The following is a 72,089-nucleotide window of genomic DNA, read 5'->3' on the forward strand; positions in this document are numbered from 1 at the left end:
CAATTCTGAAAGTATCAAATTGTGATTTACAGTATAAAATTGCAGTATTAAATCGATACCTAATTCCCTTTGCATTGATTTATGTACAATAAGTACTTTTTCTTTATGAACCTGCTCAATTATTTCATCAAGCTTCCAAATTACGCAACGTTTTGAAAGGAAGTGACTGTGGAAGTGTGAGTCTCCACCACGTTTTCTACTGATTTGCTGTTCTTCCAAAAATATCCACAATAACAAACGCTGGCAACACACTGCAAATGAGTGGCAGGTGAAAGTAGAAACACCAGGATCAAAAATATCTCAGGCAGAGACCCACCATAACCCTGCCGGAGATATTTGGAGAAAAGCTTCCATTCTATTAACACATGGCTTAAGAGAGTTTATATTTTCACCAGCCAAAGAAAACAAATGAAAGAGAATATATGAACACAGGGCTCGAAGCTTTTATCCAAGCGGCGTGGACTGGAGGAAGTAGAGAACTGTGGAGCGACAATGGAACAGACCACAATTCCCTCAACACCAAACCATCATCTGTGCGAGAGACAATCTAGTTCCAAGTTCATTAGCAAACAATGCAAAACAGGAAGTGTTGATAAATGCAAAACACTGTTTTTTTTTCCTCCCTCAAAAATATCACTGCTTTTGCATGACTTAAATCTGTAGTCTGATATTTACTTTTAAGTCTTTGTTTATTTATTTTATTGACTCTGTTGTTCAAAATGAGATTCTGATGCATCTCGAGTCAAAACTGTCTGCTGAACTCAGCTGAACCAGGACAGTTCACAGACTGATCACATTAGATTCACTGGGAGGATTCCGGTCAGACTTACTCAATGCTTGTGAAAATGTTTTAATGGACAAAATCTGTATCTCTGTTTTGCTTGGGTGAAATGCTTTTTCAGAAAAAATGAAAGAGGGTTTAGTATCAGCTATGAAGGACTTCAAAGGAGTGACGTCCCCAAGAGACTAAAACCAGATTTCTATCACTAGCAGGTCCAATGCGTCATCGACCATGCATTTGTTCTGGTTAAAAATATGAGGAAAAGCAGCACCAGCCAAACAGGAGGCATTGGACGCCTTCACACACAAGGAATTCTGGTCTGCAAGTCACCCGGATAATGGTGCGTAACCTGTCCGTACAGCGCGAGGTGAGATCCGAGTTGCTCGCCCGGCCGACGGTGGTTCCACCATCAGTCTCGGCGGGGGTCAGGCCCACACACAGCTTTAGCCCAGTCTGAGCAGAGAGAAGGTAAACACAGCCTCCCCCACAGCAGCGGGTCGTCTCTGTACGGACAGAAAGAAAAACAACGGGAACCAAGTGATGAACCGTGAGATGGTTTGGAACGGGCAGAAGGTCGTGACAGGTAGCCAATAAAGCACTGCGCAAGTTCCCAAGAATATTATATTTTGTCTGATGTGATCGCTTTGTAAGTAGTTCAACAGTGAGCGGACTGCGGATGCCATACAAAGACGTCTACAAGAAGGATTTGATAGTGATTCCTACAACCGATTTTTGTCCCCAAAGAACAGAGATGCACTAAATAATCAGGTAATGACTTCAGTTTGATTGGCCTTGAACATGTACATTATTATTGTAGCTCACACAGAAACTTAAGTCAACATTTTACAGTTCCTCAAAGACATGCTAATTGCTGATAGACAATTTCAATTGTCAACTGGAAATCCTTTGGACTTTTAAATGACTACACAAGAAAATATACATTTATTTAATCACTCAGTCAGTTCTTCTAATGATCTGCTCCTGATTCCATAAAAAACAGAAAAGAGGTAAACTTTCTCAATCCAAAAGGCATATAAGGTCCCTCTGGTATTCCCTGGAGTCTCATCACAATGATGCATTGCCAAAAACCCACCAAAGAAGACTTTGAGCTACCCCAGGAAACAGTCCAATTTTTTTATACAGTGCTCATTTCAGCTGTTTGAATCTGGGTTCCTGTCCTTCCTGCTATGATCCATAGATAGACTTATAGATCAAGAATTTTCTAGACCATGAAAGACCAGAGCAGCACCGTCATTACAGCAGACGATGCTAAAATCTGTCCATCTATCTTCTGCACTGTCATCCTAAAAAAAAAAAAAAACTGATCCAGTGAATGCTGGAGGCCATGGTCAGACGAGGCCAACAGAATCATATCATCTGCAAAAAAAGCAAAGATGAGAGCTTGAGGTTTGCAAAGATCCTGTTCATGAATGCCACAAAGGTGAAACAGGTTACCAGTGGGCAAACCTGGGAGAGTCCAACCCACTCTGGGATCATACTTGACTTTGTGACCAGGTCTTGCTCTAGCTGTACAAAGACCAGCAAGCACCTTGTAAAGTGGACTGATGTAGCTTTCTGTTGATATGTGGCACTACTTACTGACACACCTTAGTTTCCCCAAGACACAAGTCAAGCAACAGTAGCAACTGAAACCCAGGAAGTTACCTCATCTAGGCAGCAGGAATGGTTCTGCTCCTTTAACGCCTCCATAATTTTGCCTCATAAATTAGACTGTTCCTGACAGACAAGAGTTAATTTAGAGTTTAGGGTGTTTGGATATATGAACTGTGGAAGACAACACAAGATGAATGGAAGATTGGGGAGGGGGGGCACATGGGGGTTTGTTTGCCTGTCTATGTCAGGACTAAAGGGGACCAAGGATGAGCCTTAGTGGTCTTATCTGACTTGTCAAATAGCAGGGAAGGTCAAAGGTGAAATGTGGCTGGTTGACTGAATGCTAAAGTTTCTCCGTTTTGTTTGAGTTGTCCTTTGAAAACAACCTGCCAAAAAACGACCTGTGTTCTTTGCAAAGCGTTTTAATACAGTATCTTATAAAATTAGCCCTTAAAACTTGTCACATTTTGTTTTGTTTCAAAAACAAATTTCAGCGTTTTAGATTTTGTGACACAGATTAAGTGCTACATAAATGTGGAGTAGAAGGAAAATGATACGCGATACATATTTTAAATAGCATCTCTCCATTTGTAATGAGGGAGTGGAACAGAAATACACCGTCTGAATTCCAAAAATATCTTCTATTACCAACCACCTACTGGTACGTCGGCCCCAACTCCAAACTATCGTCTTCGCAAGACTTTCCACAAGAACTTGACGTGATCAGCTGACCTTAGTTGGTCTGTTAAATTCTGTAGTGAAATGAGCAATGCAACGCTTTAGGTCAACATACGTTGATGTATTAGAACGGCTTAGTCAAAGTGCTGACATAAATCCAACTAAGAATTTGTGTTAAGGATTAAAATTGACTGAGACTGAATTACTTTGCAAAGAAAATTTGGCAAAAATATCAATAAAAAAGGTTTTGGAGACAAATGCCAAAGACTTCCAGCTGTAATTGCAGGTTGTTCAACAGAGTTAGAAGTGCCAGGTGAGGCTGGTGCAAGGAAGTTAGAAGCGATAACATAAGAACATGTCAGACTTTTGGGATCTATATTTGCAAAAGAAAAACAAAATATAGATCGATTGGCTAACTCCCACTTGATAATTATATCCTGGTTTGTGTTGGTCCATCACGTAAAATCTCGAAACACTAAAATCTTGTGATAGAAATGTGAAGATTTTATTGCTGAGAATTTCAGTGTGTAGGAGCTCCACAGCTTTTAAAGCTGTGTGACTGTTAAATGACCTCATATGTCTGCGTGTGTGTGCATGTGTGTGTATCAGAGGTCTCGGTTCAAATGAGAGTCAATCAAGCAAAGTTTGTGTGTTTAGGCAAAGCATGAAAAATCCAAGCAGACGCGCCTCTGCTTCCCACCGTACTTCCATATCTGTTTTTCTGTCTTTCGCGTATGGACACGGACCGACAGTTTGTTTCTGTGATCTATGTTCAAGGACAGACCCCTAAGTCTTAGCTTTGACCCCCAGAGTTCACACTTATCCATTTAATCCTCTCCCAGCCGACCAACAATCCTGTTTCCTCCCTCCGCGCAGTCCCGGCATTGATCCAAGGCTCAGACAAAAAAACATTTGAGTGTAATCTTCACACACGCCCACACACCGTTTTCGTTCTCATTCCACACACCGCTTTTCTTCAACCACCTCCACTCTTTTTCACCCTCCCTATGTTGACCTTCTTCCCGACCTGAGCTACACATTTCACCTCCTACTGGAGGATCAATCAATATATCAATCCTACAAGTAGTGTTGACATGCAGACGATCAGTAAAGCCAATTTCAGAACATTTGAAATAACCAAACATCCAAAATGGGTAGAGTTCTTATTTTTGGCAACAAACACTGGTGGTTCTTGAATGAATGCTACTTTGGAGCCCCCTGATTCATGAAATGAAACTGGAAGTTGTGATACATTTCTGGAGAAATCTAAAAGTCAGTGGGAGGTAATTCCACTATATTCATCTGTAAAAGTGTTGGATGAAGGATGTAGTATTGACCCTTTGCACGTGACGGGATGCTCTTCAGAGAGTGGCGCACTCCATGAGGGACGTCCAAACAACAAACAAAGCTTGTCAAAAAACAAGCTTTACAGATACTTCTATTTAGCTGATTTCGCTTTAAAAATAGTCATAGGGTGCTGCATAATGAACTGCACTTCATTTTAACGTAATCATTTTGATGAGGAAAGTTGGCGGCAAAGGGAAGTAGTCATCAACCATAAGGACTGGCAGCCAGTACAGTAAATTCGTAGATTTGTAGTTGATTTTTACAACATAAGAAAAATCATGATCATATACTTAATATGAGGAGATTAATAAGGTGCAGAAATATATTGCATTTCGGAGATGGTACACGGCTAATCATTAATTACCATGGAGTAAACGCCACACCGTCATGTAGCCTAGCATGTACAAAAAGAACTGGTAAGCTACTAAACTTTTATATGCTTTTAAGTCTTTAAAAATGATGTGTCGCAACTTACAGATGTCACATAAACCACAAGTTGAAGTCACCTGATGATACCATTACTTAATCTCATGCTATGCTGATTAAGATTTGCTCAGTTTGGTATGCCAAATATTTGGAATGGTTTTGTTAGACAACAGCTCAACCTAATTTCTGAGTAATTTACCTATTTATTATTTTAACACTCATCAATTTGCATAGTGTTCAACTTTTGTTTATAGATGGTCAGATTGTTCACTATGAAAATATATGAGTATAAAAAGCAATAATGACATTACAGCCACGTTAAGCAGTAAAACGCTGTAGATCCTCAATCAAAAGCAACACAAAAATGCTACACGTCTGGTACAAGATATTCTATAAGACAATTCTAAAGATATTCTTTACATTTCAGCCTTCGTACAATGTGGTTTGTTAAGCACTCCAACATTACGCGGGACAGGAAACAGTGGCAGTATAATCTGCCTTTCACTTTCCTTCTCAGCAATGCACAACAAACACCAGAGCCTCAAAATGACCGTTTGGTTTTCACTGATGTTTTCCTTTTTGTGATTAGCAGAACATTTGGAGAGCTCGCCAGAAACTAAAAATACAGCCACACTATAAAAAACATACACCCACAGTGTGACTGAATAAGGGCAAACATGCAACTGAATTCCTCCTGTTAGATTCTTGGATGCCTTAATTGATTATACAAGTAAGAAACTGAGGGGAATGCCCTACTCTTTACAAGCCCAGTGCTCCTTTTAGCAGCAGGTAGCTTTCCATCCTCGTCCATCGTCAGCTCCGTCTCCCAAAGCTAATGTTAAAGCTATGCGTATAAAAGTTTTGGTTTGGAGCGCCCTGCCAGAGTAAACTGGGTGGTATACGGTTTAGAGACATTTCCGTCTTCGAGAGTTAGGGTCCCAGCTCCTTGCTTATGATGGAACGGGCTGCTGTTTGCCAAGTGCCGGCCATTTCTTAGGCCTCATTGTGGCTCAGAGGAACACTTCAAAAACCACAAGTTATCATTGGAGCTGCAGACGCCCGCAGTAAGCAGGACGACCATCGCCGTCAACCTACACCCCATTATACTCTCCTCTACTGACCCTGCACACCTTGCACCAGCCTTACCTGGCACTCTCCATCAGTCAATCTGCCGCCAGCTCGCACACCTTTCTTCCTCCACCCGTCTGCCGGTGCCAAGCCCTGCACCGTCCATCTTTCTTTCCTTCCTTTCCACCTACCCACCCCGCACACACACACACACACCCATCCATCCATCCATCCATCCACGCCGTCAGCACTCCATCATTCTTGTCCGGCACGGGGTTTTGAAGGATGAATGGCAGCGCACAGCGCCAGGTTTGTGCCGCTTTCTAAACACGGCCGATGGGCTCTGGCCCCGCTGTGTGGCCTCTGCAATGGTTAGATGCACAAGGAGAAAGCGGTTCTAATGAGTTGCGGCAGAAAATGTAAAGCACCCGCAGGGAACCCAGACCTCTGACTAAGAGATCAGGTGTTGGGATTTGTTCGTCTGAGACGGGAGTCAGATTAATCGCCCTGAGAAGTTAAATATTGTAGCTATAATGTGCATTTATTCAATATCTTTCCAGGCACAAGAAGTATATTTTTTGCCTGGATTGTTAATCCTCTGGTGAAGCTGTTGCTTATGGAGCTAGTAAATGACATATAAACAATATTTCTGTTCATAAGATCTCATGACTTGTGGCTCCAACAATATTTCTGAAAACATGACCCATTTGTTCAAAGCTCCGTTTTTCATCTTGTTTTCAATTGTAGCTGAAGGTCTTGAACAACAAATAATTTGATTAGATGTAAAGTAGAATATACTCTTTTTTAATATAGGTATTGCCATATAAAGTTGAATATTTTACATGCATTGAATCAGACTTTAATCAGAACCATGATGCCGAGTATGATCACCTAAAATAAAGCCAAAAGTTTACATATATTTCTTTAGTTTTTGGTCAAATCAACTTGTAGTTGCCTTTCAAAAATTTTGAGTATCCTTCTGCAAGCATATCTAAATTGTTTTCTAGAGTTTTGGTCCATTCCTTCTAAAAGAACTGGTGGAACCGAGTCAGGTTTGATTGCAAATTTGCACATCTTAGTCAGACAATGTTCTGTCTGATTAAGATGACGGCCAGTCCAGAGCATTGTCTTTGTTGTCCCCAAGACATTTTATTCCTATAAATGTTTAGGGTAATTATTCATTTGGAAGACCCATTTGTGTCCAAGCTTCAAACTTTCTGGATAATATGTTCAGGTGTGGTTTCAGTAGACCTGGATAACGGCCATTTCTTCATGGTCGTGTCTTTTTGATGTACTTAAAAATCAAAATAGATCAAAGTAAAACAGTTAATTCATATTCTTTTAATGCTATAAAATTTTAACTTCTTCTGTACTTTTTGGACCTGCACTGAAATTTGAACATAATCTCATTCGTTGTTTCAGCTGTTTTTCTATGGAACTAATCTCCAATTTCTAAAAAAAAAAAAACAAAGAAAAGTGATTTACGTGGGCGTCGCATGTCGCCGTGGTTACAGCGGACGCCATACATACAGAGGCTACAGACCTCAGAGCAGCCGTCCTGATTTCGACTCCCGTTCCCGGTTCCTTGTTCTTCCCCCTTTCTCTCTGCACTCTTCCTGTCAGACTACTTTCAAATAAAAGCCACTGGTGCTGAAGAAAACATGAGAAATGATACCATGCTTTGTCTGTTGCATCCTATTTTAATCCATAGACTGTCCTAATATACATTTACAACTCATTTATTAACATTAATATTTTTTAACAGTTAATCTGATTATTCACATTGATGCTGTGAATTAATTACAATTAACATTTTTAATAGTCAGACTAATAATAACAAAGTCTATATATTAATTCATGCTCAGCATGATACATTTCCACCATGATGGAAATACATCATGATGGTGGACGACTCTTTAGTTTTCAGTGAGGATAAAGACGTTTTCCATCCCACGTTTTTGCAGTGCTAGTTAATACATGGATGTAAGGAAAATACAAAAATATTGGCATTTATAGTTTGTGGCTGTAACGCAATACAACAGATGCGATATAACTGTTGGGCAGTAAGCTGTAAGCACGGCAGCTGATGCTGTGAAATTTCAGCAGCGCTGGAATACATTTACACCCATGACTCGCGTAATCTGAGTCGGCCGTGTGTGCGATGGCAATCGGAATTCATGCTAATATAAAATATCATGGGGAAATATGGGAGGTGAAAGTGTTATGTCTAACTGAGCTGTGTCTCTTACTGTAATATTCCTTCCAGATAACATCTGTGTCTGCCGTCTACAACGGCGCTCTCTGTTCCCCGCGTAGACGTCCAGAGTCTGGCCTCAGCTTCCCCTTCTCCTCTCCTCCGTTTTCTCCACGCAACGTTTTCACTGGAAATGGCGTGACTTATTCTTTAAAAAAACAAAACAAAAAAAAAACCTTTTAAAATTCTTTTTTGTCCGTTTTTCCTATGTCAACCAGTCACACGTACATGCAAATACCCTCAGAAAATATTATGATTTGGTTTTGCAGATATTTTTAGTTTCCCTCTCCTGGGCTGCGTTTTTAAACATGTATGGTTCACCTTGTTGAGCTGAGTAAGTTTAGATTTTTTTTCTTTATTTTTTTTCTGTCAATAATAAAATCAGACTTGAATTATATGTTTTTCTGTTTATTGCAGCCATCTTTTTTTATGTTTTATTGCAACATTATTTAGTGAGGCATATATGAGCTGGACAGGAGAGCCGTCCAAAAATACTAACGTGCGTTGAACATTGTGTCACAATTAATTACAGCCACAAACTTAAATAAAACTTTATTGGGATTTGGTGTCATAGCTCAACAGAAACTAGTTCATAACTGGGATTTGGAAACATTCTTTAATTATTTTATTTCCTGCAACTGCGGCAGTTACCCCCACCATTTGAGAGGACACTCCAAATGACATTTAAATTAGCAAAAGGGAAATGAAATGTTTCTGTGACCCATCTTCAAAGACTCATTGTGGATGGTGCAGTGAGAATGAAACTTCTCCAGTAGCAGTCAATAAATCTGAAAGAGGCCTCTGACTGAAGACTGTTTTAATGTCACAACATGCAAACGATTCAATATCTGGACAGCAGATGATATCCCACCGTAGCTGCAACCTGTATGATATCACTTATTGGCAAGCTCTGCTAATCCACCTCATTTGCTTTTGCTGCGCCTTTTTAAATCTCATAGGGCCGGAGGAACGAAGCGCTGGCAAAGGCCTATTGTATTTGCAAGATTTCTTGGTAATTTTTAATATATACAAGAATTTTTTTTAGATAAATAAAAAGATAGATAAATATAAAAAAGCATGTGCTCTGGATGTGTGAAGCTGATAATGTTAGGATCTTTAGGAGTTTGGTCTGTATTTTTGATTAATTTTGTCACTTTTGATATTCCGTACTTGTTTGGGATTTCAAGTTCTTGTTTTGCTTATTAGATTCTGAACTGTGTTGTAGTTGTTCAGGTTGGACTGAGTAGATCCTTCTGTGTCCTGTTAGGTTTGAATTCTGTGTTCTCCCACTGTCACTCAGCTCTTCTATCCTGTTCATTTAGTCGCCTGTTTGACGATCCAGAAGCTTCTACCTGCTGTTGAGCACCTGCTTTTTATACTCCACCCTCCTTGCTGGATTCTTTTCTTCCATGTATTCCCAGGTCTTCTGATTTCTTCCTTCCGTGTTTCAGGTTTTCTGGTTTCTGTAGGTTCTGGACCTTCGCAGTTAAAATACTCAAACTGAAGCGAAAAGGTGATGTCATCCTCCAAAAGTCATGACGTCATAATGGGGGTCTAAATTTTACCAACTGTGGGTGACTAAATATAAATGGATACCAAACTAAAGTAGATACTTACTAATTAAAAATACTAAATGATACTCTTCTCTGTTACTTTTATGCATTACTGTGTTCTAGTCGATGAAAGAAAATATATCAAATTTTGTTGCTGAAACGCAAAACATGAAAAAGTTCAGATCACAAAAATACTTTCTCAGACCACGTACAGACAATAATTTAAAACTCTATGGTGTCACTAAAATAATCAACACACCTAATGCTGATTAAACCAATAAAACAGGTGGATGTGATACGAGTTTCAAGATTTTATTTACAGACCTAATAATGAGTTTGAAAGAACGTTTACACGACTCCAAAGATGAATTTTGGCATCCTTTAAAACAAATGGCTGCAATTATAGAAATTCAGATTTTCCTCATTAGGGACGGTGGAAGAAGAAGCACCATGAGTCATGAAGGGATTCCTCAGATTAAACCTACCGTTTCCTGGACCGCTGACAGATGAAATATTAAAGTTAAGTGATCCAGAATATTCTCTCCTGATTAGACAGAGGTTGCTTTCACAGCAGATCCCTCAATGCTACTGCGAATAACGTAAACAGAACGGAGATCCGCCAAGGTTCACAGATTTTTATTGACAACTTTGTTCCGCTGGCAAGAGGAACTTGCAATTAATATTGCCGCTACGCCCAGTAGCTAATTCAGGAACACATAAACATGCCGAACCCGACCCAGAGTAAATATGGCGTGTTGACCTAATTAAAATGATTTGTAGTTTATACTGGGTTTTAGATAGATGGTACAGGGTTTTATTTGGTTGTTGAGGTGTTGCGTAGAGATCAGGGTTGGTTGTATCCTAAAACAGTGCTGAGATTCATGAGAGCTTATCACTCTCATGAGTGATCAGACAGATTTTTGCCTAAAACAAAATGTTCATCTTCCTTTATACCTAAGGGTTGTAGGAACATTAGGTCAAACTTGGGACTTTTTGTTTTGCCACAAAAAAAAAAAAGAAGTGATAAAGGTTCTTGGGAATTTCTGAGGTTTTCCATTTACTTAGAGTCCTTCAGTAGAAATTCAACCTGCCCAACGTGAACAGAAGACGTGAACAATGACTTCAACTTTCTGTATTGTTTTAGAATTGAAGTCTGCCTGTAGTTTTAGCAACAACAGTGGAGGAAGTGAACAAGGCCATGCAGGTCGTGTTGGCCACGCCTGTAAACAATTAATTAACATTAACAGCCGCCTCGTTTAGCTCGGCACTTGTCCTTTTTGCTTTTAATGCAGACAATTTCCGGTAAGCTTCATAGCGCCAAACTGGTGCAGTACATACGTCACCAACAAACATTAGCAATAGGGTAACATAGTCCACGCCTTGGGCGTGCTGTGGTGGCCTGGGGGATTTGTAGGCCTTGAGTCCTCAAAGCGGACGTCACGCGTTCGATTCCCGGACCCGATAGACATTTGCCGCATGTCTTCCCCCCTCTCCTTCCTCCCTTTCCTGTCAGCCTACTGTCATATAAGGGACACTAGAGCCCACAAAAAGACCCCTTGGAGGGATAAAAACAAAAACAAAAAAAACATAGTCCACGCCTAGAGCAAGCAATCATTCCTCAATAGCCAAGACCCTAGACCCTCTGTACAAAGCAAACAGTGTAATGAAATTCAACTGGAGCAATCGAACTCAATGGGACAAATCTCAAACAGAGCCCTGAAGAGATATGAGAATCAAGCTGAATTGGCCAGGCTACTTCCGATTACTTGAACTCGTCTGGTTCTCTTTTGAACTGGCCTCTGATTGGTCACCACAGCCATATTAAGTCCCTCAACCATTTCCTGTGATTTGTGTGACCTCGCAAAGAATGCCTTTTCACTGATACCATCACTGCTACTCATTTTACAAACCTGCGGGGCCTCACGGCAGTTCCACTTCATCACCCTCTCTGAGCTCTTCTCTAAACCACCAGGATTGCAGCAGTCATGCAGGGAGATTCCTGAACTTGTTAAAGAGAGTAGCCGGGACCACTGTGGACGCCCCCCCTCACCCCCACAGTCACATTTGAAACTAGAGGTATGCTGTGAATTATGGGCAGAGCGTGACTGCTCTGCCAAATGAAAATGTAGGTTTTGGCCCGTGATTTCCAGTGATTTTATTATTAGGATTTTTTTTTTTAATCCCCTTTGCTTCCCTCCTCCATCTAGGTCCCCAAGGGGGATGGTGTTCGGATGCTATAAAAAGGCTTTGTGTGTTCAGTAATTGCTTAATAGTTATATAAAATGTCATTAACTGCTCTCACTGGTTAGGTTACATCCACTGGCTACCGGAGGGACCAAAAGCCTCTCACCCTATATGCCGTTCTTCTCTATCCTCATGCCTCATTTTTTTGTGAAGTTTCCTTGTCTCCTTGTATTGTTACTTTCATGTTCATTTTCACCAACTTTTGTCTTTCTCTCATCCATCCCACATTTTGACAGTTACGTTAACAATATGCCTTTTGTTAGGATTAGTGTTGGGGCTTACAGGTATGTAAGTTAGAATTAAGGGTGATGTTAGGAGTAGGTTTAGCGCTCAAGGTTGGCATTAAAATAGTGTTTAGAGGTAAGGTTAGGGTTTAGGTGCTACAGTTAGATTAGGGTAGTGTTTAGGGGGAGTGGTGGGGCTTTTAGGGGTAGGTTTAGGGGTAAGTATAAGAGGATTTAGGGTTACAGTCCCCTTGCTTTCTAATCTTCAGCAAATCAGTACAACTGATCACAAAGTTGTAGCAGGTCCAGAGCGCCTCACATACCAACGCCCGTCACTCTTGAGAAAAAAAACAAAAAAAGAAGTCCACAGCCTCTTGGATGAGGTCATTGTGCTGTTTCTTTCCCCACCCGCAGGGAAATTTCTGCCTTCCGCTTACCCACCGGCCCCATGCGCCATTCTTTATTTCAGCTCCATTAAAAATAATTGGCAGATCGCTCCAGAATAAATGTTGAGGAGGAAACCGCGTCTGGTCATTCACGCTTAGTTCAACATATAAAGAGGATGGAGAGTATCGTCATATGGCGGCGGAGTTCACAATGTATTTATTCTCCCCCCGCCTCTGCTCCCATCCTATCACTTACCCAAATTGCCAGTCAATATTTGCTCTGGTGATGAGTGCTTCCAGTGGCTAATTTTTGTGGAAAAAAGGGATTGTTTTACCTCGGTGTCCAAAGCTGCCGGCTCGCGCTGAAATAATCGCTCTCACCGCAGCACAGCTTCCCATCTTAATCCACCTCACTAATGGCATTAATGAAAAATAATTCTAATCTAATTAGCTCTCTTCTCCAATCAGTCTCACTTCCCTTCTGGGTTTGAATAATCTGGAGAGCTGGCAACGGGTGACGGGATCCTCTCCAGCACTGGAGTGGACTGACTCAGTGAGAACATTGTCAGGGGAAGAACGCGAGTCTGGAAACAGGCAGAAGGATTTGCCCAATGTGGACGATTCTGTGGCGAGCCTCTGTTTTCTAGTGCTTGTCATTCAATTTTAAACTAAATCTAATGAATGGTGGTTTATGTTTGTCTCATAGGTTTTATAGGTTAGTCCACTTTGGAAAACCACACAGCTTTAGGATGAGTATTTCTTAAATCTATAACACTTTTCTGATGATACCAGCATGAATGTATGCTAAACTGTTGATGTTCTGCTAAAGGGTTGGGCAATATGGAGTTTAACTTTTATGACACTATTTTGTGGTACTACTGTGATGACGACAAAAGCTATAATGAGGACTCTTAACTTTATGGATGTGACTGCATGACAAACAATGCTAACATTCATATTTTTACTTTACTTTAGGACTCCAGTCACATAAAAAGTATGACTTCCATCACTAAACTGGAGAAAGCTGCATTTAATCATATTTTCAAATTTATTGAAACTCACAGGCACATTGAACAAAGTGGAAGAAATTAGTAATACTAACAATGCTGACAGTTGTATGCATTTTAAAAACATTATTTGGTATTTAGTGTAATAAATCAAAATTTATATGATAAAAAATATATATCATGATAAATGATATATATTCAGTAAACACCTATACAGTGTTTACTGATGAGGTAACGTTACAATCTTTCTCTCTTTTAAGCCGAATTTGCATAATTAGACATAATTTTTTTCCGCAACATGAAGCAATTCCATATTTTGTCCTTGATTAGAGATTTTTTTCAGCAGTTACAACAATGTAATTCAAGTTTTGAGGCATATTTTACAAAGAAAATATTCAATGAAGTAATTTTCATGTGGGTTATTTATCTTTATGGATGAATTTCTCTACAGTGTTTCGTTTTTGCTGGAAGGTAACAGATCCTGCGGTAGGAATGAGACGATCCAGTGGAAATAGCACTTTTCCACTAAGCAAATGTATTTTGTAATGTCAAATTGCACATCTATATTGTCAATGGAAACATATCTACAGAAGTATTGAGTAATACCTATTGGAAGTCTGATAAAGTTTCATGGAAAGATGTTACAAGTTCAGCACAGAATTTGACTCTTGTGCGTGTGTGTGTGTGAGAGAGAGAAGGGGAGAGGAGAAGATGTGTGTGTGTGTGTGACACAAGCTGTTCTGGACTGCCTACACTCGCTGTCCCACCTTCGCAGCAGGATGAGCTGCTGGCTCCGAGTTCCTTCCATTAATCACTGCTCTAATTTGTTTGCTCAGCACGGTGCTGACGGCCAGAGGTTCTTTATTGCGGCACAACGGCTCAGGGACGCCGAGTGTGTATCCATACGCGTGGGACAGAGGGAAAAGATGAACCGGTCTCGCAGTCTGCAAATTTAGACCGCCACAAATATCAGGTCCTCTGAGCATCGACAAATGTAGCATATTCTTGACTCTTACGGACCTGACTGGACGGCTTTAGTTTGAAGAATCAGAGTTGGGTTTCCATGGGGAAGAGAAGCTAACAACCAGTTAGACCTAAAGCTTTCTGGTAGTGGAGTTCTGCTGTCTAGACTTCACAAACTCAAACCTTTTTGTAGCTTAAGATCGCTTCCTCATTATTTGGCGCACAAATATGACCATCTATCTCCTTCTGTGACTCACTTTACGTTGGAGTTTTTGCTTAGGATTATTTCAAAGTGAGAGAAGATGTTAGATGATCTAAAACGATTGTGAGTTTTATATCATGCTAGATAAAGAAATCTTTGCTGCTTTCTGACGGCCTGTGGAAGTTAAAAACTCAGACCATCACAGGATCCAACACAGTTAGGATTGGATTTTCTTCCATGTATCTTTATTTTTATGTCAGAGTTTCAGGTTCCGTTTTATCCTGTCATCTGTTTTTTGTTGTGCATCGTGCTCAATTTACTTCATTTTTCCAAGTTGCCAGTCTTTCCTTTATCCCAGTGTTTATAGTGTTTATTTGTGCTTTGCCGTAACACTTAGCTGTTGTTTCTGAGTGTTTCCTAAATTTATTTTCCTCTTCAGCTTTTCAGCATCAGTCGATTGACTCCTCTGTCTCTCACCGTCTTCGTTGGACCCGGTGTTTGGCCTGTCACAATAACACATTTTTCTGGACGATAAACTGCCCCAGTGACTATTGCACTAAAAGATAATATGGATGCATTGAGACCATTTTCAACTGAAATCATGGTCTTGGCAGAATAATGCAAGTTCACCCTCTCAAAGACGAATCAATTTGATTTTTGTAAAGTAGGGGTGCACCAATTTATCGGCCTGCTGATTTATCTTCGTCAATTTCCTTAATTTTGGGAGATTGGTGATCGATTGAAACTTATGCGTGAAGCCGATTTTATCTACCGATCTTATCTACCTCGGGAAACGACTAAAAATCAACCACAGTCCTCTCCTGCTCTCCCGTGAGAGAGCTTTGACTGACAGACCGCCTATATTTAGCAATATTTCAGACATAAAAAATTGGTGTCAGCCAAAATTGGAATTGGGAGGTCAGGCCTTTTAAAGATCGGATATTGGCTAGAAAACTGGAATCTGTGCATCTCAGTTGTAAAACAACTCTTTACACTGGAACTGGAAGACGTCTTAATTATCCAAAATGAAACAACAACCAAAAACAAATCAAACGGAAATAAAAACCTCAAACAACTGAAACCATCAATGAAATGGATTATAAAATTGCCCTTCAAAAAGTATTAATCATCAGAATAGAAATTATGGAGCTCATTTTAATTCACAATGTGATTTTTTGATCATTATTTTTTCTGCAAGGCTTATCTGGTGTCATTCTATTATTATAATCTTGCCTCTCTGCTGTGTTTGGGTTCTTAACAAGACAGTAAAAAGTGGTGAGCTGTGATTTTGCCAGTTTTGCCTTCATTGAACGACATGTTCTCATGCATTTCCAATAATAGAGAGAGAGAGAGAGAGAGAGAGAGAGAGAGAGGCTGGGACATGCTAGCATGATTTTGTGTCAAACGTGTTACAAATGCTTTACATATAAAACATGAAACATAATCTATCATGAGCCCGTGAGCCGCTGAATGACTCTCCCTTCCTAAAGAGCAGCACTTTACGTTCCAAAAGGTCCTAACTGTTCTTTCGATTTCCTGCAGGTACAGAAACCCTGAACCAAACGGCTGCAGCCATCTTTATAAGCAACAGCAGAGACAATACGTTTTTCCAGGAAAGCCGCAAGCCAGACCACCCAGGCAGGCCTGGCTCTTGGAAACCAGCATCACCAATTCGCTTGAGGAGCTGCAAACCACTAGGCCAACACATTAAGCATCCGGGCTAAAAATACAAAAACGACAACAAAAAAACAAAACAAAAACAAAGTAATTTTTGTTGCAGACTATAAAAGTGGGACAAAGGGAATAGATGAGGGTATAATTTCACAGGACACTGAAGTTGTACTGTGGTGGTTTATGTACAGCAGGAAGGTTTGGCCTCTGTCACTTCTACTCCACCGCAGTCTGAGCTCAGCAAGCTTCTGGGACATTTTTACACTGCAAAAACAAAACCACTGGTATATTTTCAGTGCACTCTTCACCACTTCTCCCTTTTATGATAGGAATAATATTCACATGGCAGTTAAACAAACAGCACACTTTACGTGATACCAGGCCTATCTGCTGGATAGCAAAAGTACTCATGTCTCTAACTTTTAGGCATTTTGTCACATTGAAACCACACTAGTGTTGTTTTGAGCTTTTAAGATTTCTGATCCTAACCCAAGGAAAGAAACATCAATGTGTTTAATTGAGTTTTTATGTGAAAGAACAATAAAAATCATGCATGATTCAATTCAAATCAAATTCAAAAACACTTGTTTCCGATGTTTCCCGAAGGTAAAATTAAAAGTCGTAACTCATATCACCAAGTATATTCAAAAGGTTGTGGTGGACGTTGTGGAAAAGAAGGATCTCTGGTGGCAGCAAATCTACAAGCAGAGTTTTTGCAGATCTCACTAATTAAAATTTAAGGCTTTTTAAAAACATTGAGAATAACGTTTAAGACCTGCATCACGACAGAAAGGTACAAAACAAAAGTACAATTTAATTTTATTTTTTTACATGGCAGAGGGTCCTCGCTTTATATTAGCAGCTAGTTAGCGGTAGCCTCAACGGCTTCAAGTCACAGAACAGACTGAAGATAAATGTGTGTGACTCAAACATTTGCCATAGAAGTCTCATGAGAAAAACAAACTACATAGACTGTGAGATATTAAAATAGTTCTCCAGCTACAAAATTTAAGACCAGTGACTAATGTATTTAAGGCCAACTTACATTTTCTAAATGTATTTAAGACAGTTTAAGGCTTACATTTTAGACACATTGAGGATGTGCAGTCACCCTGAAAGAGGATCTGGACTGTAGAATATTACTGTCATGACACTGTGACAGCAAAATGTCCAGACATGATAGCAACAAGTCCTGGATGACATCATCAGTCGTTGGCTATTACTGCTAATCCACCTCATTTGCTTTTGCTGCTTTTGTTCTGTGATGAGAACATTAGTTCTAAGAGCTGATTGAAGGGGATCCGAGTAAGAATGCACACCAAACTATACAGGTGTTTATTTAAAACAGAAAAGCTGTGTTGCTCTATTAAAGACATTTGATAAATCATTTAATCTCCCGTGGCAACCATTCAGATGAGCAAAACGCCGAGGCGGCTCCAGCTCCTCTCAGAGCTGCAGTTTTGATAATAATACCAATATTTTTGGCAGCTCGGCTCTGTATGTGAACTACATTAACACTCCACGTTTTCCTGGTCTGGTTTGAGAATTGTTTTTGAAAATGATATGTTGCAGTGAACATGCACAGAAGGACGCAGAAATCACATGAAAACACCCAAATTATTTCATCCCACTTGATAACTGTTTTTAAGCAGTTCTTTCAAAGTCGTGGAGTTATTGGAGCTGGGTCCAAAAGGTTGTTTTCCGAGAAGTTTCCCTCCACTTCCACTTGGGGCTGCCAGAGTGCAGAACTGCTCTCTGCTTCAATCTCTCGGCTTCAGCAGCCTTTTAAACAAGGTGTTCGGTTCGCACAGTGCTGATGTACAGACAGAGCGAGGAACCTCAGGCGTCCTTTCCTCCCGGTCCGTTTGATTATGTCTTTGTCCGTCATCAGGGGGCTTTTAAGTGCAAAAGCAGAACCCCCCGCACCCCGCAGATCCCATGGTGACATAATGTTAGGAGCCAAACTCCACAGGTAATGTATGAGGCTGTGAAGCTTTTAAATAAGCAAGACTTAGATGGGAACGGAACCAAAGAAAACATCGTATTTCTGTGAGCCAGAGCAATAAATTTGTTAATGCAGTGGTGGAGAAAGAGAGAATGGGACTGGCTTAATTTGTGTATCGCTGAAGAGAAAAGCCGGTCAGAGCAAGTTTTTCTTTTTTTGTGTTCATAAATAATCAGCAGGAATAAAGCCAGTTTATTCACATAACGACATGTTTGAAAAGTCTTTTATTCCCCTAAGACACGATTACCGATTAATTCCAATCAACAGGAACTCCACGGCTTTCGTTCATTTGTTTTACTGATTTCAGTCTGTCTGAGGGAGAGCAGGGTTTATCCAAAGTATACAAATTGGCTTCAGGACATGAACCTGCGCCCGACTTGAGATTTTATTAACCTGGGCTAAGTCAGAAGTGAGGTACAAATTAATTTAATTTCATTTAACTGAGAAAGTGATTGAGAAACTTCAGCAGAAAAAGCTTAGCTGATAAAGCTGAAATAAAGCACAGATAAAAACAGATTTTTTTTTTTTGACTAACTGCCTTCAGACAAGTATTCAAGTTCAGAGAGGATTCAGATGAAAGTAACATCTGCAGACAATTCGCAAATTTATATGTCAGACAAACTTAACCCAAGTGAATTCAAAGGACCCTTTTCAAATGCCGATTGTCATTTATTAACTCCAAAAAGCCAACCTAACAAAACCATGCCTCAGCCTACACCTAGTAGGGTTTACTTTGAGAGCAGCAACTGCCCTCCAAAGTTTTGATAACTATTTTCCACCATTTCGACTCACTTTTCATTCCAGGATTTCCCAGAATGGCTTGTTTCCATATGTGGCCTGAAGAGGGGCTTTACTGGGGTTTCCCACCCCCACTTCACCAATTTCTTAAAGTTCAAACATCTAATCACAACAACAAAGGTACGCATTATACCTTTTAGGAAAAGTGGTTTTTGGCAAAGTGGCTTTTCTGTTCGAGCAGCAAATGAATGGAATCTCACTCCAAAGGTCATCAGAAATTTGAGGAAATGCAACGCATTGAAGGTAGTTGGTGCATGTGTTTCTTATGTGAATTTTAAAATCGTAGTATTTTTCATTAAGTGCATCATAATGGTTTATTTGTTCATGTTTGACTCTTATTCCTTTAAAGTGACTTTTACTATCTGTCTGTGGACAGCGGATGAAAAATGGCTTTTTGGATAACTTTAGCATATTTACAGAAATGTTCATATGCACTGTCCCTGTAATAAATGCATAAGTTCTATTTTGAAGAATAAATTCTAAAAAGAGTACTGTGTACAACTATTGTCAAGTCAAGGTGTGAGATGGTGACAGACTCCTTAAAGAAAAAAATAAGTTTGTTTTTGAATAAAAAGCAAGTTGTGCGACCAAGTTACTTAACTGTTTTGTATTTGAATTTTGTAGGCAGAAAATGTGGACAATATAGTTTCTCAGATTTTTTTCAGTCACAATACCTGGGCATCGGAGTTTAAGAACAGCAGTCGTACCTGATGATAATAGAATTTGTTACTCTTATAACAAGAATCTATATTTTAGATTAAAAACTCGGACTTGTGTGATATAAATTCATACACGACGCCATTTCATTGTGTGCAACTTAAACCAGTTTACCTCTGTTTTTGACTATCGAATGTTTACGTTCAAAATCTGGGTTCACTTTTCCTGTAGCTAAAAATATGAATAAAGTATGTTTCACCCTCCATTACCTCCCTGACTTCAATGTTTCCACCTCTATGCTCCAATCTATTTGACATGTTTAGCACACCTAAAAGTCACATGACAAGAACCACACAGGAAAGCAGAACGTCCAGATAAACAACAGGAACATGTGCGTACGCAGCGCTGCGCTTACTGTTGCTGCTTGTATTTTCTTTATTCCAAACTTACACGTTTTATACGGGGCGCCGCGTAATTATTGCTCCGGCTTGGGGAGCACGGGGCGGATGGAAAGCTAAACAGAGGCGTTTACGTTCCTGTTGGAGTTTGAGGGGCAGATAAGAGAGGCAAGAAGCAGGAGGCCATTTCATATGAAACAGGACAAATTACAAAAAGAGAAAACTCCTTTTCTCATGGAATATCACTTTATTTAGATTCGTTTTACATAAATTAAAAATGCGTGCTTTATTTTTATAAAATGATCTCAGTGGAAAATGTTTGTCAGCAATTCTGCACGAAATCCACAGAAAAATCCACAGAAAAGCCGCACCAGGCTATAAACCGCTTGGTTCAAAACGTGGGAAAAAAGTAGCGACTTATAATCTGAAAAATACGGTTAATAAAAACTTGGAGTTTATTTTACAAAACTAAACATTTTAAAGTTATATTGAACCCTTGAGGCACTTTTACATTGACTATACTTTTTTTTTTCATTTTCCAATGGTCCAGCTTAGAAAAATGTAATAACTCAATATTCTTTTATCTTTTCACCATCCATGGGTCGATCCTATGACATAAATAGTCTATTTTTGATTATTTTTCTTTTTCTACATAAAAAAAATGCCTCAAAACCACTTTATAGAGGAGCATTTGAGTAAATCCACATTTTGGGTTCTTTGGGGGTCCGTGTTGATTTGGCTCTTTCATGTTGCTCCTTTCCTCTTACACAGTAAAAACTGAGATAGATTCTAAAACCCACCAAGACCCGAATCAAGATGAAAAGTGATATTTAAGAGAAATTATAAAACGTTTTTTTTTTTTTTTATTATTTTATAAGTTATCTGATGTTAGAGTCTTTTAAAGTGGAAGTATATTAAAGGCAAACCCTTCTCCGCCCGCCCCAAAAAAAAAAAAAAAAAAAAACGCCTTTAGGAAAATATTTTCACAAGAAAAGCAAGAGAAAAAAGTGCTGTTGGGACCAGAGAGACCTGGAGATAGAGGAAAAATGTCCATGAAAGGGTCTTAATCCTATATTGGCTATAGCAATCACCTCCATAAAAACAGAGGGTGAGCTGGGGAGAACACTCTTGGCTGTTAGATTTATAGACAGAAACAGGCACTGTATAACAAGAACATGTAGCTAGTGCAAGCAAATTCACAATCCTTAATCACCAAATTGGGACTTATAAATTTGCTCAATTTTTAATAGGCTGTCAGCACAGCAGAGCTCACCAGAGCAAGACATGCATATAATACCATCCCTGGAGCTCGTATTGTGTATGTGAGTGCATGTCCATGCATGTACGCTGTGTCACTTTGCTTTATCCCTACATCTGCAACTTCATACGCCTTTGTGTGTGTTTGCGTGTGCGTGTGAGCAGGAGCCTTCGTTCATCTGTGTGTGGCCCCAGAGTCAACAGTCCGACGCAAGTTCCCTCGATGGCCGTGAACGGAGCGGTATGACCTTTTAGCATGCCCAACTTTCTCCCTCAGTCCGTATTAATGTTAATCTATCAGACATTGAGTCTCCCTCGCCATACAGTGCTGGCAATGTTCCCAGCTCCTTGGAGCGCAATCAGCGGTGTTGAAACAAACCACGCTTAATGTGACGTTGGTATAAAAAATAAAAATAGACGGGTCCAGTAGAATGTCCTACTGATTTCTTCAAAACGCTGCACCAAAGGTTTATATCAACAATAATAATGGGTTCTGCTGTTTGCAGCAGAGGAAGTAGAGCAGAAAATATGGAAATTAGAGGTGTGTTTAAGACTAAACTTGATTTACAAGATGAGGTGGGCATTTATTGTATCGCTTATTTATCATGATAAATTTGATTCATCGTTGTCACAAAATTCCAATGACTGATGCTTAAAATCCCCCCAACCTGTCCGTAATGTTGGGCTTGTTAATTTTACTATCTACAGTATTTATCCATTGTTTAGTTTTTTTTAATTGAAATAATCAATAAATACTAATAAAGTTGGAAATATGATTAAATGCAGTTCCTGTGTGCAGGTTAGTAATACAGATCAGACTTTTTCATGTGTCTGTTGTCCTAAAATAAAGTGCATTACAAGTTGTTGTTTTTTCAAGAGCGCTGTTTGTGTTTGTGGATCTATGAGAAACTAATAAATCCTGCCGTCACTTTTACTGCCATCGCAAGAAGCACCAAAAAATATTGTACTAAAACTTGAAGTCCATATTGCCCACTCCTATTTACTAGCAAAGACAGTTTTACTACATTAGATCAGTCTGAATTACAAAAATGATTTCTATATTCTACGAAGCACAATAATGAGAGAAATAATATGCAGAGATTTAGTTCTGTCTTTAAAAACATCAAAATTCATCTAGCAATATCATCGGACGTTTATATCATAATGCTGGAGCAAAATTTCCATAAAAACTGAATAACAGTTTCATTGTCGCTAGATTTGTGGGGTGTTTTGCGGCACTATGGTCCTAATGTCCAACTCAAACGCAGAACTAGGCTGGCAGTGGGTGAAGAGCGAGTCTGATTTAACTTATTGGCTCAGGTTACGTACACAAGGTTCTGTTGGAGTTAGTAAAACAAATCAACCCATGAATGACAGAAATCCATAAGGCAGGGTGGAACCAGGACCACAAACTTAGGCAGGTAGTGACAAAAATTTGGCAGGGTAAGGAAACAAGTAAAGCATAAACAGAGAATAAAAAGGCAAAACGAACTGACGAATGGAAACCGTTGTTTTGGGGTGCTGCTGTTCAAACAGCAGTGTTGTAGTCAAGACCACCTAACCCGAAAACCAAGACTAGACCAAGACCAGAGTGAATCGAGACCGAGTCAAGACCAAGACCAGCGCCCCATCCTACATGACACAATAAAATGTGAAATATGATCAAAATTACTAATCAAATTGATCTGAAAGATTCGCATTCCCTAAAACACACCAAGATATTAAATACTTCGAACTGAAATACATTTAACCAAAATTACAAGCAGAACAAACTCTTGGTTCTGCTTAACTTAAAAGATAATGCCCTGGGCATTTGCCCATATCATTCATGTCTTGCACCATTAATCATAGCAGTTGAGGCAACGCTCAACTATGAACACTGACCAAAGAGAAACAAGCAAAAAGTAACCAAGCACAAGACGCTCACCATCACTGTTGTCACCCTCTCTCCACTGCATCTCTACTTCAACACACCTGAGTCAAATAATCAGGTCATTAGCAGAACACTGGAGAACCTGACTGCAGTTAGGAGGTGATTAAGCTGTTGGATTCAGGTGTGTTGGACCAGAGAGACATCTAAGAGTTGCAGGACACCGGCCCTCAAGGACCAGGATTGCCCACCCTGATCTGGACCCTCGGTTAGTGAGAAACGACTGCTTGCTGGAAGCGTTGACCCTACTGAACAAATGTTACATAATTGCTAGTGTTTGGTTGTGACGTATATAATGCACCAGTTCCATGCTATGAAGCTTACCTGAAATTGCCTAAACAACCATCCTCCACTGAGAAGAGAGAAGGTTCTTAACGTAAATATTAATATGCCGAGGTGTGGCCAACTTGGATTGAAGGACTTCGTTCACTTCCTCTGATGCTGTTGCAGGCAGACTACAATCCTAAAAAAGCGTCTTTCTATTAAAATAGACATGAATTGTTTCCATGTCTCTCAAATTATAAACCGACTTTTTGGTTTTTTAATAAACAGATGCCAATGTTTATTGGTATAGCCACTAATAATATGTGATTTAGACAAGTCACCGGTCATTGAAAAGTATCTGTGAGAAAGTAATAGTTTCACAGCAACTGCTCAGCTGTTAGACACCTGAACAGTTCTTCAGGTTGGTGCCTGACTTTCTGCTGTGTTTTCAAAAACTCAATTTCGTAGCATGTAAATATAAAAAGCTTAACTCAACTTAATTTTTGACTAGTTTTAGCCTTGACACGTCCTGACTCATACCTTACCACATGTGCCTCCTATTGCAGCCAAACAGCACTATTGCTTCACCTTTTGTTTCATAGTTTCGACGCGCAGCATCCAATATCAGCCTTGCCTGTTGTTTTTCAAAACCGAAGTAGACATCCGACCTCAAGTTTTTACTGCTCGCTTCCACGCCGAGCCGCGCAGCCAGGTGGTTTGAGTACTTCAGCTTCCATCCGCTGTCACTCGGCACCTCATGACGGCTGTTGTTGACGCTCGGTTGCCTGGGAAACGGTGGAACGACAGGTCCTGCTCGGTCGCTGTAGAAGGGACAGCGTGCCTGCATGCGACAGCCAGGAGCCGGTGGTTTGTTATGGCGTGTCGCCACCTTTGGCGAAGCACACGGCCTCTTGTTTGTTTGAACAGTCCCACTAACCCCCCCAACTCCCCAACCCCCACTGATTCACGCTCTATTGGGAAGCAAAAAGCTATCGGAGTTCAGCTAATGCTCAAAGAAAATCTAACAGAGGGAAGAAGGAGCAAAAATTTCAGCCAAGACACAGAAATGACAAGCGAAGAGAAACATAGAAAGACATCTAAATAATGACTTATAAAGACATGAACAAACTGATAGCACTTCAGGTCTGAATTAGATAGGGGAAGTGGCCTGTATAGTTTAAAATATGAGGATTTAGAATAAGAATGCATGTCAGGAGGATGCGTTATGCAGCAAGATGGGGCCTGTTTTCATGACTAATTAAAATTTTCCACTGGAGTGTTGAGGACAGAGCGCTTTGCAAAAGTATTCATAGCATTAAAATTATTTGCAGATTTTGAAACCCGGCAGATGATCACTTACAGTGTCAGGGTTGGCTAGAGAAATTAATGAAAAATGAATGGAAGTCAATGCATCCATGGACTTCCATGTGTACTGTGTGCACTGAATGTTTGGTCCTGTCAGTATGAGGACCAAACAGCAGGTCCCCATCAGCAAAATGTCATTTTAAATGACTTTACAAGTCATTTTAAAAGTCCTGGTGAAGTTTTAATCACTGGCTCATATCACATGCTTTTCTGACTTACACCACAAATGTCACTGCATTTTATTAAGGTATTATGTGATACAATAGCACCAAGTGGTGCATAACTGTGGAGTGGAAGGAATTAAACATGGTTTTCAACAATTGTTATACTAAATGGGTGCAACCAACTGTTTAGACATTACCTAACTAGTAAATAGAGTTCACTATTGTGTAGATGGAAACCTTGAACATCTTTATACTTAATTGCTTAAGTATATACGCCTACGTCACAAACAATGGGTAGATTTTGCAACAGTTACCGTCTCGTCCACTGAAATGTATTTATAAACCAAAGCATATTTCCTAAAATGTCTAAGCCTATCTTCAGGATGAATGATGGTGTGTTTCCACAGCATCCACACCATTGGAGGATACTTTACATGCAGGTCTGGGCTGTGGTGCAGGGCTCCCAATCAACAGCAGACCAAATAAAATCCACGCTAATATCATTTTACACCTAAAACTGACCATAAACTTTAACAAGATGTCGCGTCTGAGCGAGGGGGCCACACATATACACACGTCAGTGAGTTGAGCGTTTCGTCAACTCTGGAGCACCACGTTGCTACGCGCCGGCAGGCCGGCAACGGGTCAGCAGCCGATGCAGACACCCAGGGGTCTATGTAACAGACACCCTGTGGAGCACGGCTCTGCCGGGGCCGGCTTGATCCTCAGACTGCCTGCTTGAGCGGAGCCGTATATTTATCACTTAACTCTGCGTGACCGTGGCAGTTGCACCAAACATGCCAACCAAGAGTGATTCATATTAGATGTATAGACTTTGTGCAAATCAGTGATTAATAACTTTTAATGAAAGCCATGAGAGGAATCCTGCTTACTGAGTTTATATATGCTTTAGAGCCAAAGAGCGAACCAGCTTTTGTTTCTCCAGCTAAAAAAAAAAAAGAAATCTGCTCCTATTTCTTTTTTTTTCTTATTGAGTTCAGTGGAGTACGCCGAGGTTCAAACCGAAACATGCATGATCTGAGAAAAGGTACATGAGCATAAAATATAATTAGAATTCAATATCCTGCAAGTAAACCGCCTTGTCATACTGCCTGATCAAATTCACAAATGAAATTAGTTTCAGCTAATTTAGGCAGCTGAAAGCAGCAACTTGGGTCAGTAGTGTGGAAAGAGAGGAAGGCAAAAACAACTGAGAGAAACTGTGGATAAAAATAAATAAAAGGGTTAGTTCAGATTATTTGGAAGTGAGATAATATTTTCCTAATCTGTAGTTAATCTCAATGAGTTTAGTAGGATACAGTGAAGCAAAAAGTGGGTATACACTGTATGCAACGCATAGGGGCGCTGCACTAGAGGGGGCGCAAAAACGATGTGGGGAATTGTTTTTTTAGTCAGCATGTTATGTACTAAACATGAAATGTTTGAAAGGATCAAAAACAGAGGAACAGCACTGATTAGGCGCCCCTCCCCTCCTACCAGCCGCTCTCCCCTCCCATACTGGTAGCCTGAGCAGCTACCTGTATGGGAGGTAGCTGCTCAGGCTTTTTTAATTTTTATTTTTTAAAATTTGAATTGTAGCAATGCACTCGACAATAAGGAGCTAAAGATGGGGCGGCAGAAAAAAACTCCGGGGCACAAAATAGAAAACGGAAGAGGGACGAAGAAAAGCTTTTCAAAGTGGTTGAAAGACAGAAGGTAAGTAATGTCAGTGTATCAACAAGAGAGTTGTAAATAATCAGGTTAGCTTAAGCTAGCTTAAAATGACTGGTGGTTGTTGTTGTCTGCAATTTATTCCATATTGCTATAAATGTCTGACAGACACACAATAAGTGTAATAATAATGACCAACACAAAACACTGGAAGTATTAAGGTCAGCTAAATTGTCATTGCGGGACCTAAATAGGACCCTTCCAACCCCCATGAACTGACCCTGTTGTCATGGTTACCTAGAGACAAACACTACGCAGCCGCAGTGAGCTGCTATCAACCCGCGTCTTTTTAAAATGTCCACCCGACACTACACCGTCCTTAAAGTAAAACCTCTGGCAAAAATACAAACGGTAGTGGGAAGACACAGACTAAACAATCACAGTGAAGTTTAATAGGAGCATTAAAATAAACGTGTCGGCGACATTCAGTGGGTTGTTCGATATCAGACAGAATGGATCAGCAGAGGAACTGCTGACCCGTCCGAACCTAAAGAACCAGACATCAGTCACTTCATCCCTCAGTCATTTCCTGAGACCAAAAAATAACATAGATGGCAATTTAAAAGAACAAATCATACAAATAGATTAATAGTAAATAAATAAATAAATATTGTAAGGAGAAACCGTTTATTTTTTCAACATTAAAAACGTTTGTTAGGATTGTGTAAAAAAAAAAAGATGCGCCCCTGGTAGTTTACCACCTCAAACAATTCAAGTTACCACACTTGTGTAATGTCAGTTTAGGCAGCTGACTTTATCAACATGCTGTATCTCGTCGGTCTGCCATAAGTTGGCAAAACTGAATTTTGTGTCAGGCTGTTAGTTGGTCTATGACATCAAAGATGTTCCTCTTCGTAGTTGTTTGGAAATTATCATCCATCCATTCATCAATCCATCCATCCGTCCATCCGTCCATCATTGCGCGAGAGGCGGGGTACACCCTGGACAGGTCGTCAGTCCATCACAGTGCAACAGAGACAGACAAACAGACAACTCTGCTACACTCACACCTCAGCTCGACTTAGAGAGACTAATAAACCTGACAGTCTTGTTTTGGACTCCAGAAGGAATCTGGACTAGTCAGAAGGAAATCATGCATCTCAATGCAGGAAGACCCAAGGCCAGGATTAAAACCCAGCACCCTGTTGCTGGAAGACAATGATGTTACCAACTACACCCCCATGCAGCCCTGTTTGGATAATATCCTGTCTATACAAGCTCATGTCTGTCGTACAATAATGAACCGTTTCACTTTGAGTGTTGCTAAATTCAGCCAAAATGAGAAGTCCGTCTGAGTAGCTATGAGCCTTTCCATCACTCTGATGATTTCTTTTCCTTCTTTGCAAACTTAATGCATTTTGACTTTTTTCTGCAACAGAGAAGTTAACTGTGACAGATACTAAAGTCACAGAATCTCACTAAGGATGCATTCACACCAGCAATGTTTAATTTATTTCAGTCGAACTTCAGTTTCTTTGCGTAGAAGATCCGGTTTGTTTTGGGGAGGTGTTAATACACGATAGAACCCTTTTCTAAAGACCTCATAAAAACCACGAAGTGGGCTAAAGCACAAGGCATTCTGGGTTAGTCCAACCAAAACAAATGCGTAAATCTAGAGCTGGCAAGAGAAATGACAAGTGGTCTTTCTGCCAAAGACAGAAGAGAAAACATTTAATGGCTAAAATCTGGTATCACTCCATATTTGTTTACATTTGGTGAAGAGGTTTTTTTCTTCCTCAGAGGTTTTTGTGTCATTTCCTTCTGTGGTTCTTGGTGCAGCGGCACCACAGGTAAGAATGTAAACCGGTTTTGCAAAGATTTGGGTTTGAAGGTGTGAAAACTGTCTAAAAAGTCAGATTTAATTAACTGACACTTGTTTAACTTCTAGTCTCAGCCAGTGTGCTGCAGCATGTCTTCCCTCTTTGCTCCCTTTCCTATTAAGCCACCGTCTGGTTGAGGCCCCAAGATCTTCAAAATCATGCAAAAAAACAAAAACAAACCCATATACAGCAAATACAATTTTTACCATCACTGAACAGCTGGAAAAAGGCAAACACTTGGTTCCTTTGGCAAAAACAAAACAACAACAACAGAGAAAACAATCTGTTTACAAGCTGTGTGGAGAGGATACAGATGTGCAGATGCAGGAGGGTATGCTCTGAAGCACACATGGTGAGCACAATTCACAAAATACAAACCCACACCCAGAAATGTGCACATTTCACCCCCTTTCCAGTCCTTTGAGGGACCTCGCTGGCCTTTCTGAACTCTCATTGGTCAGCCACACCAGGGCTCTAGCATGTAGACATACGCGAGTTGTCATGACGTGGTTTGCAGAGCTCACTGCACACGTACTAAACTGTACTAGGCACGTTATAAATCTTCAGAGAGAAGGCCAGAAAATGTAAACACAAAGGTGAAATATGGCGGACCTGACGTGGACTGAGGGCATGCGAGCGTTATTACGGGCGGCATCGGTTTTGTCCCGAGGTGTATCATATCGTTGAATTATCTCACAGCACACAGGTGGAAGCTGGTCGAGGTAGAGAGGGTTTTTTTTTTTTTTTTTTTTTTTGCGGAGACTGTCGAAGTGAGACAGACTGTCACACATTGTTGTTTCTGTGTGTTTAATTTTCCTGCTACTCGCTGGAAAGAACTCCTGCATGTACCTGCCTCGCCTGCGGTGCAGCGAGGTCAAATTATTCTGCGACCTGACTCTCTTTAGCCAGTCAGTCGGCGTTGGGCATCTGGCACCGTGCCTGCGAGACGCACAACCTCCGACGGCCTAACGACTCAGTCTGTGTTTTCACTCAAAATATAAAATAAGGAAGAAAAAAAAAAAAAAACAGAACGGGCCTCTCCAGTTAATTACCATTTCCATATTCCTGGCCTCAACTTTTCAGAGGAGTTGAGTTAGGGCGGGTGCTCTGGCGAGGAAATGAGACGCCATCCCAGTTGCTGAATTAATTGTTTGCTTAGGTTATTAATAATTCCCATAGGTAGTGCGATTAATAAAGAAAAAATGAGGCGAGTGAGAGGAACCAGAAGGGAATTGGAAAGACCATGAGCCTCACACAGACACGTCTATTTCTGCTGTGAAGGCCAGCTATGGGTAAACACTCCCAGGTTCGATGCCTTCTGTTTTTAGGTGAATACTGGCACAACGTGACCACGACTTCCTGGATGTCTGATGTTACCTGTTGTGAGGCAACTTGGAAAAGATGGGAAACAGTGGAAGGTAAAAGTAGAGACAAAAAGTAGAGAGACTATTCGATCTTGGTGTCTTCACTTAGTATGAATTCAAAATTATTTGGTTGTGAATTCTGAAAGTTCAAGAGGGACAAAAGCCAAAGTTGATAATACAATCTTCAAAAAGTCAGTTTTTCTAAACTTTAGCATCTATCCATTTATTGACTTTTGCTTTTCTCAAATAACCAGGAGAGCAACATGTCCAGGAGCAAACTCCAATTTCAAGCTCACTTTTGTAACCGGGATCTTAAACTCTTGGTCAGCCACAAAGATTCTGACCACCATGCGCAGCATCGCCGCACGACCATCGGTCAAAATTAGAATCGATCCAATTTTTGACGCACGCCAGAGCAAATGCGGAGTCAATCCCGAAAGGGAAATGCACTGCATGAGAGCAGTGATGGACTCAGAGCTGAACATTCAAAGACACTTAAGGGCATCTACAAAGTCAGTCTTCTATCACTCATAACATTTCCAAGTCTGGAAAAACTCATCTATGTGTTTATCTTTAGGGATGGTTCTTCAAGCTCTCCACATCAGAAAACTGATTTTCTTTTTTTTTTTTGCAGAATGTGATTCTCAGATTTGGATGTGTACTTTGACTAGGCCTCTCCAACACATGAACATGCTATAACCTCATAGTGGCTCTGACTATGTGTTTAGGGTCACTGACCCCCAACCTTAAGGTATTTGCAGTTTCAAGTTTTCTTCTCTGATCAGCTTTCCTGTCCCTGCTGAAGGAAAGCCTTCATGTCAGCACCATGTTTTAGTGTGGGGATGATGTTTTCAAGGTACATTGAACGTTCAGTGTTACATTGGATCTTTTACCTGTGTAAATAAGTGCTGACAATATTTAAAAGGGTCATGAGAGTGTTAGCATAAACCCAGATTACATTTCTTTTAATTAGTTAGCTTATTTGAATTCAGACGAAAAGATACCAAAAAACTGCATTTAACATGTTAACAGAACTTTGAAACTCTAAACTACATAGTTTTAACTGCCCCTTTAACATATTTATGCACACATTATATTTTGTGCCATCATGATTCAGTTTGTAACATGAGACAATACATCGGTTTTGCGTTAAACACCCTGGCAAGCACAAACTATCTCCTTCGGGGATCGCTGTGCCCCTGCCTTGCGGTAACCTCCTACTTTATTAATATGGGAGGTGACAGCAGCTGCTTTTCCAAACACTTCCTTGGCAAACGTTTCTATCTGCGATTTATTTATTCATGGCAACAGAGTTGCATTCGGTTTCCTGGATATCAGCAGAGACCATAATCTGAAGTATGTCCAAAAACCGGCTCGCTTGGTGCACGTAGACCTGAGTGATGTCGTCATGCAGTGCACAGACTCAATAAGAACCAGAACTTGGGGAGGAGGTGGGCACAAACATGAAGTCATGCTCCTCACAGTACGATCCCAGTGCCTCGGCTCCAGCTTTTTGGTTCGGTGGGGAGGGGTGGTGAAGACGGCGACGCTCCGGCTCCACGGCTGACTACCGTTCGGTGACTGTGATGTTCCACATGTGGCCGTGGGCCTGGTCTCCCGGCGGCTGCCGACGCCGTCACCGCCGCTCGGTGACAGGCGGTCTTACAAGGCAGACATGGAGGGGACAGTCTCGACAGCCAAGAGAAGCAACCGCAAAAGGTGTTGACAGGAAAAATGATAGCTTTCATTTGGGCTTCATCGTTGTGAGGTGTGATTGCATTTTATTGGGAGGGTTAGTGTTTGAGGAGCTAGGTTAGTGTGAGCATTTCCAAACTCTTTAAGGTTTGCCTCACAGAGCATTTCCTGCTCGACAAAACCCATCTGGAGAGATGAACACAGTTATAATTGTACATTGATTTGGACAAAGTATTTGCGCTGCTTTTACTTGTTTACATTATAGGGACAAACTTCAATGAATTTTATTGATATTTAATGTGACCTGATACTTTAATCTGAGTTTAAATTGAGATCCACAACTCAGGTGGGAGAATCTCTTGAAAGGATGAATCTGGGCTTTATTGAAGAGTGCCTCGACAAAAGCTGTAGTTGAAAGAAAGCCAGAAACAGTTCTGTTTGTCGCTTCCCACAAGCTATGTAGAGACACAAACATGAGACCAAAACTTGATATTTCGCTTGCGAGAAAAACACAATGAGTAATAGAAACCCAACACTGCATTACACTGAACATTTCAACTTTTAAACACATTCGTTGTAGAGTCAAGCTGTGGGAAACCTTTTCTTCATCAGGGACAAGGAAGCTGGTCAGAATAGATGTGAAGATGGATGTAGGGGTCTGATAGAGGATGCAAAGACTCAAACCTGGGGTGGAGGTCACAGGGTGTCAGCGCATCCTTCAAAAGTCTAACAGGTTACTACTGGCAGAAACCAAGAAGCAGACGACAGGAAGTGGTAGGAGAACGATGGGTTGCTTTTGTTTTTTCTGACAATGTCAAGCTGGCTCTACCCGAGCTCTCAAAGCATCACACACTTGATAAAATGTTTTGTAGATCTATTGTGTTGAATCTACAACTATTACAACGTCCCTAAAACTCTGCAGACATAGCCGCTCCCAAGTAGGAAGGGTTTGTTCCTCCAATGGCTGAATAAGACGTCAACATCTTCTCTGATTGGCTGATAGATGATGAGCGCTAGCGCCATGCCTGGATTTTACCTCCATCACTGCCATGATTTTTAATAACTGGTCATCTGAACATCTTATTCACCAGAATTTATTTCAATTTCTTATCTAACGGAAACACTGCAATTTTGAAATTGTTTTTTTTTTGTTTGTTTGCTTTTTTTGTTTTTACAGTAGCAGACTATAAACAAATATTTGTACACATTAGTGATGGAAACACAGCTACTGTGAGGAAATAGTAACAGTAGCAAGGGAAGCTTAGGGGTGGAGTCATCCGGACTTCAAACCTCCACCGGCTCACTTGGGATCAGGAGTCCGTTTAAGCTGAATTGAGGTGAATGTGTGTTTAGAGCAGGATGTATGTAGCCAGCGCACAGAAACACACACGCAATGAGTCATCTGCCTCTCTGGTCTCCGACCCCCCCTCAGGGGCCGTGCCAACGTACTCGGCCGACCACCGGGAAAGCATGCTGGGTTAGAGCCACGAGACCCTAACAGCTCTGCCGTGAACCTTAAAAAACACAGGGCTCCATCTGCGCTTAGACCCGAGCGTGGGAGATCGGGCCCCTACAACGGCCCATTTAGGTGACTGATAGCTCCGCAGATTTTCTTAAAACAGCCTCAAATTATAAGATGCAATTAAGTACCCCCAGAACAATTACAACAGACCTCTAAACACGTGTGTGACTGAGGGTGTTTCGCACGTCCTTTAGCCTAACGACTCTCAGATGATGAAGAGTGATTTTTTTAAAAATCCGTCATGATGAAATAATGTCGGGCCAACTCTAATTTAGGATTACATTTTGAAACAGTTCAGTGACTGTACGGTTTAGGTTTGGTACAAAAACTCTACTCTTGGCTGGAGCAAGGTCCAGGAAAACCACAAAACACGGATGGTACATTGCACAAGGCAAAGGTTTACTTTACTTTCACCAAGTATTTATTTTACCAGGACAACCGCTGTTCTCAAAAAAATATCACATGTACATTCCAGTCAAATGTGTTCCAACATAGTGATAGCTTTTTTCTGGCCTATAAAAGAAATGTCTAGTCTAACTTTCTGACATGTGGCTATATCTACCTTAGAATTACTGCTGCTATTTGCATTGACTTATTATCTACAAGGATAAATGCCATAAAAATTATTATAGCACATTTTAGGACAATTCAACAGGATATTAGAGGATTCTAATTATTTCATACACTAACTCACAAAAGTATAATACTAGATGAACTAAATTAAATGTACGTTTTGAAAACTGACAACCTTAAAGCAGTTTTCATTAAGGCTAAGTTTCTACATTTGATGGTCTAATGTAATATTCTAATTTTAAATGTTTTATGAGAGCGGAAAATCATAATTAATTGAAATACAACTTTTCCAACATCCACCTGGAATTACATGAAGTATATCATTTACTTCACTAAGTGATAATCCATCCATCCATTCATTTTCTGTTCACCCCTAATGGGGTCAGGAGGGTTGCTGGTTCCTCTCCAGCTACATTCCAGGCGAGAGGCGGGGTCAGTCTGTCGCAGGGCAACACAGAAAACAGACAGGACACACAACCATTCACACACACACTCACACCTAGTGAGAATTTAGAGAGACCAATTAACCTGACAGTCATGTTTTTGGACTGTGGGAGGAAGCCGGAGAACCCTGAGAGAACCCACCATGCACAGGGAGAACATGCAAACTCCATGCAGAAAGACCCCCGGCCGGGAATCGAACCCAGGACCTTCTTGCTGCAAGGCAACAGCTCTACCAACTGCGCCACTGTGCAGCCATCACTAAGTGATAAAAGTTCCTAAAATAAATTGTGATATTTACTGAACGGGTCTGTAAGATATACATGTTTTTAAACTTTTTACACTTTGTCATTAAAAAAACTCCACAGTATATCAGCCTTTGTATTTAACAGTAAGAACCTTGAGAACCTTGAGTCCAATGTGATTTTTCTTTTTGATTTTATCAGAACTCCTTGTACCGCATAGATCAACGAAAGGCTTTTAACTGCATTCTGTGGACTTCCTGACCATAAAGAATCACATTAGTCCAGCCATGAACTAAAAAAAATGCCCAAACTTCCTTTTTTTTTGGACATCACATAATACACTTGCCCACAATAGCTCGTAAGGATGTGCTAGTAGCTAGTTCGCGCCTTGAGTTACAGAACGCAATGAGGATGTCTGTGTGACTCAAGCATTTGCCTGACAGACAGTCCCACAGGAAAACCTACAAAGAATATGAGAGATTAAATCATTCTGAATAAGACTTGTGATTAACGTATTTTAATTTAAGTTCCTACTTTTACGTACTTGTATTTAAGACTTTTTAAGGAAGCACAAATACCATGTGACTGGTTTGCCACAACTACATGATCTAGAAAAAAATGTAGGTTGTTTTTGAAAAAAAAAAAAACTTGTTCTATTACCTGCTTAATTACTGAATCCAGTTTGTTTTCTAACCACTGTGAATGGAAAACAAACCGGCATCTAGTTAACGTTGGTCTGAACCGCCTCGAGTCACAGAACACAGAGATGCTTGCGTGTGAATCAAACTTTTGCCTGACAGAAAAGTCCTGCCATGACTCAATTTAAGACCTATGATTAACAAACTTAACGCCACAATTTTAGCTACTTGAATTTAAGACTTTTTAAGGATGCACAGATACTCTGTGACAGGTTGGCCACAACTGGGTAATCCAGAAAAAAAAAGATTAAAGATATTTCTGCTAAAGCATTTCAGCTCTTTGCTGTCTAATTATAGACTCCAGAGTCACAGTGATATAAGGATAGATATATAGAGATCCATTGGTGATTTATCCTATACTCATCAGACAGACCTGAAGTCTAAACTTTAGTCAACAGCTTCAGTGGGTGGCCAGCTCTTCAACAGGCGACAGCGGGATTTTTCCCCCCCCAACCATCCTATTTGCCATGAACGAGCTGTCTGGTCACATGCTGATTCGATTCAAATTCCCTCTCTGCCAGCACGTTCCCAGAAGTGTTAGAACTTCTTATAGCAGTTTTAGTGCAACAGGGTCCATTCAGTTCTTTTCCTCTCATTGCCTCACAAACTCCGTAAAGTTTCACTGTTACTGACCATCGTTTCCCCAGACTGTCGTATCATTTCATTGCCCGTTCAGCCCACTCCTCCAATATATGGTACATCTACACCGTTGCCAAACCTTTGACTTTTTGATGTGGTGGATGACAACGCTGGCCCTGTCCTGGTCCAGGTAAACAGAGAAGAAGCAAACAGCTGTGTCAGACTCTCGGTTCCAACTCCATCAGAGATGCTTTTTCATTCCTTTCCAAGGATGTGAAAACCAACTGGGTTGGTGATCTCTGGTGAGTCAGTTCTGATCGGAAAGAAGTCTCTCTGCATAGCTATAAATATCGCTTAGTATCATATGATGTTACTAGAACCTTTCGGGTTCATTTACAAGAATAAGTTGAATCTCGTTTTAGATCCCGTCTGAGGACTCTTTGTGGTTCAGTATTTGCAGATTTTTCTGTGGACTGTAACTCCTAATTATCCACATAAAATTAGCATATTTTTTAAAAAGAAAGTTCCATTCAGGAAGTTGAACTATTTAGTCGCAATGCCAATTAACGTGCTATTGGTTAGAATTTATGAGTGTCGTCCATCTTCATGGTGCTGATTAGTGGTAACCACAAGTTAGCCAAGACTGTTTCCACTGTTCGTATTACGGAATATGTGATGTTTGAACTGGGGCTGAACAATAAATCAAAAGTATATATTGTGGTCGATGTGATAAATATCAGTAGATGATACATTTTTCAATAATTTCACTGAACTTTGATCCAGAACTGCACAGTATTCTGGGGGATGTAGGCAGAGTGAAAACTGTGGACAAAACAGGAAAGGAAACCAGTTTGGCAGAATTTCAGATATTTCAAACAAAAATCTCATAAATAATATCAATAATAACAGACATGAAAATTTTACATCTTGACATGTTTTTCTGCCAAGTCGTTCAGGCTCAGTTTGAATGATTCAAACAGGCAGGTTTAAGCGGCCCTTAACCCAACCTGCTGTGTTTTCAGTGCTACTGTATCCACTTGATGCTACTGGAGTGTGCATTTGTGTTATGAGTCAACACAAACTTCTGCTTTCTCTTTCTCCCAACATCCTTCTTCTTCATACCTTTACCATTAGCATTCCCTCCCTGGCTATATATAGACCGGCTGGAGTGCGTTTCATCTAATTTTCTCAAATTGGCCTCATTTCACTCAGGAGCCTAATGATGCTAATTAATTAGCCTGCCTACCCAAGGTAAAGAGACGTCCGTCACCCAGTAAGGATAGTATATGTACAGACCAGGAAAGTTGGCATTTAGATGACTTATCTTTCAGACTGTTCAAAAAGTGATCAACAAAATAATCCAAACTTAAAACAAAGTATAACAGAAAAAACTCTGAAAGGGGGAAAAATGCTGTGGAGAAGCAGACAATAAACACGCACAAATCAACAATAAAACATCTGAAAACAAGTCAAAACACCTCAGAAATTTCAACATTAAGACTAAAGAGACAGACAAAGAAGGAAAAAAAGTTCAGTTTAAAAGCTGTTTAATGTGGAAGAAACGTGAGCAATTTGGATATAAAATGTGAGTTTATACAAAAGCAGGAAGTGGCCTACAGCACAGGGCATTGTGGGTAAATACAACCAAAGCAAACATGTGATTTTAGCACTAGTGCGAGAAATGGCTCACGGTCTTTAGCCAAAGACAAAAACTAAAAATCCTACAATCTCTGAAATCTTACTGTACTCTATTTATTTATTTATTTATTTATTTTTACATTTTATGAAGAAAGTCGTTCCTTCTTCACAACTTTTTATGTGGTTTCCTCTGGTGGGTTTTGGTGCCACAGGTGAGGAGGTAAACAGGTTTTTCCAATTGGTTTGGATTGTTTGACACGGCGCAGCGTGAAAGTGAACAGAAGCAGCTGAAAATGTAACAAACGCCGCAATTTTGGCCAGCAGTCGGATCTCAGCAAAACAGGTTATCTGCCCAACATAAGGCTACACACACTGCTGAAGTACCCAGCAGAGAACGGCAGTCTGCATGATGCAGTGATGAATGAGTTAGACTCTGACTTCGCTCCTGTTTATTTTCTGGCAATCAGGGTAGACCGGCCTTTCTCTGCGGATTTTGATGTGACATATCTAAATACTGCCTGATGAAACTCTTTGCTCTAGGACTGTTCTCAAGATTTATACACAATTTGCAAAATATCAAGAGCAGAAAGGGTTAGCGCTAATACAAACGTACACAATGTTTGCTGGCTCACGCTTTTTGTAAATAAATGTGACTCGGTAAGAATAGGGAGTGAATTAATGTGTGTGTGCAGGCGTGTGTTAGTGTGTGTCTGCGTAAGAAAGAGAGAGGCTGTATAAATCCTTCCACACATTGTTCTTGTTTGCACAGACCTTAGCAATTTGTTTGACTCTGCTGCTATTGAGGCGAGTCATGCTCGCAATCTCGGCATCTGTGCGGCTGAGTGCGTGCCCGTCGTGCGCGTTCGGGCACAGAGCGCCCATGTCAAAATGTCCCTTTCTGTAAAGCAACAGGACCATCTCATGTGGTTTGATTCGCCAGGTCTGGAGAGAGAGCGCCGTGCAGCCCCTGAGTTATGCCCCCTTTCTGATTTCCTCCGCTTTCAGTCTTTATTTGGAACCCCGCTCCAGTTTTTAATGGCTTTTTATTTGTTTTTAGCCTGGAAAAGGGGAGCCTGAGCTAAAATATCTGTAAACTTTGTGTCAAATTTTTTTGATTTATTTACAAGTACGGAAATGAAATGGCGTCTTTTCCCTCTAAACCTTTTAGCTCTTTTCGTCGTCTGGGGTGTTCTGGGAGTCTTGTCACTTATTTTCTTTCCAAGGTTTCCAAGACTCTTCTTGAACTTCCCCGTGTTTTATCATGTTGCAACCACTAATTTTAATATATTTGATGGGAACAGACCAACGCAAATCTTTGCATAGTGGTGAAGTGAAAGGAAAAATATAAATAACACACATAGAAAAATCTGACGTGGACAACCCTAAATAAAATCCAATGCAACCAACTGCCTTCTGAAGTCACCTAATTAGTAAACAGACTCCATCTGTGTGTGATTTAGTGCCTTAGTATTAATCCAGCTGTTCTGTGTGGTTTGTTGGAGAACATTAGCAAACAAACGACATCGTAAAGACCAAGTAAAACGGCAGACAGGTCCTGGAGAACATTGTGGAGACGTTTTATGCCTGGTTCACACGGCAAGATTTTGAAATTGTAGGACGATTTTCGAAACCTGAGAGACCACACGCACGACAATAAAAGGTGTTACAGGTTTGGTCGTATACGACCGCATTATACGACTAATGCGCTTTACTTTCTGATTGGCTACACGTCACATTTTGTCGTCGGTTGGATGGGCAAAGACCATCCAACATGTATAATATCTCACACTTTTAGAACAGAGTGGTCCTACTGTTTTTCCAAGCAGACCAGATCACTCTGAACACACCACACAGGGGCACAAATGTCTCTTAAGATCGTCTTAAAAGGCAAGCCGTAATTTGAGGCGTCCCGAAGATTGTTGGAAGGGGGAAATTAGTACAAAAATTGGCATAAAAATCTTGTCATATGAACCAGGCATTAACCTTAATCATTGTTCAATCCATTATCCAATCCAGACATAAATTCAAGCAGTTTAAAGAAAGCCAGGGAGATTGTAGATTTGGTATTGTATGGCAACAAACTATCACTTCACATCACCAAAACAAAATATCTTGTCTGTGAAACATGGAAAGGTGGCTAAAAGTAACGCTTGAAAGAAAACCTGGTAGAGTGCAAAAAAACTTGAGTCTAGAGTGATGGTTTACCTTCCATCAGGGGATGATACTAAACACAAACCCAGAGTTATGACCCCCACTAGACTGCGCCACAACAGTGGGATTGGAGTTCAGGTGAATGCCTGAACTCCAATGTGAGTTTTCTCTCCGTTTTTACTGAAGGAAGAAGGCAAGAAAGATTTTGCAAATGACCTAACCAAGTATATTTTTGGGAAAATGGCAGAAATACAGGACAATGTCGATCATTACACCCGAGTAGTCAAGAGAGAAAAAGTAAAATGGTGACAGTGTCTATTACAAATTAGCTTGGTACAAAAATGACATATTGTTAGATAATGTCCAGTTCTCTCTCTAAGCCAATGTTAAGAGGTGCTGCTTACATCATGGACCTGTCAATCACTCAAGGAGCTTGCTTGCATGCACAGAGTGAAAAAAGCTAGCGGACGGTGACATCACCGCAACTGGATTCCAGCCCTCTGGCCGCTACGTGGAAAAACAAGCCAGGTCAGCTTGTGAGGGTTCATTCTACACGTCTGCCACCTGAGGAAGACACCAACGAAAACAAGCCAACACCGGTACGAAGACCTGTTTTTCCCGCACGTCAGTCGCCGTGCCTCGTCAGCAAATACACATATGATGAAACGCAGATCGTTGAATAGCTGGCCAACTGGCGCCATAGTGAGCTGGAGCCCACATAAATACAGACAGGTTTAAAAACTAATAGGGCATTTTGCTTTAACGCAGACTCACAAGCAAATAACTTCTGTCTTCATTACCACTGAGGCTGTTCCCGTCATTCCTGCTGAATCTGTCTTAGAAACTGTAATGGCTTTTGTTGACGAATGAAGCAAATTTCCTACGAGAAATTACTTACTCAACTGCCTGCAGAATTTATTTTTGGTTGTGTGAATGTTGACTTGAGCATGACGAGGCAAGTACACTTTCATCTGTGATTGTGAAACAAAGATTGTTTTTAAACAATTTTTCATGTTTTCTGGCTCCGCAGTCGAACTGTCCTCTACGCAAAACAACCTTGTAACAACCTTGTCACAACTGTGGTCTGTGGCAGGAAATCAATTTTAGCAAGAGTGGTTGCAAGTCTGTAAGTAGATTCATCATGGAGTTGTTTTGGGGGATTTTAACAGGTTAAAATGAAAGAAAAAAAAGAAAGAAGATGAACATTGCAAGGGCTGGTATATAGTTTGTGTCAAAAAAGAATGTTTACTTCAACATTTGAAGTGTTTATTAAGCGACATTTGTTCAAGTGTTTTTCACATTGTGAACACTTAAGATTATGACAAAATTGTTTGAGTCAAATGCCTGAAAGCACATTTTGATGAAGTTGTTTTAATTGTCCCATCTGTCAAATTGCCACCTTTGTCCAGCAACAGGAGGACACAGAATATGCACCTTCCCTTCGTCCCCCCAGTGACTGGTTTAAGGAATAGCATTATAGAGTTTGGAAAAACAATGTTTTAAGGTTGGCATATAGCACAAATAAAACCCAACAATTGAGAACATAATACGGAAAATTATTTTATTTTAGCTCTATATCATGTTTTAATGTTATTTCCTCGTCAAAAACATACCTGGAATTTTGCCTTAATTATTTCATTCATGTTTGAAAAATCCTTTAATCTCCCATGGCAACCATTTAGCTGTGAGAGGATCTAGTGATGCCTTCAAAGACGAAGCTCTTCTCCCGGGTTGCAGTTTCAAGCTTCTGAAGCAGCCCTCCCCTGAGAACCGCCTCTCTGCTCCTTCAGACTAGCCAGGAGCAATTAGCAAACACCTGAAGGAACTGTGCATCTGCTGAGCTCATCACAGGAATTGCTTCTCATTGCAACTCTGGTAAAAACGATAAAACGTCAATAGTGGAGCCATGTTGTGATGACTTTCTGAAGATGGAGTTTCAGATAGAGTGGGAGTTTCTTAAAGAGACAGAGGGCCAATTTCAAGGTGTTAAACTACAAAGTCAAATTAATATATAGAGCATTTTTATAACAACTGAAGGTAACAAAATACTGCCCCATTAAGGGGAAGTGTCTAGAATGTTCTAACAATTGCTAGAAAAAAAATCTATCCATCTAAGTTACAGTGTTTAGCAGTATGGAACATTCAAATGGAAGGTTTAGAGGAAACCTGTGAGGAAAAAAAGTAGTGAGAATTTGCATTGTCTTGTTTTAGGCCTGAGACACTCCCAAGCTCAACGTTAAACCCTGGCAGTCCCTCACACACGGCAGTCAGTCATCCGGCTCTGGATGACGGTCAACAGCTTCCTGTAAATCCTGTTGTTTCACCAATCTAGTAATCGCAGCTGTCAAATGCTAGTCACCACATTCCCACTAGGGCAGTGTCTATTGTACAGAGTAGGATTCTGTCCATCTCACTTTTTCCTTAGCAGGAATTCTAAGTTAATAGCCCCACTAAAGCATTCTGGTTTTGGGGAGATCTGCTTTTTGTCATTCTGGAACTTATGACGGAAGGGTTTAAGTGGGCAGAAGTATTAAATTCAAAACATACTAAACAGAAATATACATATATAAAACATACCCTCTTCCTTATGCAGAAGGTTTGTATTTTAAACAGAAATGCATTTTTATACAGTAAATTATTGGAGTATATATTCTTCATATTTACTAGGATGAATAAGTCTTGACAAGATAACTCAGGAATTTTGTAAGTGTAAAATATTCATGTTACACATGTGAGGCTGTTAGCCCACATGATGAAGGACACACACCTCTCTGCACTCAGATCTGCAAATGGAAGCATTTACATTTTATTGCCTGCTTACTTTGACAGCTTGGTAATTTCAGTGGCCTAAGAAAATAACTGACCAATTGCTGGTAATTGTTGAGAAATGGCAGCCATGTTGGGTGAGGGGTTAAAGGTTGCTAGTGACGGGCTGCTAGCCAGCTGTGTGCGGGTCAAGATAGATTAGGTCTAAGGAACAGGGGCAGCATTTGTCAGAAGGCAGAGGCTTTTTTTTAACATCAGGTAAGACTTTTTTTTTTTTTTTTTTTGGGACAGTTCATTGTTTAAAACGTTTCTTATACTGTGGATTTACGTAGCAGTTTGCTTTATTTTAGTATCTTTCTCTTGAACACCCAGTTGTACTGTGACTAATCATAAATGTTGAGGACTGTGTTCTCCTCCGGTTAACTGTGAATATACCCAATTCAATAATCAATGGTAAATCAAAAGTCATTGAAATCTTATTATATTTGCTGATCAGCTTTTTGCATGTTCCAATCTGATGGGCGAATTAATAATTTGGAGTTTAACTGATGTAATGTACGGTGAGGTACTGATACCCAAGAATCGGACGAACAATGCTACCAAATACAAAAGATTTCCTTTGTAATTGGTAGCATTGTACATAAGTAGGCTTCTAAATTATTGTGGCATTTGGCAAATTTTCCATAATTCTAATGACTTAAAAGAAGAGACAGTGGCCCTGATTAACTTCAGACAGTGCGGAAAAAGATGTATGTGTCGTATTATTTGGTGGATATAAACTTCTGGATTCATCAGTACTCCATGAATGTTTAGCTCTGTTAAACATATTTTTAAACATGGCAAGACAAGAAGGAATGTAACAGCACAACCCCATACTGAACATCCTGACAATCCTGAACACAGTGTGCAAGAAAATTAAACCTACTTCCTTATGGTAGAAGAGAAAGAAATTTCACAAGACCCATAATTGAACCTTCAAGAACCCCTCAGGTGAGTGAGGGGGGCTGCAGATCATTCCTCTTATTGGACCAAGATATTATGATCAATAATAAGAGAATTAGAACAACTTTAATTGATTCATGATTAATCCAATCAAATAATTTTTTTCTCTTCTGACAATCTTAAGGATGCTCCATTATCGGGATGACTCTAAAGACAATCTTAGATATTCCTGCATTGTGTGGTGTGTTAAAAGCAATGCGGTCCGCCTGGAAGGCCGTCAGGACCGCTCCAAAATAAATCTGGGGATATTCAACACGTTGGATTGTCTTGGCCCGATATCTCAGAGTGTGGTGTTGCCTGAGGACAACAGAGAACGCAGCCTGTTGAATGTGACATGTAGCCAATTACATATAGTTCATAAACTATCGCAATGTCGTCTACCGAGTCGGCCAAGTTGGTTTAAGCTGAACTCACATTTGGTCTCGAGAGGATTTGTGAGATTTCCCATCAGAATGTTAGTGAGTGAAATCGCTTCGTACGACCAAACCTGTTGTGCCATAGATTTCTTTTATTGCCATGTGTGTGGTCTCTCAGGTTTTGAAAATTGGCCAACAATTTTAAAAATCTTGCTGTGTGTACCAAGCGTTAGCAAGCTCTAAAAGTGCTGTTTCATGGCAGTGACCTGATTTAAAGCCTTGCTAGAAATTCCTCATATGCTACTGGTGAAGTTTAAAGTTGATCAAAGACTACTTTCTCCAGTTGTCAGCCCAATTTTGGTTTGTCAATAGTACCTCATGTTCTGGTACCCATCCACATCTTAGCTGGTACGACTTGTTCTGCACAAACAGTTGGATTGAACAGTTGGAAATTGTAAATATTAATGTGACAACCATCCTCTCTGGAAAAAAACAACACAAAAAAACCTCTCACCCTTACTGTCTGAATTTTAGCAGCTACTGAAAACATGTGGTTAGGAGACCAGTCCAGCACTAAGCAACACTGTAATCAGTGTCTTCACCGATGCAGAGGCGGTGACCAGCGCAAAGAGAATTTTAATATCTCTTAAAAAGTCCTCTATGGTTGACAGAAGGCTGGAAGAACCTTGTATACAGCAAAGTAGGAGGTCGTCCCGTCTTACGTCAGCATTTCGAGCGATTCCCACAGTGAAATGTAAGCCTCGACTATCATTTTTGTGGATCAGCTTTACATAAAAAAAGCACAACGTTCAAATTCTATCTGTTGCCGTTTGAGTGTCAGTCATCGCTGACCGCGCAGTCTGTGAGGCAGGGCCCAGTGAGCTGCAGAGTGTAATCAGGGCTTTGATTTTCCTCTGGCGGCGGAGCGTAATCATAGGCTGCAGCACCACAGTGCGGTCGCCTCTCCATCTCCTGCTGAAGGCCCTTTGACAGCTAAATGCTCAGGTCCATGTATTCCCATTAGACTCTCTCTGATTGGCTGGCCTGGTGTGGTTAAGCTGCTTAATTCCACATCATGTCTGCGCGGTTGGCCTCGCTCCCTGCCGGGGACTCGGCTTTAGAAACAAGCAAACATGACAACACATCTTCAGAGTACGAGCTGTTACACTTTTCATTACAAAATGCCCAACTTTCATTACAGAACTAGACCTCTTGTGTATTCTAAAATCAACTACTGTGCCTCTCAAAAGAGCAGAATTTGAAAACACTCTTCTTCTTATTATTCCGACTAATGTTTGCTAGCTTCATGCTCTGCTCCAAAAATTATTTGAACTAAGATTCAAATATACATACACATAGAAGGAGTGACGGTGACACTGTGAAAACCTCTGCAGTCAACTACATAGCTGCAAATGAAAACAGAAAATCAAAGGCGACACACATTTTATAGTTGTGACAGGAATTACCGTTTCACAAAATCCCCAAGACTTTTTCACATTTTGACCCAAATAACATGTTTTTTTTTTTCCATAAATGCTAAGGCATATTGCTTGTAAAAGGCATCTTTAGGTAAATCTAAAATGGAATGGTTTGTCTGCTGCTGCTTACTATCCTGGCACCAAAGTCTTCAGTATTTGACAAGTACTTTTAATGCTGCAATGAAAACAAGGAATTGCTTTTCCTCCCACGTTTCCGAACTGATTTTTGCAGCTCCACAATGTTTTAGGAATTTTTAGTAGGGATTACTACTAAATCATACCCTCTCTTCATATGGCAAGTGTAATTGAGCAAGTCACATGAATTTTGACTATATACTGCTATTAAATATTCTGACTTACTATGCTTCAAGTGAGCCTGGGAATCCAAGGATTGGAGAGACAATCGGTCCAGGCGAAGCCGTCCCTCAGCACTCATTTTTCAGCCTGGGTGCCTTAGGGACTAGATATCTCCCAGACATTTGGCCCTTGTGTCTTCAAGGCTTCCAGGTTTATGTCAGGATTCGGTTTGTGGACCAGAAAGCACCACACCCTGAAAAAGAAAAAAAAAAAGTGTGGATTGTGTCGCTCAGTAAGCAGAGAATAGAAGGAATGGGTATCAAGTCTGTTGGTTTAGACTCAATGCTTAGTCACGGCTTGACTCACCAGCTGACAGGGAAATCAGAAGTCAGTTTGAACATGACTGCCTGCTTGGCTGGCAGCACCACTGTCCACGATTTTGGCATGTAATCTTTGCTTTAAATTAGTGTCGATGGCCAAACATCAGGACTGAAAGACCGGCCAATCAGTAATTCAATGAATGCCTTGCAACATGCCAAAGCAAGTCACAACCTGTTTGTCCTGGGTATGATGAGTGAGTCATATCTCCTGCGCATCAGCCAAAGGTATGGCGGTATCCATGGTTTTGTTATGAAAAGGCTTCCTACTTAACTGAAAATTGACTGTAGTTTGCATTTTATGTTATGGAGACGAGGGAAGGAACAATAATCTCTGAAGCAGCAGCGTTTGACGACATGTTCACAACTTTGCCAGCAGGCTTTAATTCAAGCGAATGGCAAAGGCTTTGGAGGAAAGATTCTCATGTTATACTGATCCCCTTTTCCCCACAGTGGTGCACCTCTATTACTCACCATACTTCAAAACCCATTTCCTCTTTGAAGGAAAATTAAATGTGTCCAAGTACTAAATACTCCAGTTTCTCTGACTTGTTTGCCATGGCAGTGTCTTTAATTCGTTCGGGCCCGGGGCTGCTTTTGTGTTCTCAGAGAGAAATCCAAACGAACAGATCGGGATGTACTCTAAAGATTTTTAAATGCAGCATATCAATAAAAACACCTGAGACAAAAGACGAACAGAAAGGTATAATAATTGAAGGCGAAGCCTTTAGAGGTTTTCTGCTAACTTCCACGTCACCTCAAGTTCCTCGCAAAGAGCCGGTCCGGTGTTTCGGTTCACCTCGGGGCGCACACATGGCTCTCAGTGACGTGTGACTCGCTTCCAATCAGTTTGTCAGACCGAGCTGAGCTCCAGTTTACAGAAGTTAACTTAAAACAAAAGGCTCTGACTGACACATATTTATACATGAATCATGTATGTTTATGATGGCAGGAGGTCTTTTCTTTTCAAGCTTTAAATCACGTCAAGTTACTTTTTCTTTTCTGCTTTTTTGTACTTTTTTCAGATGCCACAGGTTCAATTGTAAAATGTGCTTTAAGGCTGTATCACATTATTAAAATGTTGTCTTTAATTTAAATGGCTTGAGATCATTATCTGATATTTTAGAAATTGTGGAGGTAAGAGTAATCTTAATTAGAGATGCACCGATGCAATATCTGTATGGGTGTCGATACTGGAAAAAAAAAATTAAAAATCAAGACCGGATATCGGCCTATCTGGTCAGTCTAATTCTAAGTTTTGTCTTTATTATTTATTTGACATTATATTTAGAATCCCTGATGTCACTTTCTAAACTATTTGAAAGAAGGTTTGTTGCAGATTATTTTTTACATTTTTGACCAAGCTTGGGAAGCTGTTGGTGGGTTTAAGTGTCAGATAAATTTGAAATTCCCTACATTTATGTCTGTGGTTTTCATTTTTTGTTGTTTAAAAAAAAAAAAAAAATGTTTTAAGTCAATTCAGCTACTTTTTCTGTGTTCCCACACCTAATATTGACTAAGTGTGGCAAATTAACATCCGTCTCCTTCCAGGAATAGTCAAAGGTATCAGGGTTCAGACCTCTCATGCTCCTTGAGCTGTTTCCTTTCATATTTCCTCTATGAGAATGTTGGCATGCTTAGTCAATCTGGCTAGAAGAATTAGATGTCAAGCGGGCTAAATGTTTATGTGCACGCTTCGAATCAGATATCTTGTGTTGTCCCTCAAATTCTGCTCTTTTACGCATTCTCCTCTACTTCTAATATTATAGTCCCAGAGGCCTGTATTCAATATGCTGCGGTAAAGCGGTGCCCACTCCTCTTGTGAATTATACTGCCTTAATTGCAGCTCAATTTGGATTGTGGACCGTGTGGTCTCTGACGGTCGGGGTAGAAGGACTGCTGTATACCAAGTAATTGTACATTTAAGGTTGGGGGGGGGGTTTTTATACGTTTTTCCATTTTTCTCCAGTTGAGGTAAGATTTACTGGTAGTGGTGTTTGTTCAGCTTTGTTTGCTTAAGTTTAGTATTTCCCCTATTATCCCCGGCGCTTCTATGTTCATTGTTCTGTTTAAACTGGACCGGGCAGACCCTTCACACATTCTTGGCTTTTCACACTCAGAGGGGGGAAAAAAGAACTTTATTAACTATGTGTATTTGTCATAGAAAAAATAAAATCCCAAATGAAATGTATCTACTTAGTCAGCAGCTCTTTTGCTTTAACAGCAAAACATACATTGGAAAATAATCTGCTGTTATTTTTCCTCATATATGAAAATGTGACTTGGAATTTCTTCTGTTGATCATGTACAAATGAAGGGCTGAATGCCCCAAAAATGAAATCTGCATCTGAACAGTGTCATGGTGATTCATGTCACTATGGTCAAAAAAAAAACAAACAAAAAAAAAACAGGTTCCTTTCTGACAACTTCTATCTCTAAAAATTGTTTTACAAACCCTCAACATCCAGCTAACCTGTTCATATCTGATGTAAGTTAACCAAAGTACCGGAGTTTGGCAAGAATGTTTCCGTATATGTGTGATTGTTGAGGCATAATACAAAAAAAAAACAGTTATGTCAAAATTGCAGCTCCCTACATTAATTAGCCAAATTTCCAGTTTCCACAAAGTCCAAGGAATAGCTCAAATCCATACTTCATACCAACTCTAAAAGTGGTTATATCTGCTTATTTTAATAGTTTAAAAACCAAATATTCTTTAACTTGCATTAATACGCTCAGTGGAATACGTCACTACCGCAGAAGCTTAATATCTGCACTTCCTCATCTCCGCTCTTGTGATTACAGTCAATTTGTGCTAAAAGGCAAATGAATGCAGTTAGTGGATTGTCTGCTTTGCAAATGCCAACCAAAAAATGTCAAGTAGCATTAAGTTTAATTATATTTTCAATTATTGTAGATTTGCTCGACGCAGAACTCCACAAATATACTCGGAGTGGTGTTCCACAGAAAATACAACAGAATGGATGGAGGTCCATTCGAAGGCAGTCAGAGTGCCACCAGGGAAAGTCCAGTCTGGATCTTTTTGTCTCATCAGCTCAACGTATTGTGACAACTACGATGTTCGTACATTATCTATAAAACCTGAAGCTACATATGCTGTTCCCAAACTGAAACCCAAACTGCGGTAAATTCACATTCGGCACGCACTTGGCTTTAAACGGTTTCCTTGGCGACGACAGTACCATTTGACCCAAAGTGCAGATAAAGAAATAAATCTAGTGCATTTTAAGAAAATGCCAAACTCTTTTGTACTTTTACTACTAGCCTAAAAGATAAATTTACTGAACATTTGAATTGAATGAGTTTCTGTGTCAGATGCTCTGGCTGACAGGATGCCTGAGACAGATGGAGGAAACATTTGGGAAGGTATAAAAATATATATATATATGCCCACTTAAAGAGATCCCAGAGTCAGTGTGTTCCTAATCTAGGAGCAAACGGCTTTGATGTTTTTTTACTCACAGCGAGCGCGCGAGAGAATCGATTTCCCAGAATGCAAGATGTGCCGGGACCTGGTGTTCCAGCTGGTGGAAGCATCAGGATTTGTGGATCTTTGCATCTCTGCATTGTGAGACCGTCTGTCTGCTGCTCTTGAACACACTCCCACCCTTTGTGTGTCCTTCCCAGGGTTGTAATAGTTTTGGGGTTTTTCATTCTGGTGTAGTTTGTGACTTTTTGTCTAATTCAATCAGGTTTGCTAGTTTATATGAGTCAAATCGTGTTTAGATTTTAGGTGCGAATTCAAAAAGGGCAAAGCATGAGGTCTTCCGGTTCTACTCTGCAGCCCCAGAACCAAACATGAAGAAGCAGCATTCAGCTTCTATGCACCACAAATCCGGAACAAACTTACAGAAAACTGCAACAGCAGAAACATTGTGCGCCTTCAAAACGAGTCTAAAACCTCACCTGTTTAGAGCTGCTTTTGAACTATTAGAAAAAAAAAAAAAGTGAAGCACTGATGTGTGTGATTTTGATGGTGGCATTCATCAAAATGTAACGTTTCTTCAATTGTTGACTATATGGTATTTCCTCTATAACTTTGTTTTTTTTGTGTTTTATTATGTTCAGCACCTTGAAATGCCTTATTGCTGAAAATAAACTTGATTGATACTGTATCGTGATTATGGATACATCGAGTGGGTAATGAATACTCAACAGGACCATTTTCAAGTTACTGTTGAACAACCAACTGGCTCTGGTGTTTTAATTAGTAGCTATGACCTCGCTCCTTCCACAGTTTCCACTAAATCCAACATGTCCGCCCTCCACCTCTTCTCTGTTTTTATTCACTCATCACCTATCAAGCATTCTCTCTTTTTTCATTTCCATCTCTCATCTGCTTCTCCATCGTTAGTCCTGCTGAGCACCCTGCTATATTTCCCACAGAGGTGAAGAAGAGGCCGCAGAGGAGAAGGAAGGGGGGGGCGGCCCAGGGTACGCTTAATGCATTTACCATGGCAGCGGCTGGATCTGGGTGTCTGACCTGTTAGCAATGTCTTCTTCATGACTCGTGTTTATTGCAGCCATGGGACAGAGAAACATGCTTGGCTAAAATTTGGATTTTTGGGATGTGACAAATGTTACTCTGTAAAAAGAAGGAAAAAGATAAAGGAGTGGTGATATATAGCTACAGAACTTTCAACAAAGTACTGTTGACATTTGAGCCCTATTGGTGTACAACACCAACTTGTTCTTCAAGTAAAGAGAACAAAATGACCACTACATTTATTTCCCCTTTCAGGGATTGCAGTTTGCTTATTACAGTGGATTTGGAGTTCAAATCGCTTTCGCACAGCTTCCTCAACAATCCCACTGTTAGCAGGCAAGAAGCACTGTGGTGATCTGTCTGATTTACTGCAGAAGACACACAGATGTCACAGACAGAGGCTTCAAAAATCAGCCAGGCCTATCACTATATGATAAACACACCGCTGTTCGTAAGGGTAAAAGGTTGTGTGTCTAACCAGGCAGTTGGCAGCACAGGAGCACCGCAGGGGACTGTACTCTCACCATTTGTTTTCACTCTGTACACCCCAGGCTTCCAGCATAAATCAAAGTCCTGTCAGCTGCAGAAATACTCAGATGACTCTGCAGCTGTCAGGTGTATCAAGGAGGGTCAAGAAGCGGAGTACAGAGAGCCAGTGGGAACAATTGTCTTATGTTGAATGTGAGCACAACAATAGAGACAATTGTAGATGTCAGGAGCAACAGGAATAGGTCAAACACTAGTTCAATCAACGGGGAAGAGATGGAAGAGAATAAATACCTCTGTGTTTACTTTCACGAGACTGGACATGGCAAACTTTATCTTTTTAAGAATCTTAGATTGTTCAGTGTTTAGAAGCTATTAACCAAAAAAAGGTAATAAGATAGACTTCTTCAATAGTGTTCAATTGCTAGGAAGTAGTGAAGGACGACGCTGCTGAAAAATGTACAATGCAAAGATTTCATGTCAGTCAATATCAATAATTATTTATAACTTTGTTCTAAATATCTGAAATACTGTCAAATTGGTGACATGACCTGTCCTGTTTACCTGCGGCTTTCACGCTACGCCATTGTTTTTTATTTTTAAGCAGTTACGAGGCATGGTGGCAGAACATGAAACTGCTGCTGCGCAAGTCTTGCAACAGGTTGTTGCTAGGTAACTAAAGAGGTGGCAGCACCATCAATGATGCCACCACCATTGATGCCACCAACCTTGCTTATATCGTTGTGAGAGGTTGAGCGACTACATCTGCCTACATCACCCAGAATGCTGTGCAGTTTTGGATCACAGTTCAATCAACACTCTATATAGTGGAAATTCTATCAGACATGTTATCTATTGAAACCGATCATGTGTCTATTGTGATATATATTGTTATCGATTTATTACCCAGGCCTATTGGCAGGATTGAAAGTAGATGCTGCAAACAGAGGAGATCCTCCACATCTTGCTTTGATATTTTTTGTTTGCATACAAGAAAACATGAACTAAAATGTGTCATTCTTCAAATATTAGTGTCTTTTTTTTAAACAATGCTGCATTAAAAGTCATTCTGAAGTTTGATTTAACTTCCCATTTTACCTCCCATTTCATATGAACAATACACCTCATGATGACCTCTGATCACATCATGGCTTCTAGTCTAAGACTTTATGAAAAAGGGAGACGGGGAAGTTGAAGGCACCGGGTTATGAAGAGGTTGATTTCTGTTCTGCCTTTACGGGATCTCGGTTAATGTAACCGGGCTCTGACACAAGCTACATCGGCTACTAAGAAGCTCTTCGTATCAAATTACATGACACCTAATAAACCTGCCATTCTATTGCCACCAAGAAATTCTGATTCACTACCGTCACCCTATAATATGCAGCCTGTTTGCCAAATGTGTTTCTGGGATTTTGGATTTCAGATATCAAATGCGCTGTTGTGTGAAGGCCTGGGGATATTGTGTTGCGCAGAATGTCAAAATAAACTTATGTTGCCCATTTTGCTGAATTATCTGGGCTTCTTTGCCAGAACCACTCCAAGCAGAGGGAATTTGATATGGATTGTATACAATCTGTTGAAGTTCTAAGAGTTTTGGCCAAATGTATGATGATGCTATGATAGGTAGAGCTGCCATCTAAAGCTTGGGTCACTTTGTGTGTAGTTTTCAGAAGTGACATCACAGTCTTCTATCAATCATTATATGAACACACAGGAGGCACTAACATGAATATGCACATAAATGAAATGGTTAGAGGCCAACCTGATGTTAACCTTGACACGGAGCATTTACGATCTTCTCAGTGGGATAAGTATGGTTTTGAGGTTACTTTTTTCAAGTAAATTCACTGTGATTATACTGACAACAAAACAACAAAGTTGAAAAGGTGAGTATTTTGGGTTGCTATGGTTCCTCAGTTTTTTGCCTTTCTTTTCTCATTCTGCTGGTCTCCACATATACAAACTGCGGTCTGATTTTTGAACCAAAATTGCAACATTTGTTATATTTCTAGTTGGTGTGCACTGTGTTCAAACAAACCAAACCCTTTGGGAACCTGTTTACCCCTTCGAGTGTGGTGGGACTGCACCAAGAGCCATCAAATGAAACGACACAAAAAGCTCTGAAGAAGACACTGGATTCAACTTCCTTTACGAAATGTAAACAAAAATGGAGTAGCATCAGATTTGAGCAGTTGTAGGATTTCTCTTTTTTGTCGTCGGCAAAAGACCATGTGCCATTTCTCTCACTAGTGCAAGGCACACAGTTTGTTTTGATTGCATTTACCCAGAATGCCCTGCTGTATTGTCCATTTCCTGCTTTTGGGGCGGTCTCTGATCTGCTTGGCGTTCACATTTGCATTTGAACCATGCTAGAGTTCACTTCAACTGAACTGTAGACGTAGGTTTTTAGGTGGACCAGAGTTTGCTTTTTTGGTCAGTGTTTGATTACGCATTTACACCTCCCCAAATGAACCGTAAGGCAAATAAACTGGTGCTAGTGTGAACGCACCCTAAAAACCTTCCATAAGTCTATGATTATTTGTGCAAACAAATGACTTAACGACGACTCCTTACTTTAAACTTGCTGCTGATCAGTGGATCACTCAAAATTACATCCAAAACCTTGTTGCTTACAACAGGTGACGCATACAACATGGTTTTTTTCTCAACAGCAACCGAACAAGATGGACAAAAAAGGGGGAAGAACTCGCTGATGACATTATTACCGAATGCCTGTCTAAACCACTTTAGTTGAACGGCTCAGGGGAATAATCCGGCTCTTTCCATCTGGTTGATGATGTTTTGATATAATACCTTGACACGTCCTTGGGCACCAGAAATGATCTGGGCGAGTCTCTGAAGTGCCAAATCAGCATACACACACACACGCACACACACAAAAAAGAAATGAATCCAACATTTTTACTGGCATAAAGGCACCTGAAATGTAATATAGTGACTGAGTCCATAAGTCTGTCGGTGGGCTTAAGGAACTGTGCAAACATGCCTATGTGCCAAGACCGTTAGTATAGCAGTGAAGGCATGTGTAGTCTTTGGACAATCTTTGATAACAATCTGAAATGAAACCCTCCTTCCATCTATGTGCACAACGGCGTACCCACAGCCGACTCTGCTTACTGGTGCGTTTCGCGAGCGGGGGCCAGCTTTAATACTGAAGTTGCGTGAAATTGAATCTATGGGAACACGAGCACATCTGTCTTTGAATTATTGAGCAAATATTTTGACATAAAACAGCTTTTGGCACGTCAGACAAGACACCGGTCCGGGACGGGGGGGAGATACATGGTGGGTGTTAGAGTGTGAAACTGAATTGGAGTACCAATTTGATCTTAGCTGAATACGGGGCTGTTTAAATTGGCCTTTCTGAACCAGCTGTGTGTCATGCTACACTGTGAGCTTGCTTTATGACGCTGATCTCACATTGTTCCAAGTAATGTTCTCGGATTGGAATGGCTACTTCCTGCTGGAGAAAGATGCGGGGGCGTGTGTGGCTGTCCTTTCAGAAGGATTAGAAGCAGATGATTGTAAATAGATAGTGACCCCATAAAGGCGTCTGTGTGCCATGTTTTGGTCTGCTTCCTCCTCTCTACACAAATCCTGATGTAAATCTATAGGCTTATAAAGGAAGAGGAGGGTAGAGGAAGCGGGCTGATGTGTAAATCAATATGCTCTGTAGGCCTCTCAGCTGCAGAGACGGAATCTAAAGTACAAACTCCCACTGAACCAGGGTTATAACAGTTTCGGTTTTAGCTTAGCTTTATTTCATCGTGAGTTTTTTGTCTAATTCAGTTAGTTTAATTAGTTTTTAGAGTATCTTTGCTAGTTCTTATTAGTTATACTTTGTTTAGTTTTAATTTTTATTACTCATATTAGTAGTTCTTTTCATACTATGGGCTAGGGTTATTCGGATCACATGAACCAGCTTTTCACTGGCACAAACCACGAAGAAGACAACAACGGGAAGTGGTAAGAGGATGATGGTGTGGCATGTTTTTAATGACTTATCACGTGAACAAACTTTTTCACATTATTTAATGGAAACTCTGCTATTGTGAAAAAAAATTATTTTCTCAACATTAGCAGAATATTGACAAGGTTTTGTGCACATTTGTAATGGAAACGCAGCCACTGTTTGGAAAACAAAAACCTAAGTGGAGTTTTCTATTAGCCATCCAGTGGTCCCAGCAAAAAATTCAACTTTTTGTCCTTTAGTTAAAATCCTTTGCGGCAGAACAGTATCAATTTCTAATTTCAAAAGAACTTCACAATTATGGTCTACTTTGCGTTGGTGTACAACATAAAACCCCAATAAAATTCATAAACATTTCTGGTTGTAACAGGACAAAATGCAAACAAACAAAAACAAACAAAAAAAAGTTCCAGGGGTTTGAATACTTTTCTTAGGGCCCTGTGTAATCTCTGCAGACGACAAACAAAAGTGACTTTCAGCAGTAGGGAGGAGGACGTCCTCCATTCCAAAGCCTTCTAATTACCAGCACCATTTTCACCCCGTGTTTGTAAAGAGATACGTTACAAACATACAGACACACACGTGCTCACCGCAAGATCTCAAGAAGGTCAAATTGGCCATGCAACCAATGCATTCAAGTTTCTCCACGGACGCCCGAGCACACGCCTGCTGGAGATTCGAGTAAACACCCTCCACCACAAGTGTTTATCTAGCACCAAGATTCACTGAAGGACATACACAAGGCCGCTTTCCCCCACTAACCATTAAACACTGGGGAAAATCTTTGCCTGGACATACAAATATTTGTTCACTGGGCTTTACCTACCACTAAGCTTTTGAAATATGCACTAAGTGACACTTAACCAATGAGGTGTTTTACATCAGGAAAATCCATATCAATGCGCATTTAATAACAGCTTTGCTGATAAAGAAATTTTATCAGCAGAGTTTGAACGTCCGGGTTCCTAAATTCAGTGAATGCAGCGTTCTGCATTCACAGTGCAGTTTAATGCTCAAAGAAGAGGAGGAAGTGAGAGATCTTCAGTACTGATTCTAGGAATTTTTAGGAAGCTAATGATTATCACACTGATGATTATCTTGACATGAATGTTGGCATTTCTGAAATCTCATTTTTCACAGATCTTTGCATGAAAAAAAAAATACACAGAATATGTGAGTCATCAAGTTATGTAACGTTGTCCTTTTTTGTTATCACTGTGTATCGAGATGAAGTGTGGAAAATGTAGAATGTTATTGTGGGATTTTTATCTACATAGCCAGCATTGTCTCTTTTTGTGTGTTTTCCATGATAAATGTCTGACTAACCATTTGGAGATTTAATTTCAATGAACTACAATTTTTCTTAATGTTCCCACTTAGAAATGTGACTCACTGGTAAAGCAGGCACCATACAATGAGGCTCTAGTTCTAGATGGAGTTTAATTATTTATTTATTTATTTATTTATTTTTTTAAACATAAAGGTTTTAAAAAGGATCACAGAACACCAGACTCCACTTTGACTTTAGGTGTTTTTTTTTTTTTTATGCTAACTGCACGTTAGTTACACGAAAGCCTAGTTTGAAAATATCTTCAGTGTAGGTATTCATTTCTCTGGGTATTGTCATATTCAGCTCTGAGTATAGTCAGTCTGACTATTGTGAAAGAGATCTTAGAATCTAGAAAATAAACGTGGCACACATATAAGCCTGTCATGGTAACACATTTTACTAGATGATACATTGTTCCACAGGTTATTGCAATAAATGACGATGCTGTTTTGAGACCATTTTCAAATAGCATAATGGTAATGGCATAGTAATGCAAGAACACATTGTCAAAGACCAATAAACTCTGAATTCTAATGAACATTTTACTTTGGAACTGGAAGACATTTTAAGTACCTAAAATAAGTAGTGAAAACAACTAATAAAATGGATCATGAAGTCTCTGTAAAATAGATTCAACAAAAGGGCTAGTTGGAACCAAAGCGCCAGACTGAAGAATTTTGTAATCCAGTTTTTGGTAGAAAGAGAAAAACAATAAATCATGCAAATGGAAATTATTTGGCTTGTTTTAATTTACCATGCATTTAATTGATTTATTGCTTATTGCAACAGGCCGAAACATATATTGCATTAATTAAACCAACACCAGTCAGAACACTAAAAACTGACCCCAATTTGAGTTCTGGCATGACACTAAACAATTTTTTTAAAATAATTTGGCAAACTGATAATTCAAATTGATGTTCATTGAGTGTTGACATTCCTTTATGTTCTCGTAACGGTCAAATCTGTGCAAAACATTTCTTTTGTGTCATAAGAAGGACTCAGCAGAGAGTGTACAATCCGCAAGCTGAAAACAGAAAGATTCCCATGACTGTAGAAAGGAAATGTTCCAGGTCTTCTTGTTCACGATGCGTGCTGTGCCGAGGTCTGGGAACCGTGACACAAACTTATACGGACCGCAATCTAAACCCCGACCTCTGCGTAACACCGCAAAGCGATTTCTTCCCCGTCGTCTCCTAAAAATTTGACGGAATTATCTGGAGCCCAGCGCGAGTGCTGATGAGTTTACGTGTTAGCAGACGTGTTTACTTTAGCATATTTTCCTCTCGTCGGGGCTCCTCACGCGCCTGGCACACCACTCGGACAAATTGCCATTGACAGACACAGGAACAAGGTCTTCCTCCAAGTCTGAGAGGGTCTTCCAGGGTGTATGCATTGGTGTATGTGTGTGTGTGTGTGTGTGTGGGGAGAGCAAGAGAGAAAAAGAGGTAGAGAAGGCTAACACTGCAAGCTAGCGAGAGCCACTGTTGAAGAGCCCAGGTTGTCCATCATGGTTGCACCAGATATAGAAGTGGTCATTCCTGACAGCTCTACAATCTTAGATTTTCCAGTCTATTTGAGATGAAGAGAGATCACAGGGGGGGTGAAGGCCCGCTTGGCCCGCTAATGGTGGCAGAAACCCAAAGTTATCTGCGCTGAAAGACTCATCTATCTTCTGGTAACTCCAGTGACGAAAAGCAAACATGCAGAACAAGACGGCCATACAACGAACAGCTCTCACTCTCTTAGGCAAACACATCTAGCAGAGATAACAAGACACTTAAAGAGGTCAGGGAGGACTGGGAGTTGCCCACAGGGCTCAAATGTAAATAAATCCTGCCTGTGAATAAAATAACTGGAAGCTGAGATACAGGAGCCCTCTATGGCATAATATTATCTTAACATTGTTGAAAAAAATACATCCAACTTAAGGTAACGAAAATGGACCAGCTTGAGAGTATTAGGAGGAAGATTCAATTCAAGAAAAATTGTTCAGTTTCTGTGAATGCTAGATGTGTTCCTTTGATCTTTTACCTAACAATATGAGGGTTCGGTTGACGCCTATGTTAAGCTTTATGTGGCTCTAGACACAAAAATACTCTGAGATGTAAAAGATGCCGATCCCTGCAATGAACAAATGTTGAATATGCCAAGTTTTAAGGACTTGGTGTTCATATTGTGGCTTTGGTTTGTACATTAGGTTATTTGTGCACTGGTTTGGGTTCTGTTCTGAATTTCACTTCTTGTTTTATTTTGCTATCTGGTTTTTGTTAGTCACTGCACACTATTCACGTCTTTCTTTCTCCTCTAACGCCTGTCTTAAGACAGAGACGCAGTAGTCGCCTGAATCAGAAGTAAAACAATATTTCATTGCAAAATATTCTAGTGTTCCCTTGTGTTTATGTCCTCCATATATCTTTCCTTAAGGTCTTATCAGCTGTTTGTCCCTGTTGAAGAAAACCAGCCACTACCCATTGTTTTCAGTGCAGGAGGTTTGATCAGGGTTATACATAGTTTCAGTTTTTACCACACATAACATGCAGGCCAGAAAGTCCTCCAAAGCTACTACCCAGCAACTTTTAAGTCCAATTTACTTGAAAAAATGTCCAAAAAATATTTACCAATGAGTGTTCGGGAAAAAAAAATTGCATCCACACAACAGTGGAGTGAAGTGCGCATGGAGGAGTGTTTTCGTGACACTTTGCTCGTGCAGAGATTCACACACAACCTGGCTGTCTATATGTTTTCAGTGAAGGGATAAATGCAGGTTTAGCTTCAAGGTGAAAATAATCTAAAGAGAAACAGCAGACAGAACCAATTTGATATGTGGAAATATGTGATCAAAAAAACAAAGTCTGGCAACTCAAAATTTACATGGGCACCGTCGGCACTGTCTGTAAAAACTACTGCTTTGTCAAAATCTTTCAGGTTTTGACCCGAGCAAAATGCTGTCACTGCGCAACAAAGCATTTGTTCTTTACTGTCCTGGCATTGTTGTGTCAATGGGGTTTTAGAGGCCACCCTTCTCCTTCTCCTATTTTGGCATGGTTTCTGCATGTACTTACTGAGTTACTTGGTGGATGGCAATATCTTGGTAAGTCAGCAGTTGCGCTTTATTTTTCTCATAAAATTCCAATGACAATGCAAAAATTCAAAGGCCCTGAATGCTCTCTTATGGAGCTCTACGGGTGAAATATATGGCCGGTCACTGTGGGCAAGATTTGAGGATGAGCAGCAGCTATTTTTCCATTGACCATAAACCTGTGAACTGAAATCATGAAAACCAATTTGATATGTGGAAATATGCCAATTTAAATTCAAAAAATAAAACGAAATCAAGTTTTTGATTAATTACCATCTAAGATTAGATGGTTTTTGTTGCCGTATCCAAGTGGTGTATTTTGCAAACAATATTGATTTGAATTGTTTCTTATAAAAAACACAACAATGGTAAAATTGTATCTTTTCTACATTAGCAGGGTATCAATCAAGTTTTGTCACATTTGTAATGGAAACGCAGCTACAGACAGTCCTTTTGGTTTCATCCTAATAACATTAAACTCCTTGACAATTCCCAGTTGAAGACGTCAAACTTCTGTAAGTATTTTCAAAAGGTTTTCAGTTTACCGCTCTGAACAGCCTCCCTCTATACCTTCACCTCTAGATCTGAAGTGATAGGTATTCCACTTGAAGGGGTGAAACAAATGAGTCGCCAGCCTCTGCAGACTGAGGACAATATTACAAAAAAAAAAAGTTGCAAAAGTGCACCTGATAGTGCTGAATATTGTGCAGGACCATTGATTGAAAGTGACAGTTATATAGCAGCTAATGAGCCTTGTAGCCTTTACATCTTTCACACAAATTGCAGTAAAAATTGCTGTTTCTACTGGCTGGATGTAAGCAAAACAAGAAGTTACAAACAACCATGCAAAGTAACCTCCTCAATTATACTTTTTTATACCAGATATTCTACAAAATAAGGAACATATATTCAATTCAAAACCCTTTCTGCTGATCGAATATTGAGAAGACATGAGGTCAACAATAAATATTTTTTTGTTTTTAGTGTTAATTAGGTTTTCAAAGATCAGATTAATGCAAAGTGACATTCCGGTTAAAAATTTTTCAAGAAAAAAAAAAAAAATCTTTAGAAATAAGGACTGTAGACACTAACATTAGCTTTGGGATCGTCTATGCCGCTGCAGCATGTTTAGCATTGAGATGGTTTTTTGTAGGCTTGAATATCTTCACTGGTAGGCAAAAAAGATGTGATTAACTGCAGTAAAACTTGAACATATTAGCATCTATGTAATTTATTGCTCAAAATTGTATTATGCACAATGGCACAGTCAGTAAGCACTGTTTCTCGTACAGCGAGGAGGTTCTTATGTTCTGGATGTTTTGTATTATATTGCATATTTGATTGGGATTTTATGTGAAAGATCAAGGAAATGATGGTTAAAACTCTATACCGATAAAATTCTAAAGATAAATAGTGATAGTGATAGTAAGATGTATCTGTAACCCTCCATCTTTCACAACCAAACACTCTTCACAAAAACTAAGGAATTTGTTCTTTTACTTGAAGTAACACGGACAGAGTCTGTTCTGCCTAAGAAATTTCATTCTTCACAAGAACTCCTAGAAAGTTTTTTTTTGGTCCCTTCTATTACAGCTTTTGTTAGTGCTGACACACACTTCAAATTTCTGACCAAATCAAGCAACGATTGTGGAATTCCAAAAAAAAAGGAGACGGGCTCTGCCTAGAACCTTGTCTCCAACTCGCTGCAAGTCCTCCCAAACAGGATCGAAGTGTAGAATGCTGTAATTTTGCAAGCCTGGTAGGAAAAAATACATTTGTGTTTTCTTGTGGCATTTGTATTGGCCTTCAACAAAATACCTCTAATTGCCTTCATTCGTCATCAAATTACTGGGAAAGGTCAACCTGTGAGCAGTGTAACCTCTTTTCAAGGGATGAGGAGTACAAGACTTGGAGTATGATTGGCTCTTATGGGTATAGCCAATCTGACTCAAGACTTTGAGTTTGATTGACTCAAAGTCTTGAGTCTGGCTTGAGTCTCTAAGTCTGGGGTATACTTGATGGTACAGCCAATCAGAACAGACTTAAAGTCTCGAGTCTGATTGGGTCGGTTGTTCTTACCTCTTTTCCAGCAAGAAAAGAGATAAGAACAACTGGAGGTGTTGGCTCAAACGACAGTTTCCACAGTGTGCATTAAGCCATATTAAGGTATATTTGGTGGCTGAACTATTAAAAGAGGCAGTTATAAGCGTTCTTAGAGGGGGTGTCAAGTATTCGCAGATTTTAGCCATTTCCAGGCGGCTGTGCTCCCTGACCCCAGTAAATGTCATAGCTGTGGTATTGGCTGAAGTAAATATTATAAAATATATAAAAAAAATCTCTACTAAAATCCAGAATTGTAAGAGTTACACTGGCACCTTTCCTCACTGAACTCATACCAACTTGGACGCCTTTAGCTGAACAAACAACATCACCTATTTTCTATACGGCCAGCTATGAAAAGGTCTGAGGCCTTAAAATGTTACAGCACAGTTTTTAGTAGCTTACACCAATTTTCCAGCCCCCGTCTAAAAGTCTAAAAACAGTTCTCTGAATCCCTCACTCGCGTGCCTCTAAAATAGTCAATCTGCCATAAAAATGTCCCCTTATCTTTCCTGGGTGTATAAATCAGAACTCGTCTAATCCAAACCACAGAGCCAGAGCAGAGAATGGCTGCGGCGAGACAGGAAGGATAAGTGTGCGGCGGGAGTGTTGGGGGAAGTTAAAGAAAACAAAAGGGAGCTAAAAATCCCATCATAGTAAAATTAGGGAAAAGAAGCAATATTGAGTACATGGTTCTGTATAAATAAGAAATGTGGCTAGGTAGAAACTCACTGCTCTGAGTGTATTAGCTCACCAGGATTCATATGCAATCACTTTGCTAACCTCCCAAACTGCTGTCTGTTCTTTTATTCAGTTTTGCTTTATTTTCCGGAATAAAACACATGGATTCATATTCCTTTCTCTATGAGATGCTACAAACATTCACAATCTATTTGCCCAACAGATTTAATTAGCTTATTTTGCTTTCGATGTCTTTCAAACTTTTAGTTAGGATGGGGTTGAAAATGCGGGTTTCAACTGACAAAGTACAAAAGTGTAAGAGCTAATGGCTAAAAGAGGAAATTGCTGCATCTGTCTCAGATTTTCTTTGGAACCTGTAATAATATTAGCAGAATTTCCAAAGGGATGGCTTATAGCATTATTTACCTTAGGCGTATTATCCCACTGCTGCGCATTTTTCCTTATACATTCAGTACTAGTCGCCTCTTACAGTGAGTTAGTGCAAAAAAAAAAAAAAAAAGAAAGAAAACACAATCAGATAATGACCTACAAACATATCATGTGTCCAAGAGTAAATTTTGCACTCTGTTTCAAGAATTGGGCTGTTAGCAGGCAGCACAGGCTGAGCTTAATTTTCATCAACTCTATTTTCTGTCTGAGTCATCAGGCCTTGGCGTTGTTTTTGGAGGGCTGCTACCATGCGAGTGTCTGTCTTGTTCCAGATTAAACAACGATTTTGGCCTCTTGGCTTTTCTTTTTTTTTTGGTTTTCTTTCCTTCTTTCTCTTACCGTCTGAAACTGGATTCCTTCCATTTTTGATGCTATCATGTGTCCCTCTCCTCTCTTTGGTTTCTTGGCATGAGGATCGCAGCATGAGGTCCTGGCCTGGGAGGCCTCAGGTTGTAGTTGTGACACTGTTTTCAATAAACTGCTTTCTAATGGCACACGCAGCTCATATCGGGTTTCATACAATGGTTTATTCAGGCGGTGACTCATCGCGGCTGCTCTGATTTGTTTAATGCTTTTCGGGGACAACCTTTGGCCGTCGGGAAAAACAGGACTGAGCAGCTTATCGAGGCAATAAAACGACAGTAGTAAGTGCTCCTGTCAGGTTGGTGTCCACGGCGCTGGTCAGACGTTCACACACACTTCACAGTGGCTCTCAGAAGATTTTCACTCCCAGGATGAATGCCGTTTTAGATAGAAAAAAGGAAGAGTAAATTCCCCCAAAAGAAATGAGATCTCAATAATAATAATAATAATAATAATAATAAAATCAAGAACATTTCTGAGCTCCAAAAGTCAAAAATGTTCAACTTTTTAAAAATTTCCGAAAGTCAAAATTTTCTTTCTTTTGAAACTCAAATTTCAAAAGAAAATTTCTAGCAAAAAAAATTCAGGTTAATCAAAAAAAAAAGTCTAGGTTTATTCTAGCAAATTTTAAACTGTTCAAGCTCAGATTTCCAATATTTTTTTTCTAGAAATTTGCTCCTTCCTTTCTTTCTTTTTTCTAGCTACCCTGACCTTAAAACGGCGTCATACAAACCGAACCGTTGGTAAGTCACGGCCAAACCTTCTCCAGCTTTAATGCGACGTATATTTGGTTCAGTTCAACTGAAAAAAAAATCTGACAGGAGGAGCAAAAATGTTTACAAGATCTTGTTGAAATGAGGTTCTTTCGGGGTATTCAAACTTTTCAGAGAGTCAAAAAAAAATGCATTCTATATATTTTGATAAAGAGAAATTACATCAATGTTTGGCTTTTGTAATTGCTAATAACTATGATTATTGAGCAGTTACTAATGCAGCTGAACAGCAGGCAGTCTTCATACAGATATTAGAATAATCACAGACACTTCTCTGATAAAGTATAGAAAGTTATTAACAAAATAGTTCACCCTTGCAGGCTAAATCCTCAGCCAATCAGCTCTTCGCCTAAGTTACCAATCATGAAATCGATCTACTTGTCCAAAGGTAATGAATAATCAAGAATCAAATCAAGTAACCAATAAACTATGAAAAAGGGGATGGAATACTGAAAAACAACCTCAAGACTAATTGACTAATTAATAATAATAAAAAAAGAGAGATCAGCAGAACTAATTATACAATGATGTCATCTCTCAGGAAAACGTATGAGGAGGAAAAGGGGGAGGAGGAAGAGGCGGGGTGACGAGGGCGAGTGTCAGAGCCGGAGATGATGTCCAGACCTAGACAAACGCGCCAAACTTTGGAACAACGAACCATAAAACCTGGGACTTGTGGCCAAGCCCAGCTCCAGAAGTTAGACAAAAGGAAAACGTGGCCTTGGGGTTCTCCACCATATGGAAATGGAGTGAACAGTGTGAGAGAGAAAGAGAGAGAAGAGGGAGAAGAAACCAATAAATCGCTTCATGGCGTTATTAAAACGCATTAAAGTATTAAAGGACGTCTAAGACGTAATATTTAACCAGCTTATTTCCCCGGTGTCTCAATTTGGCCATAATTTGTTGAAGCGCCAGTTGGCCAGGGGAAGCTGTTTGTGAATGTTGCTCGTGCGTCAAACTTACAGGCCACACTGCAGCCCGAAGTGACCCAAATCCTACTGTTTTCTGGGGGTTTTTTATGTTTACGTGACCTTTATAACTGATATTTTCATGACAGTCTGAATACCACAGATCAGATTTTTATAAATGCCACTTGGATACGTGGTCCCAAATCCGATACGTATCGCATCCATCCAAACCTGTACGCTTTTATACTCGACAAACGCCACTGTTCTGCGTCTTGATACACAAGATAAGCGAGAAGAAAAACAACAACAGTGGCGGACGATAATGAGGATTAAACTGTTAAAGTGCTCACTCCTGTTGGACAACAACAGATACGCTTCAGCATTACCATCCACACCGAGTACACTCGCTGCGTGTGACGGTACTGCGCATGCGATACACTTTGAGGTCGTTTGTAGTTCACTCAGGAGTTCACATGCGTGGCGTTCACATTTGAATTGAAACGCGGAAACAAATGATGAGGCTCAGCACTAGACTTGGACGTCCCTACAAATTTGTAAAGGCAAAATGCAAATCAGTGATATTTGTGTAAATACTATAAAGCAATCAGGCATAAACAAAAACTTTAAATGTTGTAACAACAACAACAACAAAAAAGGCATCAGTATTTGACGAAGCAATATTTGCAGAGGTTCCAGTGAACTGTTTGAAGCCTCATTCCCCACTGGAGACAAAGTTTCCTGTTCTAAGTCTAAAGATGGAAGAATCTTTTTTTCTTCCAAAACATAGTTTTGTTTACGGGATGATTGCAGGTAATCAGCCAATTTTATGATATCCAACCCATTAGGCCTTAATTGTGTAAATGAATTTTACACACTGTGTAAAATTCTTATTATTAACCTTATGATGTATAGTGATTCTACCAATGCTGAGAAAATAAAATGTTCCCTCAGCTTGGATTGATATGGAGAAGTGCCATCAATGTCAATATCAGGAAGAAGCCTTCATTTCTGGTTAATGTGAACCGAATTAGTCATTGTTCTTCAACTCATAACAAAGCAGCACATTTGATTCACAAGAACATGTTTGGTTTAATTCCACCCACAATTACTGCTCTTCAGAATCGAGGCAAAGCGCAGCGTGAGGTGAAAAGAGACTGCTACCGCCACATGCTAGCATGTCTCCTTAGGCCTACTGTGCACCTATCCAAACAACATCGGCGGATTCTGTTCAAGTTCACAAGATGACCTCGGTCAGAGCTGTGTCCAAGTCAAACTAGCTGATATCAGAGCCAGAAGCAAATCAAAGGCGATGGAACGACGTGGCGATGAGAACAGCGGGGGAGAACATTCATCCCTGATGTCTTCAACATTTCACAGCCTCAAAGAAAAACAGCAGTAAAGGGAGACAGTTGTGCTGATTTATTTGGCTGCTATCGGTCTTGTATGCGAACATGAGAGCTCTCCTGCGGTCATATATTGTTTTTGTTGGCGGTGCTTAATTGAATTTATTTCCCATCAGACTTCTTCTTGTGAAGTTTTCTCACACAAACAACAATGCTACTGATGCTAAGCAAAGTCCCAAAGGTAGATAGACTTAAAATATACTTTAAAAGGACAGAAAATCGATTGTTAACATCCAAGCCAATGATGAGAATCTGATAATAGCTGACATGGTTTCACTCTTTGGAAGGAAACCAAGTGAGAAGATGCAAGCAGCACAGAGCTGGGGTTTGAAACGGAGAACGTCTCACAAGGTGCCTAACTTTGACTTTATCGTGACAGAATCTCTTGGAACATGGTTACACTTCAACAATTTTGATAAAACCTCCTTCAGCAGGAACACAATTATGACAATGTCTAGCACAAGCCAGTAATAAGAGACTTTCTTCTTTATTCCTAAGGGTGTTTTCACACCTGATGGTCCAGTACAAAGTTGCAACATTGGTTACATGGTGTGGCTCACTTTCACTTTTATCCAGCGGCAGACACTAAGATATATGCAAAATGCAAAGTAATGCATGTCTGGTTCTGACCTGGTTTATTATTAGCGTTGCAGAAGTCTGCTTTGTTAAGAGAACAAGTCATAAAAAGTCTCAGTCACCTCGTTTCAGATTACCCCTGTTTCTCTTCAGCACCAGCACACTGTCCCGCACTACATAGAAACCGCTGATTTATTTTGGGCAGTTGTGGTTTACAGAGTTTTTCTCTTTCTCCTGATTGGCTTGTGCCTGGCATCAATCCCCTCCTGCCCCCCCGCCCTCTCTTTCTCTTTTTCATATATCCATGCACAGACAGACGCAACTACATACAGTTTGAGAGTATGAAAGTGTGCCCATTAGTGCTTGGAAGGAATTTTTAAAATACAGAATAAAGGAAGAATATGTATGCCCAGACACCCCAGAGAGGTTTGAGGGAAAAAAACTTATTACACAATTTCTGCTTCAACTTATCTCAACTCTGGCAAGATGGAGGACTTTAAGAGACTGTAGAACTTTAGAACTGGTCTTTTCTTTGAGTTGTGAAGTGTTCATAGATAGAACAATACAGTTTGCGTTGGAGGATTTCCGTTCTTCCCCTCCCCCCAAAATCTTTCAGCATCCATTGTCAAGGTCTTCAATTTTATGGATCCATTTGCAAAGATTCCTTACATTTACAAACACTGAACTGCTAAACGCGGAGTACATGGCACACAATTTGAATATGTTCAAGAAATGTTTGTGGACTCGGTTAGAAAAGCTGCTTTAGAAACAACTTCTAATGACAGCTTGTGAAAGACTTGATGCTGAGTCACCCATGTGACCTTATAAACCATACGCTGACTTCCCAGCAGCTTTTATGCTGTTTTCAAAGCAGTAAAAGTACCTATGGGGATTCCAGAGGCAGAATGAACTGGAGGAAAATGTGGTAAGAGAGAAGTGACAGTTAGGAGCTATTGACAGTTAGCATGGCAACATGTAAATAATCACAGTAGATTGAGAATGGCCCGGCGTCGTGGCATATTTATGGCCCTTTTATTCAAAAATATTGGATGTTACTTTAGCAGAACATTCATAAAAATGTTCAATGTCTTTGATGTGAAGGTAGAAGGTAGAGGTTATTCTCAACAAAACCAATATCCACCAAATGTCTCCAGAAATCTTATAAGGTGGTAATCTATGTACCAGCCAGTAACTGATAAAGATAAAGCTGACCTGTGGAGCTCTTTTGAGCATCGACAGGACAATTTGAAAATAGATTTCCTTCTGTGATTACTACATTCAGTAGCTAAACATTGCAAGACTGCTTCACAAACTTTATTTTTTTGTCTAGGTAAAAATCTAGTTATTAGAAAGTTAACAAAGATGAAAACAAAACGTTTCATCCTAATTAAAGTTTCCAACATTTTTGGTCCTTTATCCTTCGCCCACTAGCGCTAGTGACGTGTCTCTTCATTCGCTGAGGTCGTTAGCATGCTGACTGATAAACAGAGAACATGGTTACGAAGTTCCGATGAATTGAAACCGTTTGGTATGGATAACTTTCCATCGATCAGACTCCTGTTACTGCATCTCATACCCAATGAGGACATGCATGTGGGTGGCAGCCAATCCGCGTGGAAATGGCGCGGCGTTTGTTTGGCCAAGCCTGCACCATAGGAAATCTTCTTCTATGAGCGACGGTTGGCGTGTTATTATTCCTCTTGGTGCTGCTTCATATTGGGATCTGGAGTGGTTAGCCACGTGAGGGTTCCAGATTTCTCTCAGCTTCATCAATCACGCCGTGACATTGAATGGCAGGATAATATTGTTGCTGCTGTTTGATTGGGAAGCCCCCCCTTTGCAACTCTGTACGCATGCAAATCACACGACGGTACGGAAATAAATGCCTTCTCAGCTGAGCAAGTGCAAACATCGGTGATCTTTTGGGCGGGTTGCAACTTTTAAGCATGTATGAAGGCACTCATATTGACTCAGCAGGTAGCAGTGCATAGTGTGTGTGCATAGTGTGTGTGCAGTTTGGTGGCGAAGCAGGTAACACATCGTACGCACACGCGTTTCACACACTTAATCACAGTAGGTGTACTTTAACTCCTTGGCGCCTGGGCCTTCCTGTAGAGCTGGAGCTGGACTGTGCACCGCCGGACAGGCTCTTCCCGTTAAGGGTCCTGTGGTTACCAAGGCACCATGTGCCCATTCACTACTGTTTGTTTTCTATGTCATTATGAGTCCAGCGCTCCTTCACTGACCGGCCCCGTTGAAATAGTCTCCTTTGTTAGACGTGGTCTCTCCCCCGTCATAGAAGCATAGAAAAACATTTGGCTACATGCGCTAAGGTGTGCTTAGAGGTGCATGTCCAAATCCTTCCCAGCCCCCCGCCTCCCGACTGAGCCTCCTCTGATCCAAACATACGGATGTCGTGCACGCACACACAGCTTTCCATTCGGCCCCCCTCTCATAATGTTTCTTTATTTAACATTTAAAGCTCAAGAAATGGGAATGTTCCAGAATCCAAACTGTTTCTTCGAGGCAGCAGTCCTTGAAAAACTGATACCGTCTCATGTCCTGCAGGGTATTTCTGGGGTTATTTTCATTTGGTCGACCATGTGCCATGTGTTTTATGCAAACTGATTACACACAAAAAAATTACTTGATTTTTTTTTTTTAATTGTGCCAATTGCAGGGTCTGTATTTAATTGTGTTTTAATCAAGAGTTGTACATTGACAAAATAAGCAACATTTTCAATTCAACAACGCTTTTTTTAAGCTACATTATTCAAGAAATAGTCACATGAGTTCAACAAAAAAAAGACACTTATTGCAAAGTGCTATTATACATATTCACTTTTCAAGTGTTTCAGAAAAAAAAAGAAATGTGGACTGTTGACACTGACATTAGCATGGGGGACGCTCCGTCTGCACATTATGAATTTTGTCAAAACCCTGATACATGTTGCCTCTTACAGATTCCTCCTCCCTTCTAATCAAGTTCAGTGCATCCTCAAGCACAGTCAGTTAACATTAAAGGTGCAGTACGTAACATATAAAAAATACATATTTTTTTACATATTTGTTGAAACTTTTACTATGTCGTCACAATGTGGTATGAGATCAAATCTGTGAAATAAATAAATAAATAAATATCAAACTCCTCTGCCTTCACCCATCTAGAAACAACCAATCAAATCCAGGAGGAGGGTCTTAGCACTGCCAATCATCCTCAAAGTGGTGCTACTCTTGAACTCCTCTCTCTTGCTCTATGCCATCTACAACTAGCATAGTATGTCATGAATGCTAAAGCCAGTTAACTAGTCAGGGAGGAAGAGGAGGAGATCGATCTTTACTCAGATTTACTGTCTCAGAACATAGTGACAATTCAAACAAATATGTAAAAAACATTTTTTATTAAAATTATACACTGCAACTTTAAGGACCACTGGGAACACTGTGTGCAATCTGGACTAAGAACTGAAAACAACAACACCGCATTAACAAAGTTATATGATTTTCCCGGTCGTGTCTGTTTTAAGGTCAGCACAATGTGGTGTGGTGAGAGTGACATAAATGGCAAAAAAGAAATCCACAATGGGACTGCTGTCTGTAAATGAGATGAAGTCAAAAAAAAGAAAGAAAGAAGAAGAAGAAAAAATTAAAACGGTCTGTATGTTTGCACTCCAGTTTGGGAGCAGCTTTTTCCAACAACAGCCACAGGCGCCCTGACCCGTCTGCCTGTCACCGTTTGATGATGTCAACCGGAAGGTTCCAACTCGGTAGCCGCCTCGCGTCAGCGTGACTGGGCGGAGGAGGGCAGGTGCGCCCCATCACGTCCACTCCACACACACACACACCCAGGCACTTATGTAAATGTAAACACACCCTACCAGTAAGTGCACAAAAAGCTTCTGGTGGTCAGCAAACGCGATGTGGACATGGAGTATGCACCGATATGAATAAACATGCTCATACTGTACATGAAAAACACATACACAGTGGGTAAACCACAAGCGTGCTCATGTATCAAACCCCACCCGGGAATGCCTCATTGTCCCTGGCAGAGGTTACCGTTTTCAAAAGTAGGGCTTCCTACCAGAGAAAAAAAAATAAAAAATCATATCTGTCAGTTACAGAAGCCACATAATTGTAATAATCACAGACTCACAGGGATAAATCAAGGGATGTGCAAATTAAAAAGCCAAAAGTCTCCGTCCCAATGACAAGAATCGACCGCATTTCTATAAGAAATCAATTAAAAGTCAATCAGGAGCAAAGAAACGCAACAGGGATGCCGGCTCTGTCGACGTCACCAGCAGCTATAAACTCACCACAGCCTGCAGGACTCCACTGTGGTTCCCACAGTGTTTATTGGTTGGCTTCAGCCCGTGTCACCCGTGTCACTTTGATTTGTCTCCATCCAATAATCTCTTCATGTTTTTCCATAACAATCAGCTCGACGTATAATTACCCGAGGCAGCTCGATGATTGCCGACAAAATTGTTTGTAAGGAAAGAAAATGCATTTGTGCTTCTTGTTTTTTCCCTAAAGATGCAGCTACTTTGGAAATCTGACGAGCATGTTTCATAACGCTGGTTTGAGAAGATGACGTTGCAACCACCACAAATTACATTTACACTTAGGCCGGTCATGACAAGAAATTTTGCTGGACGATAAACTGTCCAAGTAATTATTGTGATGAACAATCATGCTGTTTTGAGGCCATTTTCAAATAATGTATTGATAATGATAATGCCTTAATAATGGAAGCTTCAGGTGAAATTTATGGATGACTTATAAAAGTTCACACAACAATAATATATGACGAAAGGAGACTATTTAAGACATTCAATGGTGATTCCCTCTTCTAAAACAATGTATTGGAAAAACAGCCAACAACAGGAACGTCAATGAAAAATGTCAAAGCCTCAAAATAAGTCATGTTAGTCGGCTTAGGGTGTTTTCACACCGGAGAGTCCAGAAGACTTGGTTGGGGACCAAAGTTGCAACACTGTTACCTTTTCAGTTGGTTTAGTTCAGTTTGAGCGACTTGTTCACCTTCTTGCCTGTGGTGGCGCTGCAGCAATAAACGCTAGAGTAAACAACACAAAAACTTCTGACACTGAAGTCAACTTCCTGGAATACCTGATGTATTCCAATACAGTTCAGTGAATGTGCCAGTGCGAGTTAATATTAATGTTTTGGGGTTTTTTTTCCATTTCATTTTACAAAGTCAATGGAGTGCATGTTAACGTAAGAAAACATTAGTTGTGTCTCCATTACAAATGTCCACAAAACTTTGTTGATATTTGGCTAATGTCGAAATGGCTAATGTCGTGGTGTTCTCGTCAAATAAGAAGTGCAATTAAAATCCCACGTGAAGAAGTTTGTCCACATGATAAGTCATTAAAAAACACGACCCTCCAGCTACTTCCTGTCTTTTTCTTCTTTGTGGTTTG

General features: G+C 40.2%; 1 long non-coding RNA gene across 1 annotated transcript; it reads right to left on the bottom strand.

Annotated features, from left to right (window-relative positions):
* Positions 1 to 887: 887 nt before the first annotated feature.
* Positions 888 to 45,859, bottom strand: LOC122823413. The gene is made up of 3 exons (XR_006369333.1): positions 45,676 to 45,859; positions 8,164 to 8,316; positions 888 to 1,284 (listed from the first exon to the last, which is right to left on the bottom strand). It is a non-coding gene; the product is annotated as an uncharacterized LOC122823413 (long non-coding RNA).
* Between the last annotated feature and the right edge of the window lie 26,230 nt (positions 45,860 to 72,089).

Source organism: Gambusia affinis, linkage group LG20, assembly GCF_019740435.1.
Source record: "Gambusia affinis linkage group LG20, SWU_Gaff_1.0, whole genome shotgun sequence".
NCBI lineage: Eukaryota > Metazoa > Chordata > Actinopteri > Cyprinodontiformes > Poeciliidae > Gambusia > Gambusia affinis.